The 72089-nt window shown below is 41.2% G+C and overlaps 2 long non-coding RNA genes and 1 pseudogene across 3 annotated transcripts in view; 2 read left to right on the plus strand and 1 right to left on the minus strand.

The window, feature by feature from the left end:
* The window catches only part of LOC113240760 (uncharacterized), an 84777-nt gene extending 70030 nt beyond the window's left edge, over positions 1-14747 (minus strand). Inside the window, exon 1 of the long non-coding RNA XR_006411908.3 lies at positions 13882-14747. This is a non-coding gene — a long non-coding RNA (uncharacterized LOC113240760). The remainder of the gene's footprint in view (positions 1-13881) is intronic.
* Positions 14748-24887: 10140 nt separating this feature from the next.
* On the plus strand, positions 24888-35837 carry LOC130544345 (uncharacterized). Of its 2 annotated transcripts, none has more exons than XR_008960567.1 (3): positions 24888-25213; positions 26129-26232; positions 29046-35837. It is a non-coding gene; the product is annotated as an uncharacterized LOC130544345 (long non-coding RNA). The 2 variants fall into 2 exon arrangements; XR_008960566.1 differs by having other exon boundaries at positions 24890-25213; positions 29100-35837.
* Positions 35838-42218: 6381 nt separating this feature from the next.
* Positions 42219-46660, plus strand: LOC113240803 (trifunctional enzyme subunit beta, mitochondrial-like; annotated as a pseudogene).
* Positions 46661-72089: the final 25429 nt, after the last annotated feature.

Consider the following 72089-nt stretch of genomic DNA (forward strand, 5'->3'; position numbering starts at 1 on the left):
CTCTTCTGCATGATTTAGAAGTGTATATCTTCCATTTTTTCCATCCCTCAAATTTCCGGAAAGGCTAGTCAATAATGTTCATTTATGAAGATAAACTATCTACCTCCCAGGCTGCCATTTATAAACTTCCTCTCAAACGCCAAAACCATTTTGTGATTTATCATTCATGTTAACCTATTCTATTATTGGCACAAACTCAGGAGAGTAAAGTGAATGAAAACTACTTCTTCTTCTCCTTCTCCTTCTCCTCCTTCTCCTCCTTCTTTTTTTTAGATATTTTGAGCCAAATTACTATAACAGTGGGTGGCATCAGCATCAAGGTACATTTCACTATATTATGCATTTCGATCCACACACGAAGATATAAATTCAAAGGGTGTTTCATTTCCGAGTAGCCTTTGATTTACACAAGTTCAGTCTTCAAAAGGGGAAGTGAGTACGGCTGCTAAGGACTGATGGTGTCCAGAGCCATCCATCACCCCTCGGCTATCATACCCAACACCAGGTTGCCTAGCATTCCCTGTGCAAAGGAAATCTGACCAAGGGAAGATTTTAATATAGCAGTGAACACTGGCACTAGCCTATATCTACACCATTTTCAAGAAATCTCAGCATTTGTAATAAATTGAGGGCAATGGGAATCAGACAGAATCAACGTGACTATTTATTTACCATTTCATTTCCTGTTTTCTTTGATTTCCCACAGACATTTTCTTCTTCTTCTTCTTCTTCTTCTTCTTCTTCTTCTTCTTCTTCTTCTTCCTCTTCCTCTTCCTCTTCCTCCTCTTCTTCTCCTTCTCCTTCTCCTTATTCTTCTCCTCCTGTTCTTTCTCCTTATCATTTTTATTCTTCTTTTCTTTGGGGGAAGATCTAAATGGTTATATCACTGCCACTATACACTAACATTCACTTCTTTATATTTACATAGGAGTTCTAAAAGGAACGGGGCAAGCATGTGAATCCAACAGTTGCTATTAATAAATGTGAGAAATGAAGGCACTTGCAAACAAAATTTTAAATATCTAATTAGAATGAAAACCTCTCTAATTATATCAGGTTTATGCTTATAACTATATTCATGTTATATACTATGAAGAGTATTATAAAAAAAGTATTGTAGCAATCTCCCCAATTTTTTAGTTAAGTTGCAAACCAAAATGTTATTTGGATTTATGTGTGATTTTTTTTTTAACTTTCTTATTACGGAATTGGCAATCTGTGGTATTTCCTCTCAGTTGTATGCTGTAGGGATCCTGAGCAATTAAGAAAATAAAAGTACTCTGAGAACAGGCTAAAAGAAATGAAATATTTTCTGAAATGGAAAATTGTTTTGTCTAACCAAAGGAAGATAGCTTACTTAGTCCCCATAAGTCAAACTATGATCAGAGGAGTAAATGGGCCCTAGAGAAGAATTTGTGGTAGTCAAAAATGAAGAATTTAGAAATGACAAGGAATCAATAAACGTCAGCACTGTGCAGGAAGAAGAGACATCGAGATGTGAATAATAACAACACTGAACGATCCTCTGACAAAACAGTTTGCAAAACTTGTTGAACATGGATAGCTGTGGGCAAAAACCCGCGTGGGTAAGAAAAAGGGAATGAAGATGCCATTCTTGAGAGGAAGAACCTTACAACTTCGATAGCCTTGCTTTTCCAGAATCTTTCACATCTGTGACCTTTCTGTAGTTGGAAGGTGCCTGGAGGGTAAGCGAAAATGACTAGCTCTGTCTAAACCATGAATGTATCCCAGAGAAGCTAATATACTCGACAGAGTTTAAGAGCAAGTTACTGGGATCCCAGGTCCGGACTCCACCTCAATATGGTACACTGGAAAGACCTGGGGCTTTGCCGATTTGCTAGAATTTGAACCCAAGTATTAGCCAGGTGGCATGGTTAACCATTCGACCTTCAGCAAGTCCATCTCTAAGCCCAAATCCTTCCTCTACAATGCAGATATTATAACCATGGATTTTTACAGGAATTAAGTGAAACAATGAGGATTCATGGCAGTGTCCATCTTTGAGATAGTCATATACAACACAGGACAGAAAGTGTGGGCACGAAGGTAGACAAGCTATGGACTATGTGCCAAATGAATCACATCACCTGCGTGTTTAAACAGAAATTTTACAAATTTCTGAGCAAATTTACAAATAAGATTTTATTAGGATGTGGCCACACCCACTAGTTTATATACTGTTTCTGGCACTTTCTTGCTCCAATAGCAGAGTTCCATGGTCACGTCGACAGAGGCTGTATGACCTACAGAGGCATCATAAGATATTTTAAATTTTTGAGGGAAACACAGAAACATTTGACTTCTGTCAGATGTCAGCAAACAATGTGCTGGCAGGTGTTCCGAGTTGCAATGTTAAATCATGCTACCTTCCTGCAAAGCTGAGTCTGGGGCTCTGTGAAAAATCCAAGTGGAACAGGTTGAGTGAGTACAAGCTGATTCCAAAGTTGGTCAAGTTTTGCGGTGCCTCACAGGCTTCACATTACTAAATAGATGTGGTCATTTAAGGAATATTACTCAGCTATCAAAAAGAACGATTTCTCAACATTTGCTGCAACGTGGACGGGACTGGAGGAGATAATGCTAAGTGAAATAAGTCAAGCAGAGAAAGACAATGATCATATGGTTTCTCTCATCTATGGAACATAAGAACTAGGAAGATCGGTAGGAGAAGAAAGGGATAAAGAAAGGGGGGTTAATCAGAAGGGGGAATGAAGCATGAGAGACTATGTACTCTGAGAAACAAACTGAGGGCTTCTGAGGGGAGGGGGGTGGGGGAATGGAATAGGCTGGTGATGGGTAGTAAGGAGGTCACGTATTGCATGGTGCACTGGGTGTTACACGCAACTAATGAATCATCGAACTTTACATCAAAAAAAAAAAAGATGTGGTCATTTAAGAAGAAAATAAAAAATTGATATATAATTGTAATGTTGTAAATTAATCTTGTATAATTGTAATGTATATATACAAAATGAATTTTGTATAATTGTAGTGTTGTAATAAATTTTGTAATGTTGAGTACAATGTTAGTATATACATTCTTTATATATGTATGTAAGTAATCACTACAGCCAACATGGGGCTTGAACTCATGACCCCAAGATCAAGAGTCACATGCTTTCCAGACTGAGCCAGCTGGCACCCCTAGGACATTCTTCTTCTGTTGTGTGGGCCCAAGCTGTTCAGCCTTTCTGTCACCTGAGAGGTATCACAAATCAGCTACTAAGACACAACAGGGCCATTGCCTCAGGAAGAATGGGCATTTCTGACTCAGACAAGAGAGGTGTGACCTTGGGGTGATCTTGACTGCCTCTCTGCATTCAACTTTAGTCCTGCTTGCTTTTCCAGTGCCCAAGAAGGCTGTTGCCTTGATGTACATCTACATAGGGTTAAAAAAGCTACCTTTCTATAAAACTTGCCTTGACCTTCAGAAACTACACTGTGAGTACAATCCCTGTCACCATGGCAGTGAGCCAGGATGACCCCACACAGACTAAATCCCCTTCCGTCACTGGCTTCTTCCTCCAAGAATCTGCTAACCCAAACTTTGCCAAAGGTCAGGTGGACGGCGAATCATACCTAATTCCACTTCTCCCCTGGAAGCTGCCCCTTAGCATTGCCTTTTGACTTCCTGTCAGCCGCTGGTAGCCCTCACGGTGATTTATCCACTAGGAGAAGCTGGAGGTTTGGAGCATGTGTGTTTCTTATTTGAAGGCCACAGCTGCTAGCTTGAAGCTTGGAGCAGTTGGCCAGCAAATCATCTTCAGTGGACAAAATGAAGGATTAGCCTACCGAGTAAATGCATTAGGGACAATGTGCACTTATCTTTCTTTGTTCCAAGCTAATGGATTCTTCCCTGCTCTCCTCTTCTATTGACTATCGTTGGAACTTCCGCATTTCTAATTTTCAACATTGTTATTATTAGGCCGGTCTAAAGGCCCCTTACAGACGATACCTGACAAACACCCATATACTAATTATTTTTACTTTCCCATGGCAAGATAATAAAGGTTATTTTCATTCAGAATGCATTTTGTGGTTCAGTGACTCTGGCCTATTTACAGTTTTTGACTTTCCTATTTGAGAGATGAGAATAATACTAATAATTTAACTGACAAAGAAATCCCACACTGATATGGATTTCTCTATTTTTATATTCCTATGCAGAGGATGCTTTATCTCGAGTCTAGATGATACTAAAAATAAAATCTTACCGAAGGCTATGTCTGTTTTGAAAAATAAATTCACATAGGGATCAGGTGGGAAAGCGACGCTTCCTTCATCTGAAGGTAACGGCAGAGGCTTTGTTAAATGCTGAACCATTATCAGCCTTGCATTTTTAGCAGACTGATTTTCAAGTCTCTGGGTTGAGATCTAAATGCAAGTCCAGTTCATGCTGTCCATACTGTGACTTGATGCCTGGAGTACTTCCAAGACAAAATTCTGGCAGTTTGCCAAACGTTATCTTGAGGATGAAATGAGAGTTTCCCTAAATTCTGGATGCAACTCTAGCTTGGATCTGGTGATCCAATGCTCAAAACCAGGTCTCTTATTCCTGAGCCCAGATAACCCCCAGGGTACCCTTGTTCTCAAATGTGATTTCTTCACATTCTCCTGGGCTTTTGTCCACTGTTGGTAACCTTTCCAGGGTCCAAACTCTTTTCTCCTAGAACATGACCTTTTTCTGGAAGACACTTGATCACATTCCCTTGAGACAGTGTAACTTCCCTGGATTATGACTTGATCACTGAGACCCTTACCAGTCGGGAAGCTTCTTAGCTTGCTGTCATTTACCATGTGTCCCTCAGTGCCCTCACATGCCTGTTGGGTCACCTTCTATCTTTTCAATTGGACATCCTTGAAGGTCCCTGTTCAGCTTCATCCATTTCATATTGCCCTATGGCCCTGGTCTAGTCTTTAAATGAACATCTGGAGAAACCAAGAAGGGTCTAGTATTTTCTGGAAGCTCTCCATCCTTCTGCAATTAAAAACCACCCAACTTTAACTAATGTGGGATGTGTCCCAGCCTCCCAGCCAACGTCTGGACATCATCTAGGCAACTGGCCATCTCTTAACTCTGAGGATTGTCGAAAATTTCAGTGGGGTCTACATTCTCATCTCTGCCTTTTAACCTGGGTTAAAACCCTTCCCTGGGTTACAGGGAAAGACTTTCACAATCAATGTAAATGGACACTGAGCAAAGTGATAATTCCAATGTCCAGCTCACGGTTGGTAAAACTTTCCCATTTGCTAAGCCCACTGGAGGGTGATCTTTCTGAACTATGTGAACCTAATCAATAAGCCATATAATTGTGTGAAACTTAATCGAGGAGCCCCCTACGCTGTCTCATTCTCACCTGTTGGAGTGCTTAACTTACATACCCCTTAAGGTCAAAGTGGAGAGGTGGGGTCATTGTCATCCCACTCCCGAAGAAGCCTACAATTGAAATATTGAGCCTGCCTTTGCTTTCCTATATGGTTTGCATTTAGGCAGCTCAGCCTGAAGCTCGTTTATAAGAGCAAAAGTAATAGGTTTTAGTGAAAAAGATAAGCTTTCCCCATTCACTTGTTATTTTGGATTTGTATTCTAACAAAATAGGAATGTACACAGTTGATTAAGTTAAACTGATAAGAATGTTGTGGTAATTGCCTCAAAATGAATGTAGATAAGTTAAAAAAGGGAAAATATCCCAAACTAAATGGGATGTTAAGCATGGGCTCTTTGGTCTTGAATAAATCAGATACTTATCTGCCGCCAACAACAAAGTTAAAAAAAAAAAAAATTCACATTTACTCCTTTCTCTCCATGCCTGGAGGAGGTTGCCCGTATTACATATTATCTACTGGTAAGACAGCATGCGACTATATGAGCACTTACCATTTTGTATATGAGTTAAATGTATAACTTACAGTTAAATATTGTAACGAACATATGGTTATCCAACGGGTTATTTGTCTAGAGAAGGGATTTTCAGAAGTGGGTGGCAATCTCCCCCACAGACAACATTTGGTAATGTCTGGGGTTCAGGTGGTTCTCACAGCTGAGGGGAGAAGGCCACAGGCCTAACGTGAAGACCCAGGAATGCTGCTAAACATCATAGAAAGCATAGGAAAGCCCTCTCTACCCCCAGCAAAAATAATTACCCAGGTTCAAAGATCCATAGTGCAACACTTGAGAAATTGCGGACTAAATACACGTAGGTATTTTCTGGTGTTTTATTCACTTTGAACCAAGCGTGGCACTTAGAATCTCCATTTCAACTGCCTCACTCACGTCTCACAACTGTCCTACAAGGCTGGACCCATTATACAGATGAGAAAATGGAGATTAATAGGCACAGGAACTTATTAACCTTAATTAGGAAGAGGGACAGTCATGATTCAAAGCAAGACTGATCTGGTTCCTACATCATTCAGAACTGCCACACAAGATTCCTCTTGCAGACACCACTTAGCTAAAGATTAGCAAAACAACATTGGAGTAGGTGGTTGAATCCTCATAACTGAAGATTTAATTGAGGTTATTCATTGACCTGGATCATGCCTAATCAATACCAAAGTCAGCATGCAAGACCATTTTTCTTACTCTAAATCTACGTCTCTTTATACAAAATACCATTTGGTATAGCCAAGATATCACTGATAAGTCAAGCTACTGTGGTCCGTAGGATAATGGCCTCAAAGACATCCACATCCTAATTGCAAAAACCGTGTATTTGTTACGTGACCTGGCAGAGGGAAATGAAAGGTGCGCATGGAATTAAGGTTAGTAACCGGATGGCCTGGATATTGTGAGATTACCCTGAATTATCCAAATGGAATCACTTGGCACAAAGCCCGTTTCCTATATTGAGATACCCCCACCATGCGTGCTGTCATGGTAGCAGAGTCTACCTCTTAGCACAGAAAACAAAAGAACATGTGGTTCTTTCCTCCACTTTTCAGACAGAGTTTGACTGAGTCTGTGGCCAGACACCTACCATGAGGATGCTGAGTTTGTCAACAGGGATCCAACATCAGGAATGTCAGAGAAAATTCCTGCTCACCATGGAAGCGGTGGCCACAAGATGCGGTTCCCAGGGACCAGTGGACCATGTGTCCGTGCTTCTTGGATGGAGGTGTAGCTGCATCAGCCACACGTTGTGCTGAGGACAGTCGTGTCCTCCTCAGACTCTGTCAGTGCCCCGTGTGCAGGACCTATCTCCCAAGGATTCCCGTCACTCCCCCCGACATTGTAAGCACGATTCTCCACCTTTCCTGGTGATTGTGCAAGCTCTTCAGTGTCTCTGCAATATACTCCTTTACCACACCATCAGCCGGCATCCGTTCCGCTCTTCCTGCTACAAATGCCAAGTCAACAGACGAGGACAACATCAAAGAAGTTAGCTCACTTAGGACACCAGTCGCTTGGTCAGAGGCACCACCAGAGACATTGGTGGAATCTCGGCAGACATGTGTGAGCTGTAAGAATGAAGGAACGGAGACATCCCACAGAGAAAAGAAAAGCAGAAATAAATACAGAAGGAAAGGTAAAACGTCATGGGCCCCTTCACGCAGGCCAGGATCATGAACCAAAGCACCTGCTCTGCTATTCCTGAGAGCTGACAGGTTCGAGGATCCCTCCTCCCGTAAGTTGTATTGTGATTCCTGTCTTCCAATACCGACAGATCAGGAAGGCACATATATATCTCACACACACACACACACAGCTGTATGTATGCCATATACCTACCGCAAACACAAAGATATCATAGGTGTGTATATATATGTAATATACACACATATATACACATCATGGGTGTATTTATAAAGATATGTGGCATACATATATTTTATACATATGCGTATATGTTATACCTATGGTCTAAACATACATGATCTACCAATACATTTACACCTATGTCATACAACACATATCGTAGAGTAAAACATTGGCCAAAGACCATCCGTCACCTGCCCACGAGTGTGTCTTGATGAACACACCTCTTATGTCCTGGATAACAGGTTAATGGGCCAAGGAGCAACACAAGACATATGAATTATTTACCGTGGGAACCAAAATGTTGGGGAGACCAGGGGGAGGAAGAGGTTTGAACTTTCATGGAATTCTCAAGCAGACAGATTTGGATGCCATTTGGACCAGTGGAGAAGAAGCCAATATTTTTCTGAGGAACACATAGCATGAGCTAGGGGACGTCCAGAAGAAAACAAGTGGATATTACAAATAATCATCTTGCACCTGGAAATCAATGGGAAGTTATTTTTTAACTCACGGAGCCAAGGATTAAAAATATATGTAAGATTCTCTTAGAAGAAAAGGCCTTTCAAGAAAGCTTGGAACAGAGAAGGTACAGATTGCAAAAGTCACTTCAATTAATAAATGATAGGAGGGAAGGATGAGTGTGGGAAGCATCTGGGTTAAATATTAGGAATATTAAATAAACTCATCTTTGCTGTCCTGATTTGGCTAAAGTGGGCACCTACGATTATAAGCCATGATTTTCTAGAAGGGAATGTTGGTGAATTTTACATGTTTGCAAATGTAGGAAGTTAGAAAGTACTCATCTACTAGAAGGGAATTGAAGGTAATGTCTAGTTTCACTATCTTGCCACTGAATTGCCTAATGCAGTGATTTATCCAACCTTGACATTATTGACATTTCGTCAATTGCATAATCCTTGTGGTCAGTCAGGCTGTCCTGGGAGTTATGCGAATGTTGAGCTCAATCCCTGGATACTACCTACCAGACGACAGAAGTACCCTTCCCCAATATCACAGCTACAAATGTCTCCCTACATTGACAGATGTCTTCTGCAGAGAAAGTAACCTCCAGTTGAGAAATATTGCTCTAAGGGCTATCTTGCTAGCCTAAGACGAATGCTTGCCAATGCTTAAGAAAGGTTTCCACAGGTTACCTGTTTTAGCTCTCTTTCCTTCTGATCCAAGTGTCTGACCATAAACATTATTTCTATGAAGCCCTGATACTTCCTTAAACAACTAACATAATTATGGGAAATACAGAAAATTCTGTTGGCTGGACAAGCAGTTGAGTGCTTATAATTATTCCCAGCTATGAAGTTAGGAAATCATTTCATTTACGTAATTTTCACCATCTTAGAATATTTTCTCAACCTTATGTTCTCAATTCTCTTAGACTAAAGAATGATGGGACCCATGAAGGATGGAAACTTCCTGTTCTGCGCCAGTTCGGATATCAAGATATGGCCACCGGAAGTATGACTGGGGGTGAGGATGCTCAGATGGGTCAAGAGCCAACCTTGTCAATGCAGGAAGTGGTTGGGTCCCAGGTTTGTGAAGGGGACAATGCAGTATGGGTACCATCAATGCACAGGGGAATTCCTGGAAAGGCTAGCCATCGGTCTCCATTAGAGCCTATACGTTTTGGGTATTGGAGCCACAGGATCTCCTAGTCAATGGTGTCTGAGACTTTGTTCCCCTCCTTTGTTGTCCATTTTTATTCTCAAGCCTTGTAGTCTATGACTGCAATTTTCCTCCCCTAATCCAGAAAGAGCAACCCGATGCCACATCCATGCTAAAACTTAGTGTGGTCACCAGGAGCAGCAAGGGGAGGGCTCTCCCTTACCCTCAGTCTAACGGGCCAAAATCAAATTTAGCAGGCACCATCCTGTGTCCAAATCACCAAACCTCACGTTTCAGACGCACCTTCCTTTCTGCTGCGCCGTGTCTGTCTCAGAAAGACTTCCATGCATTTCAAAAGAGGAATCTATCTAAAACGGCAGCATGCCCGTGCAAAACAAGGAACAATTACATCCATACTATTTTCTTAGGCAGGTATTTCAAAAGCCAATTCCGGACATGAGACTTGTTTTGGTAACCTATTTTCCCAGCTTTTCCTTGAATCTAAAATTTATAGGGTAATCTAAACTTTTAAGATTTGAAAAACAGCTCTGGTAATCTTTTCATTTTCTATAGGCTTTCTTATTTTGAACTGCATCAAAAAAATAAATACTGTTTTATGGCCCCGAACTTCAAGCAGCTTTTAAAAGTCATTTAAGGGGGCGCCTGGGTGGCACAGCGGTTAAGCGTTTGCCTTCGGCTCAGGGCGTGATCCCGGCGTTCTGGGATTGAGCCCCACATCAAGCTCCTCCGCTATGAGCCTGCTTCTTCCTCTCCCACTCCCCCTGCTTGTGTTCCCTCTCTCGCTGGCTGTCTCTATCTCTGTCGAATAAATAAATAAAATCTTTAAAAAAAAATAAAAGTCATTTAAGGATATACTTCAGTTATGCGTGGGACCCAATCTTGATGAACACTGCACTCTGTCTATTCCGTCGGGATAACCCAGTGCTTTATGATGTCGGACTATGTCTACTCGATGAGAATAAGAAGGAATCTCGAGACCCGTGATGGGAAGTAAACAAGCCCAGTCACTGCTCTAAGATGCCACGTTAGAAGATGGAGCGCCTCGACGGGTCTCAGGGCAACAGGGCTGTGGCTGGATTCCAGTGCATAAGCAAACAGAGGAGATGTAAAGTAATGAGAACACCCCAATCACAAAGCCTGGAAATTCAGCAAGCCAGCAATTTCAGACATAGAAACTTTCATTCCCTTTTCCTGGTATCTTCCGTGCCACTGAAGATCGGTTTACAATGTTCCAGAAGAGGCAAAATATTCAAAAGTGATCTTTGCCACCTGTGTGAGATTGCTGTAGGGTACTCTGCATACATGGAAAACCATACAGAGCATTTTTTAAAAGATTTTATTAATTTATTTGACAGAGAGAGAGAGCAGGGGAGCTGCAGAGGGAGAAGCAGACTCCCCACTGAGCAGGGAGCCCGATGCGGGACTCGATCCAAGACCCCAGGATCCTGACCTGAGCCAAAGGCAGATGCTTCACCGACTGAGCCACCCAGGCGCCCCCAGAGAATTTGCTTACAGTCCACTGGCTATCTGCAGGATTCTTGCAATGACAATAGTATAAACCGAGAAATGTTTCCTGAGACATAAACCTTATCTAGTTGAACTTTCAGTATTTTGTTATTTTTATCTTTGAACAATATGAAACTGTCCTCTTGTCAAAATTACACCTAGAAAAATCCTTCAAGATCTGGTATTCTAAAAAAAATGGGGTGAATTTTACAAATTTGATTGCGAAATGATCAGTCCACAATTTCACGAGATAAAGATATTTCACCTAGATAACTACCACATTTTAAGGGCACATACTCGCAAATAAAGTGCCCTAAGGATAAGACATCCGAGAGCAGCAATGAGTAAGGAAGATGTTTTTCTATATTCCGAAATTCTATAAAAAGAAAAGGAACAGAGTGAAGACTTACGGAGTTACTGCTGTGGCCATCTTAGACAGAACAGGAAAAAACACGATGGCACTCAGATATATCAATACTGATATTGATTATAAATTTATATCACAGTATATACAAGGATGGGTGTGCTTTATCCCTTAGATCCAAAAAGGAATAAACAATAAACAACAAGAAAATTGGACAAAACGTATGAAACAATTGCATTCAGATATTGCACGACGGTCAGGACAGAAATGTGATCATTGATAGAAGAAAATAATAAGGGGAGTCTGACGATTGCCCTAACTCTGTGCCCAGAGGAACATTCTAGGCTGTAAAAGCGGAGAAGGGGACTCTAGCTGAGAAGACACAAAACTGAGAGAGGCTGTCTTGACAACAGCTTGCAGGTCAGAGTTCCAGAAAGCATAGTGCTGCAAAGTAAAGGTGTTCTAAACTCCTACCAGAAGGGCACCTGCCGGGCGCAGTCGGCAGAGCATAAGACTCTTGACGTTGGGGTTGTGAGTTCAAGCCCCATGCTGGGAACAGAGCTTACTTAAAGAAAGAAAAAAAAAAAAAAAAGGAAAGAAACTTTTTTTTTTTAAAGGATTTTATTCATTTACTTAAGAGAGAGCGGAAGCACCGGGGAGAGGGAGAAGCCTACTCCCCGCTGAGCAGGGAGCCATCCCAGGACACTGGGATCATGACCTGAGCCGAAGGAAGACGCTTAACCATGTCACCCAGATGCCCCATGAAACTTTCAAAATTAAAAAAATAATAATAATAACAAATTAAAACTCCTACCGGAGAGGCACGTCATGGAAAATACTTAAGAGAAGAATCTTGGGCACAAAATACAGTTACCGATATTGGGGAATAAAAAGCAAGGAGATTTATGTTAAAAACTGATGTAGCTGACCAAAATTATGAACTGTCCACCACACTTTGTGTCGACGGCTCCAGAAATAAATTCTTGGGTGAGCACATCTAAGTGGCTAATATTAGGTCATGGGTCTGTGATGGATCAGGTCACGGAGACAGAGAATATGAGCTCGTTCCTTTGAAAGCAAATAGCAGAGCTCAGTCTTCCCTTAAACCTAATAACTAGCAGCTTCCCCAAACACACCAAGGATTTCACGTTTGTCAAGTTCGGGTGGGCAAATAATTAGGCATGGGTATTACAATAATCTTTCTATTGAAAGAGCTGGGTACCTTCTTTTTTGTTTACATTGAATGTATTAATTAATTCATCATCAAAACATTATTTTATTTAGAACATTCTTTTCTTATTATTAAATTTAAAATGTTAACATAGTAAATCAGTGTTATAACACAAAATACATCTAACGTTTTCAAGCAGGGTCCCTTTGTGTCATAATAATGGTGCAGTAAGGGGATTCTAACATCTCATAAAATATTTTTCTGCAAAATTTCACTGAATTTGTTCTTTGCTTTTCAGGGAAAATCACACGTTCAGTTACCTTAAATTATCTGAAAGCCTTTAGAAGTATAGGAATGAATAAGAAGAGTGTGTCATCCCAGAGTTATCTTAAAGCTGCTATTTTGCATTCTTGAATCTGGCACTTCAAAATCCAAGAACATCTTAAAAGAGAGAAACAAGTACCTTTTTAGATCAGTGTTTCTCAACTTTAATTGGGGGGGGTGCTAATGTTTTTCCTGAAAAGGCTTTTCAAACTTCATTTTCTGTAATACACCCAAATTACATACAATTTTAATACCCCATCTATGCTGTCTATGCATTTAACTTTTATATGCTTCGGTACTCTGTGTAATCTGTGCTTGACAAATACCAAGAGTAAGATTGCTTGCTCCCCAAGAATCTGTGCTTTCCTCTCGGATGTGAGATCTCCTGCTGAGAATGTTAGCTCTAGAATAGCACTGTCCAATATACCTCGTGGTAATGAAGGAAGTATCTGGTAGTAGATGGTGGACAATGACCAGTTGTTTCATGTGACTGTAATTAACTATGATCAATTTAAATGAGTACAAATGGCCAGTGGTTACCACATCAGACACCAAAGTTCTAGACAGGTAAGAAGAAAATAACTGAAGTCCCAAAAAGTAGCTCATGACATGATTTTTGAAGAAGCATCTATTAAAGTCGTGGGACTCGGTCAGGGATGATGTTACTCTATCCCCACCCACCCTGGGGGAATACTAGCAAATTCTGAGGACATTTTGCTTTGTCACAAGTGGCAGCAGGTGCTAAGGCACTCATGGCATCCAATCAGCAGAAGCCATCCATGGTGGCCAACACATTCTAATGCCCCTCCCTACCCCAACAAGAATTACTGAGCGCCCGCGTGAACAGCGTCAGGTTGGGAAACTCCGTGGGGAAGGCAGAGCAGCTGAAATGTAAGCTTGGGATTTCAGCCTCTCCAAACACCTCCTTGCAATTGGGAGAGCAGCACGACCAAGAGGCTCCCTTCCTGCCATGATTTCGGAAACACAAAGAAGCTGTTCTGCTCGACATACATATCTGCATCTCAACACTGTCTCTAGGGGTTTCCGTCAGGCAAGAATACAAATAGCACGTCAGGTAAAATGTTTACTTACCCTTTCCCTTAGCGTATAAACAACAGAGAGTAAACTGCATGCTTCTGAAAGTCTCCCGAGGCATGCCCATGCAACCGAGGTGCACAGATCCTGTTACCAACGCCGGGGAGGCGTGCCGCAGTGGACTACCTGGCTAGCATTAGGATTACAGATATCATAAATATGGTTTCTAGGCCAGGTTGGAGAACTGGCTCAGAAGATGACCGTTACTGGTAAACCATCTGGGACTCTACAAGTAAAATCTACTTTTCTAGTGAGATTCTGAGCGACATAAACCCTATAGGGAAATGTGACGGGGCGCATTTACAAATATTGGTAATCCGTATTCCAGGCCAACGGCAATGAGCTCCAGATTTCTCGGAGCAGCAATGTCATACCGGTACACTCTAACAGACAGGGAAGTATCTCTTGCCAACTAGGTTCCGGATGACCTCTGGATAACCATTCTGTAATCCGCTTAGTCTCTCCATCTCTACCTTGTTCCAGTTGTATGAGTTGGGTGACGCTGTGCCACTGTGAAAAACGCACGCATACGATATTTCAGGAAAAGCACGCGAGGGAGGAAATGCCACAGACCAAAGAACACGATACTATACAGAAGTCTCGGTGTGTGACAGGGGAACCTGACGTACCCTGGACCAACACTTTCAGAAGGAGAGCGGGTGCGGCTTGGTGCCACGAGGACTCTCGGAAATAAGATTCACACTGAAACTCAGGGGCCTGGGAATTAAAATAGCTACAGATATAATTTAAATCAGAAACAGAGATGGCTCACTGTTTCTGAAGGGAACACATTTTCACCGGTCAGCACGGATCACCGGGTTAGGTTTTCCCGCTCGGCTACACCATGACGACCACAAACATGATCAGAGCACTCAAATGCAGTGTCAGAAATTCATCCCGTGTCTCCAGGTTGTATTAAGGCCCATTTAGCCATAAACTCGGCTGCGGCTGCAAACCTCCTACAGCAAAATATCGCTCTTCTAACTCATCATGAAATTGTGCAAAAAATGAGAAAGGGGTCACAATTTGCCAAAACGAAGCCTCAAGACGGGCAGTGATGACAGGCTTCTGAGAGGTACTAGGGAAGGGGCCGGTTCCTAGGAGAAATCAATGGCCTGTAGGCTCTGTAGTGGGAGGAATGATCACACCCTAAGGAATCGAGGAATCTGCAGGAGAAAACAGCACCTGGAGAAGCCCATGGGAGGCAAAGTCTTTAAAGATCGGGAAGCAAATGAGGGATAAAAAGGAATGTCTTTGGCTGAAGAGAGTTGCTCATGCATTTTCTGTACTTTAAACTTTTTTATTATGAGGATCCATCAAACATTATGAGGAACTACAGGGGATTTTACAAAGTAAGAGGGGAAAAGGCCCCAGCTGTAATTTTTTTTTTTTTTAAATCAATGAAATCATATGCTGTAACGGGTGAGATTAAAGGTTCCAGGAACTGGACAATATTGGTGATCCTGTAAATCAGTAACACTCGTTAAGAAACCCATTTGGAAACACACATCTAAATGCATAAACTCCTATGCCCTTTGGTGCAGTTTCGTATTTGTATGAATCTATCCAAAGCATAACCAAACTGTCGTGTGAGGAATGGGAGTGTTCGTATGCTGAAAATGACCAGCACGTGACAGATCCGGAAATATGGAAGATGCGATATTAATTTCCTTGAATATGATTTCGACAATGTCGCCACTTGAAAGTGTTTGCCTAGGCTTAGGGAAGGAAGGGACTGACCACTGCCTTTCCCATCTCTGCCCCTGTAGTGCCCCATGCCCAAGGAGCATGCTGGAAAAGTATGGAGAGTGTGTGGTCCTAGAGCAAGGATGTTTCTGAGGTTTCCAGGGAGAGAAAGCACATGGTGGATGCTGGGGATTTATTATCTATGCTTTCACGCAAAAGCAGGTAGCTAGTGAATTAGAAGAAAGATAATCCATCCTTGAAGGTTGGGTACAAGGGAACGAGATTGACTTGTCTGATTTTTCTGCATAGTTTTCATTCTGTGCTGGAGCCCCAAGGAGCAACACAGGCCACCTGCCAGTCTGGATAGATCCTGGACCTTCTCATGACTACAGAAGCCCAGAAGATACCCCCTAGCACATAAGCAGGGGAGGGTCACCACAGTGTCTCCCTTACTCAGAGCCTGATGTGAGAAAAGAAAAGTCTTCCTGGCCTTCCAGAGCCACCAAGTTACCCACATGTCACCACAAGTAGGGTTCAAGACATCACGTCTTGCAAGCAAGGAAAAAGGGAGTGTGTTTCATTTACAGGGCCCGAGCTATCAACAGGAATAAGGCTTAGCATTGTATCTGGGGCCCATAGTTCCTACTCCATTGACAATAACGGACAATACAGAAGAAAAAATTCACAAGTTATGAGAATTTTTCTTCACACTTACAATTAGGAATCCACATTGGCTGTCTGGATCTAAAATAATGAGTTCCTAAACAAACAAAGACAAGCAGACATAGAAAGAGAACGATACCATGGAAAACTAAACAGCCAAGCTAAAGAAATTCTCCTACCGGGAAAAAAGGAAATGAAAATCAGAAGCAAAGGCGAGAGATGTGGAAGACAAAGCCTACAGTTAGGAGTGTACCGAGTATCTGCTAAGACATAGAATATGCACGTTACTATGCGTGATGAATTACTCTAGTATTTATGTAAGTCACATTGTGCTATGCATATCTGTCCTCATCTTGCAACTTCCACTACTATGCTTGAAGAGTCGGTGACACACCAGCAGGACAAGCTCTAGAAAACCAATTTATGAAGACAGTTAAGGGCGTTGACCCTGACTCTTGACTTCTTGTGTTGAAATTCCAATTCGTCCACTTCCTACCTGTAAATTCCTTAAGTTCTATAGACTTCAGTTTCCTCTTTGGTAAAATGAACACAAAGTATCACTTGCCTTACAGGGCGAGTCTAAGGATCGCACACCTTGGAGCGCCTGGGTGGCTCAGTCCCTTAAGTGTGGGACTCTTGATCTCAGCTCAGGTCTTGATCTCACAGTCATGAGTCCAAGCCCCACACTGGGCTCCACCACGCTGGGCATGGAGCCTACTTAAAAGGAAATTAATTTAAAAAGTAATAAACAAAAAAAGGATCGCACAACTTAAAAAAAAAAAAGTAGAAGTGTTAACTACGATGCAAATGCTACATGATGAGTAACTTACTCTTTTTAACAACAGTACCATACTTTATAGAAGGCATGTTAACAACGGCCTTATTGACGCACACACACAAGCTTATTCCCTTTCTTCAACAAACCACCTTGGATATAGCATCTTTGTTCAGTTCTTTAAATGCCTAAAAACTTGTAATTTGCATACTTGGTGTCAAGTTCATTAACCTTGAGGAAATGTGAAATATTTAAAGCAAGTTTCCAGACTTGACGTACACAAGTGGGTTAGCTGTCTGATTACATGTAATGATGACGATGATGACATTCATGAATAATAACATATATCAAGCTCTCTCGAGACATTACCCACTTCAGTCTGAAATTCGTTTCAGATGGGAATGTCATGAACTGAAGCTCTTCAGGGAACACATATCATAGTGGTGTTTAAAATGGAAAGAAGGGGCACCTGGGTGGCTCAGTTGGTTAAACGTCTGCCTTTGGTCCTGCAATCGAGCCCTTTATTGGGCTCCCTGCTCAGAGGGGACTCTGCTTCTCCCACTCCTCCCCCTTTGTGCTCTCTCTCACTATCTCTGTCGCTGTCTCTGTCTCTCCCTCTCAAATAAATAAATAAAATATTAAAATGAAATAAAATTCCCTTCTATATCTTTTATAAAACATATCTTGTATTTAATTGTACATACTTGTGTGTATTAACTGCTTTTTAAATTTCCTACATTAAACGTTCTATGACAGTATGTATTATGTTTTCTCTCTTACAGTTTCTGTACCTCCGATGAGAGAGCTTTTTGATACCAAAAGGAAAGCAAAATAATCATAACGGTATCATCATCATAGTAGGCTGGCAGAATAACAATGATCATAAGAGAAAATACCATTTAACAGAGGTCCTGAGCTGCTGGTCAGATAGATAGTCACAGCCCTTAGATGGGTTCACTTGCTGAGCACAAGGTGTGTAAAAAAAAAAAAAAAAAAAAAAAAAAGCATCACTTGCAAGCATTAAGAAAAAAATCACATTAGCAGCTTGAATCTGCTATAGCTACTCTTGGAAGGTCACTGAAATATGTGGCAATATCTGGATGTCTGTGGCCTGGAGGTCAGCGGTTGGAGCTGATGGTTAGCTGCTCTCTCTTAAAGGGGTGTTCGTCCTTCCTTCCTTCCTTCCTTCCTTCCTTCCTTCCTTCCTTCCTTCCTTCCTTCTTCAAAGATTGTACTTATTTGTCAGAGAGAGAGCACAAGCAGGGGGGCAGGCAGAGGGAGAAGCAGACTCCCCACTGAGCAAGGAGCCCAATGCCAGACTCAATCCCAAGACCCTGGGATCATGACCTGAGCCAAAGGCAGACGCTTAACTGACTGAGCCACCCAAGCGCCCCAGGAGTGTTCACTTGCTGGTTCACCAAAACCTCCGTCTGTTCTGCTATCTGGAATCATGCCCACTGGCACTGGGCATTTGATCTCCTGCGTTAGGAGATTCGATCTCCTAGTGTCCATCATTCTACTGAGGGCTTCAGATTCACTATGACATTTAACGCACAACATCCTAGAAAAGAATGCCATTCATTCATTCATTCGTTCTTTCATCCATCCATCCATTTAGAGGGTGGAGGGCAGGGGCAGAGAGAGAATCTTAAGTAGGTTCCACGCTAAGCATGGTGCCCAATGCAGAGATTGATCTGATTGACCCTGAGATCATGACCTAAGCCAAAATAGAGAGTCAGACACTTAACCAAATGCACAACGCATGTGCCCCTGAATTCCTTTTAAATATACATGTAAAATATGGTAAGACTGGAACTTAAGGATATTGGACAAAACTCACTCGACGTCCCCCAATGCAGCCCAGCCACAGTTTGAACATAGATGTACAACTGCGCAGATGAAACGCTTAGCCTCTAGGCGGATTTGCTTCCTTGCAAAATACTCACTAACACCAAGCGGATTCAGCTGCATTTGTGTCTCAGTATCCCCAACATTTCCTTCCCCAGAGACTGATCTTACTGTTCTTCACGCTTGGATCCACCCTTTCTCTCCCAACTTCATCCTTAGAGACCCAAAATGAAGAAATAAATCGTTAACTTTTTCTCCAGTTTTAATGAGAAGGAACTGGCATATCTCTGTGACATCAGCTGAAGCCCTGTGTGCAAGATAAGGGTGTGACTTGCATGTACTGTGACATGATGAGAAATGTAGGAGCAGCAAACATGACATCATCTGTATCTGTTTCTAAAGTATTTTTATAGTCGTATACCCCTTTCTGTTTTCTTCACAGGGAAATGCATTTCGCCTGAGTAGAAATGTAAGGCTGAATAATTTTATTTTTTAGATATTCGTCACCCATGATAGAATGATACCAATTCCAACTCATTCTCTGCCAACACAATCTTCTGAGTTACATCTTCATCAGGAGTGTTGTGACTTGGGAATTGTGACCTTTGTGTGATCAAGGCAAGTCCTAAACATTATTGCCTTGAAGAATAAAGACACTATGATTAACCATTCCTTAGGGAATAAAGTTTCAAGTAGGAATCAGTTATTAAAAAAAAAAAAAAAACAACACATCTTCACCGATAATCTGAGATGGTGATACCTGTATGCAGGTCAATCTAACGAATGTCAATCTAAGTGGGCATCTCCATTGAGTACACAATCCCATGCATCACTGTGTAGTCGATCCGCAAGCGTCCCTTCAAGACTTCAGAGCTTTGGAAGCATTATCCCCCCTTGGAGGTGGACCTGTCCCCAGCTCTGAAAGTGGACCTTCTTTCTATCTTTATTTTCTGCTGGTGTTCAAAGTAGCAGGTGTTCTTTTTATTATTTGCAAATGATCTGATTACAACTTAATGACAACATATGCAAAAAGGTATTGTCTCATGGTGATATATATAAATTTAAGGTTATGATTTTCCACACCAAATGAAAAACCATCTACCTAACGCTCCCCGAACAAAAGTCCTTGTGTGACAGATGATCAGATATGCCCAAGCAGATGGGGAAATATTCTGAGAATGGGAGGAATCCAGCTAGCTACTCGAGGTCTTTGCAGTGGCCCCAAAGCCTAATCTATTATATTTTTTTCCAAGGGTATGTGGCAGACAGGGCAATGGTACTGGAGGAGTTTTTCTCTTACTTCTCTCCAGTTGGTCAACTCTTTTCTCCTAGGGGAGAACAAGGGGGATTTGGTGAACTGCTGAAGGATTGCAAGACATTACAGAGACTGAGATGCCTGTTGTACTAGCTCAGTGACTTCATCCATGACCCAAATCTCACTCCTTCCTTTCAGAAGTCGGTGAGGAGACAATGCTCCCAAGACAGAATCCTTACTCATTCTGCACTGGAACCATCAACAAAACACATTCACCAATAACTACTGGGACCTATCATGTGCCGGGCACCATTCTGGGTCTGTGGATGCAAGAGGGAACAACACAGACAAGATCCGGGGCCTCGTGAGTCACGAGGGATGCAGAGACACAAAACATAACCGGATGAATAAAGTACAAATTATGTCATGGTAGACTGTGAGGAGCACTAAAACGATGTGAGAGAAGCAGCAGGAGAGAGATATAAAGACCACAGCCTCCTCCTCATAATCATCTTAACCTAACCTTTCCTTCTCCCCTCTGTATACAAACATGTCTAGAAGGTTTGTCTGGTTTTGTTGTACTTGTAGTTTTCCTCTCAATACTAACATTGCAACGTCTGAAAACAATCTTCACTGTAGATCTCCACTGTAAATATTTTTTATGCTACACACACTAGGTTATTTCTTCTTTGGGTTATGGGGTTTCAGTCAAAGTGCCTGGAATTCCCTTTTCTTTGCAAAGGACAGGACTCATGTATTTATAGTTGTTAAAGCTTACATTCAGGGAACATGTGCTGGGAACAAAGCGCATAAATCCCTATCCCTTCCTGCAAACACCTTAGCAAAAAGGGGAGATGGAGGTGTAAACAAGTGATGTAGTGTCATTCATGCCACCTCTGATGGTTAGTCAACAGTAGTGATCTGGAGAGTACCATCCCTTCCTCCAGAATAACAGAGCTATGTTATGTGCTCACTCAATCTCTCCATGAGAACCTTGGGCTGATTTTTTTTTTTTTTCTTTCTGTCTTTGAGAGGTGGGTCATTGAAACATGTATTAGGATAATTTTTTAAATTAATTTATTTTAGAGAGAGAGAGTGATCGGGGGAGGGGTGGAGGGAAAGGAAGAAAGAAACTCAAGCAGACTTCCCAACAAGTGCAATAATCAGGACCCTGAGATAAGACCTGAGCTGAAACCAAGAGTCAGGTGTTCAACGGTCTATGCTACCCAGACACCTCCAGGATACTTGGGATTTCAAGAAGCAGACAACAATTTTTGCTAACTGAAGCCCTAAGTGGGAATTTGAATAAGGATTAAGTTTCTCACTGATGGACCAAAATAGTTGGAAAAACACCCCGAAGCCTAGGGACAAGGACAACTGCAGATCCTCACATGAAGAAAATGGCACATCTCCCAGGGAGTAGCCACAAACACATCCCAAGGACCAAAAGTGCCTACCTCTGAATCTCAACTCCAAATTTCAGCTTCTTCATTTATCTGATGAATGTCCAACCTGAATTGGCCACATGACCTTCATGTGGGCTACTATAACCAACAGAGTAAGCACTCATATCATTTGGGCTTGACCACCAGATGGGCCACCTCTCTAAGGTAGCATTTCCAGAGAAGGGGGAGGAAGCTGGACCAGGACACATTCACAGGCAGCTCACCCCCTACTTTACTAATGTCACCGCATGGGTCTAGGACAACCTATGTGAGCAAGAGTGAAAGGGGGATTGAGGGAAGGCAAAGAAGGTTGGAGACATTTTCTCGGAAGGCTGACTCGGTAATTGTCATGAAGGAAATGAAGGGTTATTATGGAGAGAACTCTGGCCAACTCTTCTTAAACTTCACAGAGCACGAATAAATGGATTTAAGCGCCAACAAGGGAAGGTTAGGTTGGAGATGAAAAAGAATGTCTTGACAGTAAAAGTTACTAAGCATTAACCAAATATTCTTGGTCATAAAAGGCATCAGAAGAGATTCAATTCTTCATTTTAAAAATTGCTTGTTACCTTTTTTTTTTAATATAAAATTGATTGTTTTAAGAAGGTGTTAGGATGGAAAAAGAATTACCAGAAGAAACAAACAATTCTTACAATAACATTTGAAACCTGGAAGTGAGGCAGTCTCATGGCAACCAAAGAATGATAAATAATAGATAAGATTAGTTTTAGGTCAACCATTTTCTGGTCAAATACACTAGAAAGATAACGAAGGTCAGTACTGTTTATATGTTTTGAGTGCTGTGTCACGGGACTTTCCCTAGACAAGAATGCTGTTTTAATGAAGTGACCTGGGTACTTGATCATAGAAATTAAAGCACCCATGCAAGGTGTACAGAATTAAAATGTGGGAAATTCTTGATGGAAAAGGGCAAAGTGCCAGTTACAGATTACTAAGGACATACACAATGTCAGTGTAAATGGTTGAGCGGAAACATCCCAATTTTTCCTTGTATTATCATCCAACTTCCGTCCACAACAGTACTTGGAATCCATAGTTAGACTTTTTTTTTCACTCACAAGAGTTTACCCTCATCCCCTGTTAACTTCACTCTACTAAGTAAAAGTTCAGTTTCAAGTCTTGAAGTGGAGATTGTCTGGGATACCGAGTGTTATTCCCAAATGTGTTAATTTAGTTCCCAATGGAGGCAATCAGGCAGATGAGACAGTATTGGAATTGTTTAAATAAATCCATCAGTTTCCACACTGTGTTCTTTAGATGGTGATGCCTCCTTAAATACTCCCCTCCAGGGGTATCTGGGTGGTGCAGTCGTTAAGCTCAGGGCGTGATCCCGGCCTTACGGGATTGAGCCCCACATCAGGCTCCTCCGCTGGGAGCCTGCTTCTTCCTCTCCCACTCCCCCTGCTTGTGTTCCCTCTCTTGCTGGCTGCCTCTGTCTCTCTCAAATAAATAAATAAAATCTTTAAAATAAATACTCCCCTCCAACAAAGCCCAAAGCGTACGTTCACCATTTCAAGTGTTTGGTGGTTCTTGTTAATTTAGTTGTGCTGCTGTTAGCAAAACACGGGAAGCTCTTTTCTGTTTTATCACTAAGACCACGTAAAAGAAAGTGTATGTTCAACAGAGTAATTGGAGATTAGTAAAAAGATACAAAGTGGAATGAAAGACACACACACACACAATGCATCCTTTCATTCAAAAATAACTATACATTGATTAACTCCACTGTACTAAGGGCTTTACAAGTTAAAACTAGAAGCAAAGAGACAATGAAAATATAATGTAATTTTTTTCTTATTTAAGGATAGTTCAGTGTGATCTTAAAACCCAGACTTTGGAGCACAGCTGACCCAATTTGTGTATGCCATCCCTTTCCTGATGACCTTGACTGCTGCGTGCAGTGTGTTCGCTAATTACCTACACCCAGAAAATGGTTTTACCAGTCTACTTCTGCGGTCATGTCACAGTCACACAAGTCTCCTGCTATGCTCTGCATGAAATTGAGTCTGAGAGGCAGATTTTCCCTTGTGCTCTCAAATGTTTAAGGCATTAAAAAATTTTTTAACATTACTGTTGCTCTGACTTTTTAAATATTTTTACATATCATTTCATCAAGAACTTTAGCTAAAGATCCAAGGGAAATCCTACACATTGGCTGTCTAGAACCCCCAGTTCAGAGTTAGAACAATGTTAGAACAAATCCTTCCCTTGGTGCAGGCAACTGAACCTCAGACGCCAAGAGCTGTTGGGCCAATTTTCCCCAAAGCCTGCCAAGAGCTGAACTGGCCCAGGGAGGCAGAATCACAGAGGATTTGCGGGTTTTCTTAATGAACTAAATAAGCACAGGCAACTTTTAGGAACTGCAGTCCAAAGTCCGATCACTGAAGCCCAGATAGAAAATTATTGATCTCACCTGCTTGGTTCACAGAATCAGAACATGATACAATTAATGTTTCAACCAGAAATGTGCAACCTACTATTTCACCAACAGATACGTGCAGCTGAATGGTAGATAACACCATGACTGTTTGACGGAGCAAAGCAGTGGATGATGTGTGTGTGTGGGGGGGGGTGTTAAGTGATACTGCAGAAGCTTAAATAGAATCTTATTGTGTAGAAGCACCAGTGTAGTGGACGACAACCTGAGACTCCTTTAAATGCGGTTTCCAGCCAGGTGTTAATTTGAATGTTACTAGACAGGAGTACTAGCCCTCAGTGGGTATGTTCACTGGTTCAGATGAGGGTCCTGCTTCTCATGAGAGTCCTGCTTCTCAATCACAGGCACCATTTTAATTTGGACTCCCCCAAAAGCGAACCCACCCTCCCAGGCAAGGTTTAAGACACACACCATGTGTTTGGGAGGTCATTCTTCCCCAGGAGGACATGGATTTGAGAGACATGGAAGACAGAAAAGTCAATACAGCCTGTGTTAACAAGTGAGTATCCCTTTGGAGAACAGGGGCTCAGTCCTCCAACAGACTGTAGAACAGGTCACAGAGTTGTCCAACAAAAGCGACAAGAAGATAGGACCTTTTTAAAACATTTTTTTAAAGATAGAGCACACTCACACGAGAAAGGGGGTGGGGTAGGGCAAAGGTAGAGGGAAAGAATCTTAAGCAGCCTCCACGCCCAGCACAGAGCCCAACATGGGGTTTGATCTCATGACCCTGAGATCATGACCTAAGTTGAAATTAAGAGTCAGATGCTTACCCAACTGATCCACCCAGGCACCACAAACCTGGGACATTTCATGGCAACTGCAGCCCTGGCTGGCTGAGGGTCACTGGCAAAGTAGCTGCCCTGTGTTATCAGTGTGCTCCTTCCTGGGGTCAGAGAATGTCTACTAAGTGACCTGTGGGGACACTGGGAATATGGGCGGGGTGATACCAGCAAGTTAAATTCCACACTGATGTCTCATCGTACAGTTGGAGCTTCACAAAGATCAGGAGGAGGTATGGTGTTGTCAATATCCCGTCCCGGAAACCCAGCCAAGACTTTCTCCAAAATTGTCATCAGAACTTCCACAATCAAAAGGTTTCCTTCCAGCATGTTCTTGGACACAGGGCTCCAGCTGGTATCCACAGGGTGTCAGGTACAACATTCCTTCTCCCAGAGTGAAGCAGTTTACTTAAAATGGTATGATTTTCTTCTGTTATAACTTTCAATGGGTAACATTCTTTATTGTCCCAACCAACTGCCTCTTACCAGGGAGTCTGGGTTGGATGGCTGGGTGAGAGCTGGGATCACGTATGTCCATTTCGCTGAATTCATTCAACCTGAGATTTTAATGTTTAATTTATCCTCGAGTCTGTCTAAAATGCAGAACAGGGGCGCCTGGGTGGCACGGCGGTTAAGCGTCTGCCTTCGGCTCAGGGCGTGATCCCGGCGTTACGGGATCGAGCCCCACATCAGGCTCCTCTGCTATGAGCCTGCCTCTTCCTCTCCCACTCCCCCTGCTTGTGTTCCCTCTCTTGCTGGCTGTCTCTGTCTCTGTCGAATAAATAAATAAAATCTTAAAAAAAAAAATAAATAAAATGCAGAACAGCTTCAAGACGCAAAGGGAAGAGACAGGAGTGTGAAGTACTTTCTGTTTAGGGCTCTGTGCATGTCTATATACACCAATGGACACCCATGGGACGTCCACTTAAAAACAGTATTAAGAATACCCGAATCCTGTTGTCACAGAAAAAACAGAGTTCTGTTACACTCTTTTTGTCCCTGAGTAACTCTGCCTAGAAAAATGGCAACACACGGAAACTGTCGCAAATATGCAGAACTGAAGGCGACACCCATTTGGCATGCTCTAGACCCAAAAGAAACAAACAAGCACATTAAGGCAATGCCTGAGTGTTAGCTCTCCAGCTTCAGAATACATCTATACATGAAATGCACTCTTCATCAAATATTTCATCCCATGTGCACGAACCAACCAAACAAAACCCTTCAGAGCCCCCAGACGTACGTGTGCTTCGAACGTCAAGTGAGAGGAAAGCTACCTTCGTCACATACCTTGCTGCCTATGAAAATAACCTCTTGTTTGCTCTGGCACAGGTATCATGCTGATAATGGTCTAAGCTACTTGGACTCCCTCAATTTTTGGCAAAATCACCCACCACTCAGGATAAACTTTCTTAGGAGCTGTTCTGAAATACGTAGTAAGTATATTGCCCTTTTAATTTTTAAAATAACCAAAAGTTAATTCTGATTGCTGACAGTGTCCTCGCACAACATAATTGTCTCTGGCAATGTCTGTGGGCTCTGTCAAAAGACAGAACTTTCAGACACATTTAACAGACAGACTGAGCTAAATGCATTGAGTATCATTCTATCCACACATCTGCTCCTTCTTATCACCTACATTATTGTATGTGACCTGTTTGGGCCACTTTAATTATGGCGCTTTCCCAAGATCCAGAGAAGAATTTCCATTTTAGAAACGCACAAGGAACGTAGTAAAATTCAGCAGTAGGAACTCCGAACTTGAGAAGTTCATCAATATTTATGCAGGTGGAGTACAGTCATTTACAGATGACACAATCAGCGTTTGAAGCTATCTTGCGTGAGTTAATTTTAACGTTTAAATGTATGCAGTAGTCATGTTTGGGTATTTAATTGTCTGTTACCCGGGTCTAAATGCCAGAGTTACAGTCACATTGAAAAATACATATTGAAATAATCAGCTGAGATTTATTTCATCTTATATTCACACGTTAAGTGGTAAGTTAATTGAAAGTGTGCGCACTTACCATATTTCACAATTTGGATATGTATTGCAAAATAGAACTTTAAGATGCATTTTGTTTAACCAATGTGGAACCTATCATTTGGAGAGTTTCAGAAACCTCGACAATTAAATTCAACTGTGGTGTCTGAACATGGCAAGGTCTAGATGGCTACTGATTTACACAACTGTAGCTTAACAGTAAACTAGACGCAGGAGCTCACCCAATTCTTTTTCAAGATGAAATCCAAATAAATGGAGACTGTATTTCCATGTTAATTATTAATGTGTAAGAAAACAGCAGAAATATTTGTTTCAGTAGAGCCAGGCACAAAGTCTACCATACAATCGGTAATCAATTCCTGCTCATTAAGTAGATAAGTGGGGCTGGTGGGCAATCTTTAAACCATGAATTTGATGTTCAGAGGCAATGAGCTGAAAAATGACTACCAGCCTTACCCGTCAGGACTTGGGGTGACAATATCCATAGCCATCGTGTTCAGTCATGGGCCTGACTGTAGTATTCCATCATACATGATGAGAAACGAGAACATTCTGTTGACATTGTCATCAGGAAGGCTTTGGAGATATTTGAGTAGCATCCCACGGCCGTGCTAGGAGAAGACAGCAGATTTCTCGCAATGACAGACTGGATGCTATGTGGGGAACTTTATCACCTTGGGTCTGCTGGCGATCAACTTTTATCACAAGACTCTTGAAAAATTCCCAGGAAAATATGCAAGAGCAATGTATTCATGAAAAGGTCATACATTTCTTTTTAAAAGGCAGAATGAGCCTACCATTAAGTAAACGTAAATGATCTGTTTTATGAAACAAAAAAAAAAAAATCATCATCCTAGTAAGTCACAAAGCTGCCCTTTGGTGTTAACTGAAAACCAGTTTAGTTATATATAATACTATATATATATATAAAGTGTCTTCCTGTGTTATATCATATGTGGCTTTTCTTTTGCAAACATGTTCCTGTATAATAGTATAAATAACTCCCATCTACTCTGCCTCAAGGACACAAACAAAAATGTCCTATCAACCTAAACACATGGGACCATGTCGACGTGTCCAGATGCATGAGACACTAGGGAGTGCTCGATGCAGGATTGTCAGGGCACCCCTTCTAGTGAGGTAGTGGGTATAACTCAGAATGGGCACCCTTCCAGTTACATACTGGGTATGACGCAGAATGGGTACCTTTTCAAGGTAATTATTAGACGTGTGATCCACAATGGGCATTTCACCAACTTCGGTACCGGGTGTGATGGAGAATGGCACTGGGAAACCGACTCACTGTCCACTACCTGTTATTGTATACTCCACAAGCCAAGACTGGGGTTTGCATTTTTAAATCATCAGGGAACAAATTAAAAGAAGCATACTATCTCATGGCATGTGAAAATTACATGAAATGCAAATGTTAGTGTCTATACATCAATTTTATTGAACACGGCCTTGCCTGTAAGTGTTCTCTATGGCTAATCCCGCCTTACAACAGACAACAAACAGTAGTGGCAATGGGGAACACCAGGTCCCCAAAGCCCCAAAGAATCTTCTTCCTAGTCCCCTGTAGGAAACATTTGCTGGTGTCTGGTCTAGCACTCTTGAATACATGAAGGTTAGATTAAGTTTCAAAAACTGTAAAGTGATCTTACTGTACTGTAAAACTATAAAGTGATCTCTTTAATATTTTATAATACGAATATTTGAAAATGCTCAATAATAAATGATTTGGATTAAGGAACTCCCAAACCACTAAGAATTGGCGAAGAAGGCAAAAGCCAAGAAGTTAAAGTAAGAGTGAATACGTACATTAAAAAAAAATAAGCTCAAGAATCTATAATTATATACAAACTTGGCCCTGAGCTCCAGGCACACTGCTCATAAAAGAGGAAAAGAAACTTTGTCTCAATTTCCCTCTCAGGTCTCAGAGTAATTTCTTATGTGTATTTCTCCCACCAGTTCTTATGAAACTATAGTATTAGAAAAAATACGTCCAGTAAGCTTCATGAAATAGGTGTTTGGTTAGAAGGAAACTGTGTACATAAAAATAGTCCCAAACCTTAGGATCATGGCCAAGCGGTGGGTGCCATTGAACCAAAGGAAATGTCACTTCTTCACGTTTTGAGCTCTTAGGACATAAACCTACAACGGTTTCTGTTTCTCCTTGGGAAAATGTCGGAGGGAAATTACCTGCATGTAACATTTTAGCCCCCCAAATCTAATTTATTCTAGAAAATATATGTTCCAAAAAAGAGGGTCTACACTCCACACTATCGCTACTTTCAGTGCAGGATTATCCAAGAATCTACTCTTCAGAAAGCCCTTGGAAGTGAGGAGTGAAGAGAGCTCAGCATTCACTGTCACTAGCAGCTGAGGTTTTCACTGTAATGATCTAAACGGACACACTGAGGGCCTCACAACACTACGGTTCGTTGGAAAAATTTAAAATCAGAACCTTGGGAAATCCCTGAGAATTTCATGTCAACTCAATGCTTCTCTTGAATACATTATTTTATTGTGAAAAAGGGGCCCTGAGTCAGCAAACAAAAAGGAGGTCATGGAACCTATATTATGGCCTCTTTCTGCACAAAACAGATGGACATTTGTCTGTCCCAAGGGAACAGTCACCTACACTTTTCCCTTAAATATACACCATGAAGGCATCTCTCCAGATGCAAAAAGGCATGACCAGTCTGGGTACAGGACTCCTGTCTGAATAGTAAACTTGAATTCCTCATCCCTAGATGGAACAAATTGGAAAGAACGTGACCTCAGTTCTTTCAAACAAATAATTGGCTGTTATAAATGACCAGAGTGTCCTCTTGCTCATTATCATAAAGAATGATGTTCCCCAAATGGGTCTTCATTCAAATTCGTCATGTCATTGTGGAGAAGACTCAGCTATTTGTGAATTGAACAAAACACAGAGACTTTTTTTTCAAAAGTAAATATATGTCTTAAATGGGGGCCCCGGTGAGACCTGGGGACCACTGAAGTACAGAGGATTTCAGAACGTAATGACCGACAACCTCTCGGGAGATCACGTCCTCACCCTGAACATCAGAAGGTCTTCATATCACCGTGACGCGGCAGACACGCTGGGAAGTGAAACCTGCACATCTGATCTGAATTTGTACACAGTCTTTTCTAAAAGTCACCTTGGGGGCGTCCCACGGGAAGATGATTATACCTGTGTCACACGAGCCACCAAAGTACATTACAGCAGGACTAGAAATTCCGGAGAACACATACAGGCTAGTGGCCCCAGGTAACCTGGAAAGCAGGGAGCAGGCTCAAACAGAGGCCACATCTGAAACACAGACTTGAAGGTCAAGCTTATGTATCCCAGGACTCCCCACGGACAGGTGCCTCTCGGGAAAGGCACGTCATTCCTACGAACATTGCATCGACATGCTACTGTAACAAATTTATGCAAGACACGCCGTTTTTGAAATTTTGTGATTCTACCTACCGATATTTATCAATGTCATTCAAGATATTAGATAAATCAATTAATATGTGTGGTGTGATCTCAATGTTACCACTAACCCAATCCATTTCCGTATTATGAACTGTAATGTGGAAATATTATTATCTCATAATTCAGTAACAAATGACCAATAATATGTCCTGATAATTATGAATTACATCATAATTCCTAAGGATCAACTGCCAAATTGTTTTGTATCTATTCAACAGAATCTTTGTAAAAACAGGCTACTTTTTAATCTTCACAATGACTGGAAAGAACTCACAATATTGCACACCTAACATATTATTGCTTACAAACTATACATATGATATTTCCTTTTAATGATTTTTTAAAAAATTATTATTATTCATTTGAGAAAGAAAGAGAGCAAGACCATGAGCAGGGATAGGGTCAGAGACAGAGGGAGAAGCAGGCTCCTCCTAAGAAGGGTGCCCAACGTGGAGCTCGATCCCAGGACTCTGGGATCATGACCTGAGCCAAAGGAAGGAAGGTGCTTAACGGACTCAGCCACCCAGGCAGCCCAGACATGATATTTTTCAAGGAAAAAAAAAGAAAAGGTCATGTCTCCCTAAAGCAAATTTATTAAACATTTAATTCAACACTCATTCATGATGCTGACCATCAGTGAAATAGGAAAAGAAGTGAACACCTTACCTAATAAACTACTACAAACGTATAGTTCATAGCAAGTGCAAGACAGAAATCATTCCTACTGCATTCTGCACGGAAGGCCACATGCTATATAATGAAATAAATGCATGCATTAGTTAAAAGGATAAGGATTACAAAGAAAAACAAATGCCATGGACTTTGGATGAAATGATTGCTCTGTGGAAAACTTAAAATAATCCACAGACCAATTACTGAACAGATGTGAGAATTCCACATGTTAGGCTACCACAAGATCAATGTAAAAGTCATATTACATTTAAAGATATTAGAAATGACATAGAATAAATATTGTTTGAAATTACGGTTTATCATAAAATCAATAGGACCAATGAAATTACACATGCTAGACGTTTATCGAGAAAAACCTTAAGGTAGCCTTAGATACATTCGAGGGACTCATCAAAAAAGGTGATGGGATAATTGGTGGTAAACAGAAAAAAAAAAAAAAAAAAAAGGATATGGACGTTTTGAGGCACCTGAGTGGCTCAGTCGGTTAAGCGTCTGCCTTCTGCTCAGGTCATGATCCCAGGGTCCCGGGATCAAGCCCCATGTTGGGCTCCCTGCTCAGTGGGGAGTCTCTTTCTCCCTCTCCCTCTGCCGCTCCCCCTCTTGTGGTCTCTCTCTGTCAAATAAATAAATAAATACATACATACATACATACATACATAAAATCTTAAAAAAAAAACAAAACAAAAACAAAACATGGGCTTTCCCTCTCCTATTTAAAATAAACTTCATTGCTAATAGATGAAGAACAGGAAAAGGAAACCTGTAAGAAAGTTTTATAAGAAAATATACTGTAATGTTTCCCTGGGAAGGGAAAATGTTTGGACCGAATCCATCAAGAAATCCCCCAACATTCTAGGAGGTGAGCTGTTCCGCCTGTTGTATTTATTGGGTTACCTTCAGATTAAAAAAGCTCGTGAGTGCATATGACTGAAACAATCTCATTCTCTACACAGAAGCATGTTCCATTAAGAGCAAATGCCTGACACATTCTTCCAAATTTTCCAAGTTTCCGACGGACAAGTTTCTAAGTTAGTGAAATGCTCCCCAGATGCTGCTGAGCAATTTTGTAAATTGAGTTTGTGAACTTGACCCGGAGTTCCTCCAAAGAATTGGGTTTTGATGAATGAACAATCGGATTAAGGTATCTGCATCAATCCTCTGTTCATCTACAATTATTAAAACTTAAAATTGCACAAGGCCCTTATGACCCGCCCCCTCTAAATGGGATGTGGTCAAATAGAGGATTTCCCCAGCATGGATCTGGGAAAATAAAGGGCTCCTGTTTGTAACCATGATGTGGAGGATGGCACAGACTCCCTTAGCAATTCAACCATTAGGGGAATAAAAAACAGCTCCGAAATCATCGTATGCTTAAGCTAAATAGTTGCCGAAGTCTTTCAAGAGATTATTTTAGTACAGAAGCCATGCATTTTTTAAAACACAGTCTAGGAAAGATATCTGGGTGCGAGCACCACTGACATGCACAGATAATTTACTGTGTTTCCAGTGTTCTGTATATGTGATGTTGTAAACTAGCCAGATCTCTCCTAAGACCAATAGGAGCAAGACATTTCATTTTGGTAAACTCTCCAGTAAAAATATGTTTTTAATAATACAACCCTAAGTGTTCACTCTGATTGTCTGCACTGCAGTGTTTCTGTCATAAAGACCGCACGGGGGCTGCAGTGCCCGAGCCAGCTGAGAGAAGGGAGGTGCCCGAAGTAAACGGAGCCAAGGCAGCCCTTCCAACTCTCTTCCGAGCCGACAAAGAATTATTCCTGTACGAGACTTTAGGGTCACCCTTCTTCTGCCCCTGGAAACACGGCATATAATTAAACTTTGAATTTTCTCAAACCTGTCCATGAATATGACCTAAATGCCAAGGGTACGTTCTGGGCTTTATTGAAAAAGCAATTTGTTGATTCACAGTTTACAGAGATGCATGATATCACAGAATGAGACTAGAAACCTACATCCCCCTCTCTCTACACCACAGGAAAAATGTGCGAATCCTATACTCAGATGTGCAAAGAAACTGTATGACTTCTTGACTGGTCGAAAAGTAGGTCTAATCTTTCCCACCTCATTAAGAGAGGGAGATGACCACACACTTTAAACCCATCAAACCAGAGCATGACAGTTTCTTCCATTCAGTCTCTTGAATGGCTTGGGATTTTGGGTAAAGGCTCAGTCTTAATATCCCCACTGCGCCATGCTTTGCTTCTCACCAGGAAGACATCTATGTCTACGGGGAAACTACCATGACCTCATGGTGATTAGGAGAAGGAAGACTTAGCCCCACATGGGTTCCCTGAGCGCTCACTCTTCTCTGCAGCACAAGAAACCTGTGCGCTCTGGTTCCTGGACTTGGTTATGTATCAGGGGACTCTATCCAGTTGGGAACGTGTGCCATATGTCTCTGGTTTCCAAGCTGCACGTGAGGGACTTCCCTCCCTCTCCCGAGCCTCTGTTGACCCTCTAACCTTCTCACAACCTCCTTATCTCCTCATTACACTTGCATAAAATTCTCCATTCCCTACATGTCACGCAAAGGCTGACATGAGCCACAGGCCACGCCACCAACGAAGACAGGTCTTTCGATATGTCTGTAACCAAGTGAGACAACAAGCCATTGTGAGAGTTGGCGTTCTCTGACAGCTCTGTCATGGCCCCAGCAGACCCCACGGAGACAGGATCTAGCACTCCAGTGCATTGTCATACCATCTCAGTGTTTCTATACCTCCATCCTAAAACAGTTGAGGGAAATGAGTATTCTGGTTTCTAATCACTGCACACTCTTGCTTACAGTCTACCAGGGGAAAAGGGGTAGGCTTCCCAGTTCAATTCCCATGTCTGTGTCATATCCTCAGTCAAGATGGCGCCACAAAGGCATCCCAGCCTTAAGAACTGCTATACTTCGAGCCCCCCGTCGGGCTCCCAGCTCAGGAGGGAGCCTGCTTCTCCCTCTGCCTGCTGCGCCCCCTGCTTGTACTGTCTCAGTTTCTCTCTCAGATGAATAAATAAAATCTTTTTAAAATTTAAAAAAAAAGAACTGTATAGCCTGAATGTTAGTGACCCTCCAAAACCCTTTCCCCACTGGGATGTATTTGGAGGTGGGGTCACTGGCAGGCGATTAGGTCATGAGGATATAGCCCTCAGAATGGGTTTAGTGCCGTTATTAATTAGACCCCAGAGAGCTCGCTCACCCCTTCTGCAATGTGAGGAAACAGGAAAAAGATGGTCATCTATGAACCAGGAAACATGCTTTTACAAGACACTGAAAGGAATTACTGTTGTGTATAAGCCACCAAGTCAACGGTACCTGTGACAGCAGCCCACAAGCACTAAGACAGGAGCAGAAATTCTCATGACCCACCGAAGAAGCCTGATTTGGCCAGACGCTGCTGTTGAAACATATTGTCCAAGTGATCTGAGAGCCAGATTAATGAAAACAAAAATATTGTCCTAGTTTGTCACATTTCACTTAGCAAGAGAGCAAACAACGTCACCCAGTGGAAGAACACTCCCTGAGTTTCGAGCCAATTTCATCTCATGCCTTCTCCCTTCTTTATTTACTATTTAACAACTGTTTAACAACACGATACCATAGCAATATGTCCCACCTGGGGCAGTAGCACGATACTCCATGCCGTTCCTCACACCTGCAGAGGAACCCTTTCCAGTGATGACACTCAAAGAGGCTTATGGTATAGGTTTGCCGAGGTCAAAGGATTTCATGCAGGACCAAGCTTCGGAACTGATTATTTATCCATTTTCAGGCCCCTGGGAGTCTTATCTTCTGACCTGCTGCAATATCTCAGTTCAGGAGCCACTGGGCAAGGAGGTTTTGTCTAGACACACAGAAGGATCACTAACAGAATTACAGACCACTACCCAAGCAAGCCCAATATTGCAATGTGATAAAAACAAAGCGAAAGCAGAAAGTTGCCCGATAGGAAGTAAGGGATCCTTTATGAGGCTGTGTTGCGGAAAGCAGCACAGCGAGGTCTGTGGCTGCCGGCGACATGAACCGTCTACGGGATAGCATCTCATCAGTGTAGAGGCTGCAAGCTGCCACAGGCATCGGATCTTCCTAATTATTGATCACTCCTCTGAGCAGGACCGTGTTGGCAGACGTGAAAGAGGATGCTGAGCCCAGCCATCTCACTCTGAAATTAACCGAGGCTCTGGATCCCCATTCTCCTTGGGTCCCAAAGCAACTGCATTCTTGCAAATCCGTTAGGGCAACTAACGGGAACGAGAACGGGTCACTGCCCACAGAAAAACACAGGTCTGAATACGTGTGCAGAGCTGGGGGTGGAGAATGGAGATGGGGAAGAAACGACGGCTGGGGCAGGACCAACGGGGAACGGAGACGGGCGTGTTCTCTACAGGAAAGGGTGTGCAGGTCTCATGGAAGTCAAACCGCAGAGGAAGGAACCCGGCAGCCCACAGACCCTCTAGATAGCTGCGAGGGCGGGGGCTCTGCCACCTAGTAACTGTCTGACCAGGGGACAGCTTACCGTCCTATTGCCTTACGGACAAACTACGGACAGTCACAACTAACCCTCAGCTCTGTCTCTAGGGTTAGAGTCGAGTCCTGATCCCAAATCCAGTCCTGGACAAGGGGCAACTCCTCTTTAAGGACATCACTGTCTGTTTGGTATAAGCACGGGAGACGATTACTTTCCTTTTCTTTCTTCTTACACTAGAGGTCCCTTTTGTATATGATTTCATAGCATATACCGTCAGAGGTGTAGGAACCCATTCTTGGTCAAATCAAGTAGGGGAAGTACATTGTTAAATTTATTTAATATATTTTTTATGATTATTTGTTTGATAGAGTGCACAAGCAGGGGGAGTGGTAGGCAGAGGGAGAGGGAGAAGCTGGCTCCTCACTGGGCAGGGAGCCTATGTGGGACTCAATCCCCGTACCCTGAGATCATGACCTGAGACGAAGGCAGACGCTTAACGGACTGAGCCACCCAGGCGCCCCTACCCCATATTTAAAAAATATATAGGCTGTTAATTTCCAGCTCTGTCACTTACTAGGTGATTGACATGTTATAAATTATTTAAACTCTCAGAGTCTCCACTCCCTCAGCTCCATAAAGAAAGTGTTTCACAAGGTTTTGTGAAAATTCAAAAATTACACGTGTAAAGAAAAAAATGTACATATATATGCATACAAAGACGTGTGCATATGATTCTAAATACATATACACATATAGTATTTGCATATTTGTAAACATGCATACATGTAACGGTCATATATGTATGTATTCAAACATAATTATTATTTCATTTCCATTTCTTCTGTCAAAATCACAGCAAGGAAGACTCTCTTATGCTCTGTCACAGAAAGTAGCCTTCTATTGCTTATTATTATAGTGAAGGTCAATTGTGAGTTTTCGTTTAGAAAACATTTTCCAGAGCCACCGGGTTGACTCAGTCGAAAGAGAATGCAACTTTTCATCTCGGGGTTGTGAGTTCAAGCCCCATGATGGGTGCAGAGATGAAAGAAAAGAAAGAAAAGAGAAGGGAGGGGAATGGAAGGGAGGCGAAGGGAAGGGAGGCGAAGGGAAGGGAGGGGAAGGGAAGGGAGGGGAAGGGAAGGGAGGGGAAGGGAAGGCAAGGGAAGGCAATGCAGGGCAGGGCAGGGTAGGGCAGGGCAAGGCAGGGCAGGGCAGGGCAGGGCAGGGCAAGGCAGGGCAAGGCAGGGCAAAGGAAAAGATTTTCCATATGCACTTACTGGACATTGACCATTGGCAAAAGCTCCTACCATACCAGGTTAGACAGCTGTCCAATTATTTCAATCCTAAAGGGTTATATTGCACTTTCTAGGTCAGGTTCACAGCTTTATATAAATTTTAGGCCTTCTGAATACACACTCTGACACCAACATTTGATAGCATGTCTATCCATCTTTGAATAACACATTCTCTGTCACTGCTATATTCCTCCAAGGTTGAGTCACATCCCATCAATGAAGACACAAGTATGCATATCTCTGTGGTAATACACTTAGTTTCTTATACATACCCCATGTTTTCAGGGCATGAATTCAGGCCAGACCCATACCTGCAGTTATACTTGTGGATTCATCTCTGTTTCTTGTGTGTGTGTGTGTGTGTGTGTGTCTGTGTAAGATTTTAGCTACACTATACTGTCATTTGTGCTTTTCACTGCCTTTGGAACTTGACTCACTGTTTAGGGAAAAAATGAACGGAGAAGGAATTTCTAGACCTCACACTGTTCCTGTGTTTCAATTATTCTGCTTTTAAAACCAGATTAAGACCACCTGAAATGGCCCACATGGTAAGAGTGTCATGGTACAATTCACTTCAATGTTTGTCTCTCCAGGACGGTGCACTAAAGAAATATGAGGGAAGGGACAACATGGTCTTAATGAAGATCACGCCACACAGAGAGACCATTTCCCAGACGAATGGCCCTTTTCGGCTACATAAATGCCAAGGCAAGGCAGGGGGCCTTCAGCTGGTTACAGCTTTCTAATTCTGTGCGCTGTCTTATGTAGCAGACACGGATTTATATAGTAAAACTCAGTGCATTGGAGAGAGAGAGTGACGGTTTGTTCACTTCCTGGGAGAGCCATTTTTCTCTTTGTCTTAGACCCTGGTTTTCATTCACTGCTCTCTTCAAAAAAGGTCTTTAAGAGCATATTGTCGGGGCACCTGGGTGGCACAGCAGTTAAGCGTCTGCCTACGGCTCAGGGCGTGATCCCGGCGTTATGGGATCGAGCCCCACATCAGGATCCTCCGCTATGAGCCTGCTTCTTCCTCTCCCACTCCCTCTGCTTGTGTTCCCTCTCTCACTGGCTGTCTCTATCTCTGTCGAATAAATAAATAAAATCTTATAAAAAAAAAAAAAAGAGCATATTGTCCATCTCCATAGGGGAGATATTTGATCGGTGAGGTAAGTTTTGCTCTGTACTGTTTTGCTCTAGCTCCTTTGACAGGAATTATCACGATGATGTTGCTTCTCGAAGTTTCAGCTTGGAGCAGGAGCAGTGGCTTCAACTGGGTGTGACCTGGTAGGAATGCAGATTGCTGGCCCCCACTCCAGACTGACCAGAGGACATCCTGAAACCTAACAAGATTGCCAGGTGATCTGTATATGTCTTAAAGTGCAGGAAGCACAAAGGCGAGGCATGGCATCTCCTTTTGCAAATCCAGTCCAATGCTTTTCGAACTTGGATACACGTTAAATGTTACATAAGGAGATTTAATAAGAGATTTTGTTAAACTTCTTCTACGGAAGCACTGGCACTTTTTAAATATACCCCTCCTTTGGGCTAATGTACGACTGCCAAGATTAAGAACTGTTTTAATTACTATTGAGAAGAAAATTAAAAAAAAAAATTCTTAGGCTTTGGAAAAAACGAAATATAAAAATTGATTTGTATGTATTTATGTACCCAACCCCCACACACACTTTTTTTTTTTTTTTTTTTACTGAGCCAAACAGCTAATCATGGATGATTAGAATTTTAAAAAGAAGTAGTACAGGGGTGCCTGGCTGGCTCAGTCAGTAGAGCATTACTCCTGATCTCAGGGTTGTGAGTTCGAGCCCCACGTCGGCATAGAGATTACTTCAAAATAACATCTTTTAAAAAATCCTTTACAAATGCAAGTAGTATAAAACAACATGGAGTGAGTGGATTTGAAAATATTTGCAAAGAGGATGTGGAGAAAGGGGATCCCTCCTACATTGTTGGTGGGAATGCAAGTTGGTACAGCCACTCTGGAAAACAGTGTGGAGGTCCCTTAAAAAGTTAAAAATTGAGCTACCCTATGACCCAGCCATTGCACTACTGGGTGTTTACCCCAAAGATACATAGTGAAGAGAAGGGCCATATGCACCCCAATGTTCATAGCAACATTGTCCACAATAGCTAAATCGTGGAAGGAGCAGAGATGCCCTGCAACAGATGACTGGATTAAGAAGTTGTGGTCCATATATACAAGGAAATATTACTCAGCTATCAGAAAGAACGAGTTCTCAACATTTGCTGCAACATGGACGGCATTGGAGGAGATAATGCTAAGTGAAATAAGTCAAGCAGAGAAAGACAAATATCATATGATTTCTCTCATCTATGGAACATAAGAACTAGGAAGATCGGTAGGGGAAGAAAGGGATAAAGAAAGGGGGGTAATCAGAAGGGGGAATGAAGCATGAGAGACTATGGACTCTGAGAAACAAACTGAGGGCTTCAGAGGGGAGGGGGGGCGGGGGAATGGGATAGGCCGGTGATGGGTAGTAAGGAGGGCACATATTGCATGGTGCACTGGGTGTTATACGCAACTAATGAATCATCGAACTTTATATCGGAAACCGGGGAAGTACTGTATGGTGACTAAGATAATATAATAAAAAATCATTTAAAAAATCCTTTAAATATGCAAGTAGTATAAAACAACATGGAGTGAGTGGATTTGAAAATATTTGCAAAGAGAACCCAGACACTATCGGGATCAAGTGGCGCTGTTAAACACTGAGGATGTTTAATCCTAAGTGCCATAGGAGCATCTCATTCTGAGTATTTAAAGACGCTAACACCTGCACACATCCAGAACTGAAGGGTTTGAGTTATTCCCTACCTGCAAGTCAACAGGCTACCTGCCACAGCTTCATGAATGCTGGCAGAAGACTAGAGATCCCAGGTCAGAGTGGAAGGAAACATTATTACACACCACACAGCAGGAGCAGGAACACTACCATATTCTCCTCAGTTCCGCCTGCCCCAATGTCCTTCGGGGTGAAGCAGATGTGCTGGGATGCAAGCCTAAAGGTGGTATGGGTTACGAGACAGAAGAGGAACACTGACCTTAAGGAACCTGAATGCTTTATGACAGGAAGTGCACATGGAACACCAGAGTGGTGCTGCCATCTTCCCAGGAACACATTTCTAAGGGAACACAAAAAATACCAGACCAAAGTTGTGAAGGATTTGGTTTGCTAGAGTTTTAACTAATTCCAGTAGGTTAGGTCATCTAAATGTAGTAACAGTAAAAAAAAAAAAAAAAAAAGAGAGAGAGAGAAAACAATTTGCAGTCTAACCTAATGAAAACTGAGTTATGCAGATGTACTTTTCAATTAGGGCTCCTTTACAAATAATTTTGTCTTTGTGTATGTCCAATCAAGCCAAAATTTTCAACACTGATTCAAGTATCTGTGGGGATTCCTCTATCACTTTCATTAATCATCTTTATAAACTGAAGTTTATTAAGCATGCCATGACACCTAACATATTAATAAATATAAGTCAAATATTAATGCTTATGTACCATAATAAAACTCCCAAAACCGAAAATCTGTGAAAAGGAGACACTGACCATATAATTATCTTCTCACACAGGAATTTGCTGGTGACATAAAATAGAAACAGTAGGGATGACACCTGGTATCCATTAAGTGATAATAATTTTCCAGGCACCACACGAAGCTTTGTGTGTAAATGTCCCCTGTAATTTTAACAAAATCTTGATGCCCATTGTGTTACAGGCATACCTATTTCATGCATCAAGATGTAGAGGTTTAGAGAGCCTGCCTAGTTCAAAAAGTCCCATTAACTACAGCAAGGCTCTGAAGGCAGGCGCACTCAAGTTATTCACATCCACACTTCCGCTGATGAAAACACAAATAAACAACAGCTTCACCACGGACCCTAAACACATCTGATTCTATAGACAAAGTAATCGTTCCTTGCACCTGAGTTTACTGGAAACCATTATATTGTATTTCGCTTTACAGTGGACTGAAAACAATTTAAAAGAGGAAAACACCTAAATGTGTGCCACCTAAGCCTTCTGTAAAATTACACTGTATTTACGGTCTCCTGGATGCTAGACACACAGGCACATTTTCATCTGTTGTCTCACTTTATGAAAACAAAAATCTAAAATTGTCCACATCTCATTTTTTAAACAATAAAGCGTATTCTTGGTATTTCATTCGCATTTCCTCCTTATGCAAGCACACATTTTACAGCTGAGATCTTGCCCTGAATAAAATCTGGGTTTTGTCTTTGTCATTTAATTGATGCAAATATTTTGAGTGTTCTTATATAAACATAGGGATTATCATTTTAAATGCCCTGTGTTAGTTCTATCAGTTTACAAAAACATTTCTCACTCATTTATCCACTCACACGGAGTTGTGTTCAATTCCCCTTTTCACTCTTGTGAGTTATTTCCAAATCTATTACTTATACGTATTTGCATATATATAAAAGCATACATATATATACACACACACACACACACACACATATATAAAAGCAATAATAGACAGTAAAGGAAGGTATTCATTTATATGCCATTTTAAAGGTCTTTATCGAATGGTCATTCAGAACTTTGAACCAACAATGCGTGACTACAGAACTTTCACTATAAACTTCATGGCATAGATTTCCATTATTTTATATCCACACACTTCAAATTTATTAAAGTTAAACTGAGTGTCATTTTTTTTTTGTCTAGGTAGAAATGGTTGCGAGGCACAAAGCCCTCTCAAGCTAACTCAAAATCTGCTGATACACTGTTCAACCACAGCTGGAGGCAAAGGAAAATCTATAAAGCAGGGCTGTGAAGCAAAGGAAGGAAGAGACAGGAGGAAGATCTGCAGGACAAGAGCAGGAGAGGCTCCTCCAACACCTGTCATTTCATGCACTCTGCTTTTCCAGCTCCTCTCTGTACTGACTTCCAACAAGAACCAACGCAATCTCCAGTCTTTCACAGTAACAAACTCTCTAGAGAAAACTCTATTTATTCTCCACCTTGCGATGGCGTGTGTCCCAACTTCCAACACTCGAACCACACATCTCCCCCTTTCCCTGCAAACTGCGGACACAAGCAGGCCTTGGGGGTTATGGAGAATTCTCAGAGAAGAGAGGAACTTTCTTAGAAGGACAAGCATTGAGATACCCTAGGCATGCGGGGAAAATGCAGATTCTGATTCTGTAGGTCTGACCATTTGCATTTTTAACAAGCTCCCAGGTGATGCTCCCAATTTGGGGACTAGACCTTGAGCCACAAAGGAAGAGGTCACTGGTTCTTCAATGTGGCTGCACAATGATTTAAACATCCTGAAGTTAAGAACTGCATTGCTTCTCAACAAGGGCGATCTGCTTCCCCAGGGGATCATTGCCAGTATCTGGAGACGTCTGTGGGTATCACAACAGAGACAAGGGATGCTAGGTTACATGCATGGAAAAGTTTGAGGTTACAGATGCTGTTCAGTACCTTGCAGAGCACAGGACAGCCCCAGAGAAAGCATCATCCAGCCCCAACGTCAACATCTGCAACCTTCAGAAAACCTTGGGGAGCTCTTACTCCAAATCATGCCTAATAATACACCTGCTGTTTACTGGTACAAAATTAACATCAAAATACTTCACTGATGGATGATAGGCTAATATATGTTGAAACATGTTAACTGAGCAACTGGTGTTAATAATTCGCTTTTTAGAACTGTGACACAGAATAGTAAAAGCCAGCGCTGTATTTAGTTCTCTTACCAAATACAATAGGACAGGAGAACAGAAGTCTCCCTATTTTGGGCAAAGTTTGGAGTGCTCGCCCTTGAAATTGTTCTTTCATTTAAACCATGAATCCTGCAAGGTGGATTTCTGAGAATGATTCGTTGTGCTGTGATGCTTTTAAATCTCAAATTCCATAGGAAAGGCTTCTCTGTGTTTTAACATGTTATTCTTTGCATTGTTCAGGGGAGCTAAGTGCTTTATAAACAGGGTGTTTTATGACCTACTTGAAAAGTAAACTACCCTACGTCTGCAGGATGAAAGTGGAGGCTGGCTCATACCACTGAATCAAAGAGATAAACTTAGCACTCTGCAGAAAGTTGCAGGGGATGAATTCTTGAAGAACCACTCAGGAAGGGCTTTTTATGAATTTTATTTCATGCAGTAGCTTATCTTGTATTTTCTCTATTTCCTTCGGAGCACTGCAAAAATTCTTCACAGAAGGAAAAAAAAAAAAACCCTCAGTTGGCATTTTTACCGAAGCACAGCGACCAGATAAATGAATCAAACAAATGAAAAGAGAGCATATTTGTCACCCAGAACTCCAGAAGCAAAAAATCAAAAGAATGGAAAACAATAATTATCAGGAAGTTTTATAAAATTCCAAAAAATGACATTAATGAGAGAAACGTCAGTGTTGATTCCAACTGTTAACTCATAGCTCTCTATACGGTAAAAAACATATGAATAAGCTAATAACCATCAACTTTGTTTTGGACCATCAACTTCTGATGAGCGTGTGAATACGTGTGTGTGCGCACATGCACACACATACCCTGCAGGATGGACTTATGAACACAGAGGTTCAGCGGTCAGATTTTTGATATAAATACACTTTTAAGCTTAGGTCGAGGTTATTCTATACACGTGACAATGCATCTGTTTTATTTTGCCACCTTATTATAACATAAAAAGAAAGACAAAGAAAGGGGGGGAAAAAAGAGTAGTTCAAGGATAGAGGGTATCATGAACAGAATGACTTTCATTCCCAATCGTTGAATTGATCAACCAATAATCAGCACTGATGGCTAAATATTCAACTGTTAGGTCATTACAGAGACTCAGACTCCAAAGGAGCATATTTAAATACTTCTAAAATAGTCTATATAAAACAGATTCAGACTGTAATGTCCCCCCCTTTTTTTTCTGCTTAAGAAATAAATTATAGTCTAGTCCCAGGACATTAAAATTTTTCCCAGTTCATCACAATGGGCCCTCCGATTTTCTACAAGCCCTCTGTGCTGTTCCTCCAAGCAAGAGTTGCCCAGCTGCCCAGGCCAAATCAAAGAAAACCTGAGCCAGATCCAACATAAGGAGTATTGTGGTGGTGGACGGTGGGCACATTCCGCTTGTGTAGTCAGGCACTTCACAGAAAGACCACCCATGGTTTGGCTAGCACAGCACGGACAGGTTTGCGGCATTGGACCAATGTCGCAAAAGAAGCTGTCAACTGTATCATCTTTGGTCCGGTTATACAGGAAATGAAACTAGCGATGTGGCTGGAGAGGCTCGCTTCGGAACTGGCTTCTCTGATGAGACTTCTGCTCACACTGTCACCATGGTTTGCATCTCTGCCCTCCAAGCCAAGACTACAGGAGTTGGCTTGATAGCTTCTGGACAGGGTGGTGTGGTCAAGACAGTTAATGTCTGATAACTGTATTTATCATTCAAGGAAATGATGCTTGATCTTCATGACGCCAAGACTCTGGGTCAACAAGCATCTTTAGTCTCTAACTTCAGATTGAATTTCCTATGGTTGGAGCTCCCCAAAGTGGCCAAGTTCTCCACCAATGAGAAAATGGGCCACTCTGCAAATGAACTGGCCCCTGGCTTTGCTGCTTCCCAAATGGAGCAAGATGAGGATACCCTGCGCTTACACAGCTTGGCCAAGAAGGCACAGGACTACCGTCTGATGCCGTACCCTTCAAAGTACCAGGAAAAGATACAGTTCACAAAGATGGCGGCATTTTTCCTTCCTCTCTGGAGCAGACGGCCAAACTCAAAGCTGCATTCATCAAGCCCTATGGCACACAGACAGTTGCAAATTCTTCATTCCTGAGTGATGATGGATCTGCAATGCTGATTATGACAAAAGAAAAAGCCCCAGCAGAGTGTTATCATCCGAAGGCATACAGGAGGGATTTTGTGTATGTTTCTTGGGATCCAAAAGATCAACTTTTACTTGGACCCACATATCCCAAAGTTTTGGAAAAGGCAATATTAACAATGAATGATACTCATGCTTTGGAGTCTCATGAAGTCTTCTCAAGTCAGCTGGTGGTTAATTTTAAAGCCATGGATTGTGATTGGTTTGCACAAAACTACCCGGGAAGAAAAATCAAGGTTGGATTACCTCCTTTGGAGAAGCTTAACAACTGGGATGGACGGCTGTCCCTGGGACACCGATTTGGAGTTAATGGCTGCCAGTGGGTCAAGGTGGCTGCCAAGAGATCATGGAAGGAAGGAGGCCAGTAAGCATCGGCGGCTGCCTGTGCAGCTGGAGGGCAGGGCCATGCGGTATTAACGCAAGCTTATCCAAACCAAGAGAGGAAAAGGTGACGTGGAACACTCACTTCGGGCAGTGCTAAATGAAGTCTGGATCTCCCAGCTCCTCTCAGGAAAACACAGTTTGTGGCCTTCTGTGAAATACTTTGTAATGAAGCCTTGCGAGTGTTCTGAGCGCTCCAGGAATCATGGCTTACTGTTGCTGGTCTTGGAGGGATTTCCTAGTGACCAGAATCTCACACAGTGACACGTTTAAGCAACAGTTTTTGGTCTCTATTTTCAGTAAAGGCTAAATGAGTGGTTGCAGTTTGGGAAAGAGGTTAGCTGAGATTTGATATCATCTTTGTAACATTTGCAAATTTTATACCTTCTTATTTGTGACTTAAAGATAGGTTTTTCTATAACATACAAACCAATGTGCCTAGAAAAGCTTACTTATGGAATGATAACTCAGATTAAATACCACTGGAAACTTACAGCAAATGTTCAGATATACAAGGACCATATTAACAGGTTGAAAAGTAATAAAGAAAAAAAATTACATGCTGTATTTCACTTTTTTCCTGTGAAAAAGAGAGTTGAGGGTCTCCGCGAACTCCCCAAGTCTGTGATGGGGATTTGTGAGTAAATAATATTTATACTGAGTAGGTGCTGTGAATTTTTTTTAAAACATTTCCGGCATATTTCATCTTCACAGAAACATACTGAAGTAACACGGAATTTGTCGAGAAAGAAAGTGAGACATGAATTTTCTTTGCAGGAAGACACACTGCCAATATTGAAATTGGGGTCTGAACCCAAAGCTGAGGGGGGTCTTGGACCAAAACCTGCTCTGTCGAGTCACTGGGGATCTCCCTCCATCTCTTCCAGGAGGTGGCTGCCCAGACTCATTCGAGTGCACATTTTGACTGGAAACCTGGACTGGTCTCCTAAGTATTTCGGCCAACGTAATGCTGGTGCAGATTGATCAGATAAGAGGTAACAGCCAATGTGGATGGAGCAGGTCACTGAGACAACTGGATGAGTTAAAGCACAGCCCGCTCCCAAATGGGAAACTGGACCTTGTCCCTACATTTGGATTTGTGATTCCCCTCAGCGATCTGACTACCTTCTCTCTGGGGTAGAGCTTTGTACTGGGGACTTTTCAAACAATCTGGAGCTACCTGGGATGTCCTGCCAGCTTTGGGGATGACCTACCGAGTTGACATCATTTTAGTAGTGTGTCCATGTGTACGTACTCTGGCTGCATTGAACAGGCATGTGAAGATGTGTGGAGACCTTCAGTGGGTCACACACAGCGCCAGACCCAGAATCATAGGTGCAGTAAAGCAGGGAGAGATTTTTGGAGGAAACAAAGGAGCCCCAGGCACGGACTGGCTTCTGGGCTTTGGCCAACCCCCCATTAATGGCAAGCAGTGATCTTGCCCACCCCTCCATGCCCTGCCATGCTGTCCTAGGATTTCTCAGCAGAATCATGTAATAAAGCATTCTGTAAATGGATCATGGAAAACTGTAAATCTAATCACTCCATACACATTGTTATACCATGTGCTTTCTTGTTGTTAATAATGCAGACTCTACTCATAGGCATGTATTTTGGACCTCTGTGACTTTAGAGGTTAATTCCTATTCATTATTACCAAATAATTATTTATTGTTTAATTTTATAATACATGTTTATGTCACATTAATAAAATGTGTGTGTGTGGGGGTGTGTGTATATTCTGGACATTGTGTATTTTGGTCATATTTATCTTAAAAGGTCCTTTTTTTTTTTTTTTTTTTTTAAAGATTTTATTTATTTATTTGACAGAGACAGAGACAGCCAGCGAGAGAGGGAACACAAGCAGGGGGAGTGGGAGAGGAAGAAGCAGGCTCCCAGCAGAGGAGCCTGACGTGGGGCTCGATCCCATAACGCCGGGATCACGCCCTGAGCCGAAGGCAGACGCTTAACCGCTGAGCCACCCAGGCGCCCCTAAAAGGTCCTTTTAAATAAAACTGTTTGCTTCCCATATGTTTCAAAGGACATTCAAGCCTTGATTTATTGACAATAATCTGTGTAGGACTAAGTAGGTGTCTTTTACTGAAATGCCAAACATAAGCCCTTTAAAGTCTCCATTTTCCAGCTCTGCAGAGTTGGCTCTCATGCATTAGAGTAAGGATATGTTCTCTCTTTAGGGTCATCAGCTTAAAGATGAGCAAAGGATGTTTGGCTAAATTAGGTGTACAAGGAGACATTAGCATGTGGGCTCAATTCTAGGCAGGCAGTCAGGTGAATTCTTGTGAACGCATAGCTCCAAATATTGGTTTTTAGGCAGAACCCAAGTAGAGAGGATGCACTGCAGGGGAGGGGACAGGGGGGGAATGCTGAGGGTGGGGTTATTCTGAGGGCTTGGCTATGCTCAGGGCTGGCTACAGAGCTGTGTGTACCGAAAACTTCTCTTATAGCACGGAGACTGACTCTGAGGATGCCTGGCTGGCTGATACAGGGGGGATCACATGCACCAAGAACAGGCAGTACACAAGATCAAGTGACAGGACCTCAAGCCTTGTCAGCCCTATGAAGAAGTGAGGGCTGGTGTTAGCCACAAGGAATCCCCTGTAGGTACAGGGAGGATTCAGGAAGGGAAACCAAGTGGTGAGATCCCAGCCAGCATCCCAAGCCATGCCCTCAGTGCAGACACAAGCTTTATGTGGGCACAGAACATTTTTCTCCATGTTATTCCATACAAAGCTGCAAAGCTGACCCGGACATGCAAAAGACCGGGACAGAAATATGACAGTGAATAGATGTGAGTGAAGTTGTCTTCAGCCATTTGGCTAAGGGGAATATCCACAATGTGTCTGATGCAGCAGACTGACTTCACCACCTTCCACGGCTGTCCTAACATGACACGCAACGGTGCTGTGCTCTTCAGAATCAGCCTCTGTTGCCTTTCCCTCATCAGTACAACCACGTGACAAAAATAGGTTTGTGCAGAATGTGTGTCTGCTGCAAACTCACCCAGATATGTCCCTAAAAGAAATACTCAAAGACTTTGCAGGATTCCCGACCATCTCAGGTATCTGCAGGTCAGTCTCCATTTTAACTCTTCTTTCACGAAGAGTTGAGTAAATAAGTCAAAATCTACATCTTCCCCAAAGGACTGATTCTTGCTGTGAACATGCCGAAAGCAATACGAAGAAGCTCTGTGGTTCTGATTAAAAACACAACTATCTGGCTCTATGAGATTATTTATTTTTACTAGTATTTTTTAAATGTATGGGGAAATGTGGCTACGCTCTAAGTGGTTGTAGCCAATCCCACGTTAAGGTTTGACTTAATACACTCCTCTGGCCATCACTGTACGTATTAATCATCACTGCCGCCAGGCATCGGGCTGTCAGTGGGGGGGAGTGAGTGCCAGACAGTAAGTAGGTGTTTGTTCAAAACATGAAATCATAAGATTTAAGTTATATTGAGAGCACAGCAAGGAAATGGTTTCCCTGACTGTGACAGAAATGAACACCTCACGCCATCATCTGCTAATAAAGCACCAGAGTAAAACGTTATCACAACGAAGCATCCCTTTGACGAGCAACCTGTTGAAGTTTTCAAGAAAAGATACAGACAAAATCGCATTAAGTTATGTTTTCCTTCATATCCCCCATAGGCGTAATAAAAATCTCAAAAATAGTTGGAAATACCATGGCTGTGAAAGATGGTAACAGTAGCAACAGGAAAAAAAAAAATCTGTATTCTAAATATTTATCTCAACTTTTATTAGCAGTTGGGGAAGGCAAAGGAGAAAAAAAAAAGATGAGGTGAATTTCTCAAATACAAACGCCTTTTTCCAATCTGCAAATACTCATTTTTTTTTCAATGTTGGCATCAATATTCTAAAAGTTAGACCAGCAATGATAGTCCCTACGTGACAATACAAATTAGCTAAATATAGTATATATGATTGAAAGGATTTTTCTTTTTCCTTTTTTTTTTTTTTTTACTTGCCTTTAAAGATCTTTTAGATAAAAACGGTGGCTTTTAAAAATCCTTTGTCCTCAAAACAGAGTCTAGAATGTTATGATCACATATAAGACAAACGAGAGGAACATTTCATGGATCCCCTCTGTGCATCTTTAGACCTTTCCACAATAAAATGTCTTCTGAGGCTCTTGATAAAAGATTTGAGCCATTCACCAGACTGCTCACGCCTCGGTCATTATTAAATAATGCTCGCGATTTGATGCAGTATCACACTTGAAAGAGCAGGGTCTTCTTTGAGACACTGACCTCCTGACTTGCCACAACAGGAAGTGGTTGGGGGGACCTCCAGCATCAAGTTTCAGAGCTCCTTACATCAAGGTTTCCAGGGAAGAACACAGCCCAACCTGCCATGTGCGCATTTCAAAGAAACATAGCAATTTCACCACACACACCTCCCGCCAAGCTCATGGTTAGCCCTTCCAGTTCAAACAGGATCTCAATGGTTTATGATGCCCCTTAACCCACTCTTGGAAGAGCTGCAGAAAATAAGCAAAGTCGCTGGCAATCTAATCAATGGAAAGGCTGAATTTAATCTGAAGCATTTCACGAACGGTTACTTTGTCAAGATCACGCAAATGCAAGCCTCCCAGAGAATGAGAACTTTTCTTTCATACTGTAAGATGAACTGCCTATGTAAAAACAAAAAAGAACAAAATTAAGCAAACGCAAAGACATAACAGTAACACACTTTATAGGGAGTGTACATATGATTTATGTAAACTGCTAATGGAAGCACGCGGCTGTCAATTTAAGAAGTGTGCATGTGAATTTTCCACACCCTCGGTTCGGATGGATAAGTTTCTATTCTATCTTCTACATTTAGGCTAGGCAAGCAGGTACAACGTAAGGTGAATGCTTCAGATGCTCATCCCTGAGTCCAGGGAGTGAAAAGGACCTGTGAACCTGTTTTTATTCCTGATGCAACAATGAGCTGGCTTCATTGAACTTGACCGAATAACCAAATCCACCGTTATTTAAAATATTATGTAAAAAGTACGATGTAAAAACTAAGTTCTACAGGTCTCTTAGAATCTTTTTACATGATTAGATTTAACTATCCTATAGTTTTAGGACTTTGACCCTCTCAAATCTTAACTGAACTTGCTGGAATTACTGAAGATGGAGAAAGAGAGAGAGGGAGAGAAAGAGAAACAAGAAAACAAAATAAAATGAAATAGAAGTCTAAATGAAAATAGGTGTAACAAACAGTATGCCAAGTGAACTTTAAAATACTGGGGTAGGTAGAATCCAGTATCATGCAAATATAGATGTATATATATATGTGTGTGTGTGTGTGTGTATATTCATATCATATATACATATATGAACATGATGTATATTATTATGCATATAATGTCCTCGATCTATATGGACACATGTTATATACATACAGGTCATATATACATACGATCTATATCAGTGGTTCCATTCTATATGGAACAGTATTTCATGACTTGGTTACTTATGAGGGAACATGAACTAAAGGAAACAATTTTGAGTTTATCAATGTAATGAGTCTTCTTTTAACTACATCCCACATTTATGACAACCGAGTTGGCATCATTATAATTCCTGCCTACAACTAGTGTTGTGACCACCTGGAAAAGTGCGGTGGCACAAAAATGAACACAGATGATACAGGACCCTATTCATCTGCCTACCTGAAGAGCAAAATTCCTCCCTGACGCCCCCTTACTTTCCTTCTGATCCCACTGATGCCTGAACATTGGCAGAAAAAAATTTAGACTTGAACTCAACTAAGACTAGGAGATGAAGTGATATAGGTGTGGTATGACTTTGCCAGTTGTCTATTGCTTATTCATGGAGAAGTTCTTGGATTGTAATTCTCCCGTAAGACTGTCTGAAAGCAAGAGGGTCACCCACAGTACTAACAAAACCCGATAGCTCATTACTGACATCTCATTTATTAAGATAGGCAAGTGGAAGCACCCAGGGGAAAAATTCTCAAACATTGTCATCATTCCAGGAGACAACAAAATTCTCATTTAACTGCATTATTACATAGGCAGATCTACTAAAATTGGCTCTGCAATGAACGCATCCTGAAATAGGGATCCAAAAACACAGAATAATAGTTATTCTGTGATAGGGATCTTAAATTCTTTTGTGTGCAAGAATGTCTAAAGAACGTCATCACAAACTATGTGACCAAGAATGAGAACATCCGGGCAAAGTGAAGTCGGGGAGAAATCACCTTCCCAGATGTAAGTCATTCGCACCTTATTTCACATTTTCGAGAGGCAAATTATAAGGTTTTTATGCTTTGATCTCCTTTCCTAAATACACTCCTATTTCCATTTAAAACACCAGTGAGATGAAGTTAAAAGTATTTCAAATTTCTATCTTACTATATTTTTAATAGGCACAATCGAAAGAGCCTAACGTCAAATCCTTTGTGGATCAATTCTTTTTATGACTTGATTACAAGACCAAAGACCTGTAATATGATTTTAATCATATTTATTTATTAGAGAGAGACACAGAGATAGCGACAGAAACATGAGCAGGGGAGAGGGGAGGAGAGGGAAGGGGAGAGGGGAGGGGAGGGGGAAGAGGGCTGCCAACTGAGCAGGGAGCCCTACATGGGGCTCAATCCCAGAACTGGGATTGGGATTGGGATAATGACCCAAACCAAAGTCAGGGGCTTAACCTATTAAGCCACCCAGGCGCCCCTTGTAATATGATTTAAAAACATACTCTTTGCAGTAGAAAATATCAGAGATAAAAATGACTATTTTTTTAAAACTTTATGGTAGTATTTATGATAATTAGCATTAAATGAATGCCTTCTGTCTTTGTATTTAGAAAGCACATAAAGTTCTAAATAGCCCGAAGTTGTGTTCCTGTTACATATGGAAAAGAGAGAAAAGGAAGTGCTATTTTAGGACTAAGTGCCTAAAAGGCAGGGTCAGTCCATGTCCAGTGGATTTCCATGTTGCTGGAACAACTTCTGTTTGTCACGAGAAACAAGATGGCAGAAAGATGTCTGGGGAAGAAACGAGCTGTGTCTCTGTCGGTGCTGCACACATACTGGATACAGTATACAAATGTGAGCTCTGAAACAATAATCCGAACCTGTCCAGCACATTTGTAGTGAACCCCTTCATTCCATAATTACTATCTGGTAGCGAAAACATGGAGAATGTTCTAGAATGTTTCACACTACTTCACGAACCACTGTAATTTCATCCTATCCCTAAATCTTAATGGTTTTTCTTAACTATCTTTCCAAGTCCAACTTGGGACTTTGTCCCTATATTATATGGTCGGAGCCTTAAACTGCATGAGAAATGTTGACGTTAATGGTGTTCACATATTAAATTGATCTGTCAGGGCTCAGTGAAGCCGTGAAATGAGTCCAGTGATTTGGACTCTCTCCATCCCTGGGATATTTTAATGCCATAAAAGATGCTTAATTCCAACATGTAATAGGTACATTGTATTTTAAACAATTTCCATCTTTCTGCAGCAGGTAATAGAATAATGATTTCTTTTTTTTTTTAAAGATGTTATTTATTTATTCGACAGAGATAGAGACAGCCAGCGAGAGAGGGAACACAAGCAGGGGGAGTGGGAGAGGAAGAAGCAGGCTCATAGCAGAGGAGCCTGATGTGGGGCTCGATCCCATAATGCCGGGATCACGCCCTGAGCCGAAGGCAGACACTTAACTGCTGTGCCACCCAGGCGCCCCTAGAATAATAATTTCTGTTTACTAAAGTGTCCGGGATACAGTTTTATATAAAACAAAGCCCTTGTTCAGCTGCATTATAAACTCTACCATCTAAATTATCCCTGCCTATTGTTAGGCACTGTGCAGCCTGGTTGCTGACACAATTAGAAAGTCTCAAAGCTTACAAACGGGAGAGTCTAAAATACCATGACGACACACCCATCTAAAACAGAGGTATAGATAACTCGTCATTTCAACAAGGCTTAGCCAAGGGACACGCTTCATTACTAGGGATCATTTGTGAAAAAGGAAATAAACATTCAGATTTCCCCGATTTTTCCTTAGACACTGACAATGATCCAAATACAGTTTCTTCACATTTATTATGTCTAATGTTCTTTTAGTCAGTTTGTCAGAGAAAACAATTACCAACAGAGGAGCAAAAACTACAAAAAAAATTCTGTGAGCTGAAGTATCACTGACATATTATCATGAAAGACTAATTCCAACCTATTATAATTTTTTGTTATGACTCACATAATTAAAATTTTTCAATACATGATTTTTAAATGTGTAATTCACTACTTGCTACTGAGTTATAATTATCAATATTAGAAATGTATTAATCAAATTATTAGACATTTAAAAAACTAAATTGGTAGACTACGTATGTTAAAGAGGTAGCTAAGTATTTAAATTTTCCTGTGTCTTCTATTAAAACCTTTGAATTAGGAGTATGCGTATTTAGAATCATATAAATGATTGTCCCAAACTATTTAGGTATTTCTCAACCCTCAACACTATTAATCATTCTGAGTTCTAAGAATCACTCTGTAACCATTTAGAAAAATTTATCTGAGACTCCATCAGCCAAAGGACTTTTCATAATGACTTAATAATATTACTGTCATCTCTGGAATTACTATTACTTGCAACTAGAAGCAGTAGCAGGAAGTAGCTTATGGTTCTGATTCCTTAACCATGAGCAAGCACTAGTTACAAGCCTGTTCTATTTTGCTTAATTTTTTACGTGGTGATAGTGAGAACACATGGAAAACAGATGCAAACCTATACTCAGTGGAAAACACTGCTGATATTTCATCCAGGTCGTTGTTCTCAAGAGTATTGGCCCATCCTGACACTTTGTCATGTTCACTTGTGCATTGGCCCCCCATGTAAACGGTTCTATTTCTACAAAAGAGGTCCATAGGCTACCATACACATACCACCCAGGGAAGTCTATAAACTAGCTTACCCATAACTAACGCAGTCTGTAGACTAGCTTATCCATATCCAGTTAAGTCTATAGTCTAGCTTACCCATGGAGTTTATAGACCAGCTTACCCAATGGAGTCTATATACTAGCTTACCCAATGGATCTATGGACAAGTGTGTCCATACCCAATAGAGTGTACAGACTAGTTTACTTATACCTAGTGAAGTATATAGACTCAATTACCCATTCTTAATGGACTCATAGATTAGCTTATTCATAATCCAGTTAAGTCTATAGAATAGCTTACCCAGGGGCGCCTGGGTCACTCAGTGGTTAAGCGTCTGCCTTCGGCTCAGGTCATGATCCCAGTGTACTGGGATTGAGCTCCACATCAGGCTCCTTGCTTAGTGGGAAGCCTGCTTCTCCCTCCCCCACTCTCCCTGCTTGTGTTCCCTCTCATGCTGTCTCTCTCTGTCAAATAAGTAAATAAAATCTTTAAAAAAATATATAGAATAGCTTACCCATTCTCAATGGACAATGTAGACTATCTTATCGACAATCCAGTTAAGTCTATAGACTAGCTTATTTATACATGGTGAAGTCTACAGACTAGTTTACACATACACAATGGAATCTGTAGACTACCTTACCTGTATCCACTGAAGTCTATAGACTAGCTTACCCATATCCAAAGGAGTCTACCAACTAGTTTACTTAAACCTAGTGAAGCCTATGGACTAGCTTATTCATACCTAATGGAGTTTGTAGACTAGCTATTGATATCCACTGAAGTCTACCTACTAGCTTACCCATACCCAACAGAGTCTGTAAATTACCCTAGTCATATCCAGTGAACTCTGTAGCCTAGCTTACTCATACCCAGATTAGTATATAAACTAGCAGACTCATATCCAATGGAGACTATAAACTAATTTACGCACACCCAAATACTTGTCTATCAAATAGTCTTTCCTCTTCGGTATCTAGTTACTTAAGGAAATCTGTCTACATCACACATATTTTTATTAAAGGAAAAAAGTATTTGCATTTCTTGTTAGATTAAAATGACACATCTGTAGCCCTAACACTGTTCTTCTAAAAGTCATTTGGGTCTTTCATGGTGTCCGACACATCTAAATAGAAGCACCTGGGCCCCTCTTGAGGGACGTAGCTGACATATTTGTGAACGTCTCCATTTTTCGATACACAGTGCAAGGTGGCAACGGGCCTCCATTGATTTACAAAAAACTCCGTCGGGACCAAATGTACTGCTCAATATTAGCGACTGTTTCACAGTGGTTCCTACTATTATTTCCTACTATAATTATACCCTGCTTTCTCTACATGGTTTGCAGTGTCTTTTTATATTTATTCAACCATAAGACCAAAAAAGAGTATGTTGCTCTCATCATGCTGCTTTTATTTATTACTGAACAGGTATAAATTGAGCGTCTACCATGTCAGGAATAAGCTTAGTATTGACGATAATGAACTGAGCAAGTGATATATGATCCGTGTCTGCCAAGACTTTATTCCTATCCAGGAAAATGCTGAATTAATAATAAAGAAAAGAATAACAACATCAAGAATAACAATAATAGTACTTATTGAACATGTCTTAAGAGGCAGACAACATGAAAGGCGATAAAATTACGATTATGAGGAAACACCAATATTTTTGAAAACTCAATATACATCATAATGATATTAATGAATATTGTTTCTGAAACAGCATATTTAGAATTCTCACACCTAGGATATTTTAATGTCTGTTGTTATCTCTGCCTCCTGGCAACTTATGCCTCTGAGATCTAGATCTGCCCTCTGGAAACCGACAGCCTACAATCGTTTCTTCCACCTTGTGAGTTTAACTATTCAAAAAACTTCAAGATGCTGCCTTTTCTAAGGATGCCTGGCGGCTCAAAGCGGTTAAGCATCCGACTAATGGTTTCAGCTCAGGTCATGAACTCAAGGTCCTGAGATCGAGCCCTGTGTCAGGCTCCATGCTCGGTGTGGAGCTTGCTTGAGATTCTCTCTCTCCCTTTCCCTCTGCCCCTTCTCACACATGCTCTTTCTCTCTCTCTCTAAAAGAAACTGAAGTTTAAAAAAATGCTACCTTTTCCAGATTAATGATCTCAACCTGTTAATGATCTCCACCTGCCTAAATAACAGTTCATCATCACCACCTGATACATGGAAGTATCCCAGACATTCCCCCATTTAATCATGATTGCCTTTAAATTGTGGGGCAAGGAAGGCACTAGAAACAACAAAAGGGGTCGCTGGAACACACTTTGGGAGATTTCATAACCATAAAGGGCTGATGCCTGGTCACTGACACCCTACGATGCTTATGCCACAATGAACACACCTGTTATCTTCTTCTTCCACATACTTTTTCAAAGCCCAGACCCAGACTTTCCTTTCACACTAAAATCTTTCCATTAGGGTGAGCACAACAACAGCAACAAAAACAAAATAGAGGAGCCAGCTATGAAGGCAATGTAATTTGTGGGCGGAGAAGTGGTCACATTTTTTTTCTTACTCATCTCTCTGCACCGAGCAAACAGCACAGTCTGGAAAAATGACATGGGGTTCCATCGTGAAACATTGGTATGTGGTGTGAGAAATCCCATTAAACCACTGCTATCAACTCATAGTTTTAATGCTTGTATGTATTTGTAGAGAAAATCAGTCATCTGGCTGATTAGAGTAAAAAAAGGTGAAATTTCAATGTAGTGGGTGGGCACCAATTAGGAAGTGCCAAAATCATGACACGCTGATAGCAAAGACATAATGACTCAAGTGCGTGCTTAATTAATATGTGGCAAAAAGGAGGTTTTTTCTGGGAAACAAAATGTGATGATGAGTCCTCTGGTTGTTAACTTTGAAAGGTGGTGATTTGGGACCTCCCCCTCTGTATTTTTAGGATCAGTTTGTAAATCTGAGTTAAAGCAATAATTTGAAGGGGAATTCCTCCATCACTGGCAGACTACCAGTCATTCCTCTGTGTTCAGACTTACGGATCTGCCAGGCACTGACTCATCACTCTGTTATTTTCTATTCTATCTTTAGAAATCAACTCTACAGAGAATCAAAAGGGAAATTCATGTGTTTGGCACACACATTGCAAGATTCTCCTCGGTCATTTTGTGGCCTCTGCAAGACACAGGTGGTAGAGACGATAAATAGGCTTCTCTTTTCTTAATGTGCTTTCGGTCCAGAGTCACAGAAGTGGTTCGCTAGCATTTCCTTCACCTACTTAAAGTTTTCCTTGTCCTGGGCTGTGTATGGCCAAGTCCAGAAGCACATACGCACATATGCACTTTTACAGCAGGATCACTGAGGTGATGGGTGGTTGTCAATCAGGTAAGACACCCAGGAATGTCTGGCATGACCCAGGTATGAGTCCAAGGAAAGATGTACTTTTTCAAGGAACCCAAGAAATTCACTTCAGTTCAGGACATCTACTTCAATAGAGGATGCAGAGTCAAATTTCAATCCTAAAAGGGCAATTACCCATGTAGCTTTCCAAAAGCCTTCTAGCTACAGTTAGACGTTATTGCATCCAACCCCCTTTTGGATCCATGACCTACAAGGACTCTGGGTATAACTATGACGTTAACAGTCAACTCTTATGCACCTAATTAAAATTGGTATCAGGAAATCAAGTATGTTTCTACCACAATCATTCACGGATTGTGCTGATATGAATTGTGAAGATCGTTTTCAAATATCCCTTCTTTAATTCAGGGCGCCCATAAACTTAAAACCAAAGCAAATTTCAGAGTTGGGCTTTTTTTGGGGGGGGGGGGAATAGAGACACCAGAAAATGTACTGCTATATTTATTCAATTCATCAGAATATTTCCAACCTACTAATATAGGGCCCTCTAATATAATTTTGTTTATGGTAGAAACCTGCTTATAGTTTCCCCTCACCTTTCAATAGAATAAGGATTCAGAAATGTCAACCTCTATTACAACAATTCCAAGGGTACAAACGAGAACTTTGATATTTTAAGGAATGTTATCTTTGGAATCTCAGAATTCATTGTTTAGCTTCCTCTGTCAGAGACTATGAAGTAACACCTTGTTTTCTTTTTCAGGAAACAACAACAACAACTAGTTTCTATGAAGTAATTTTGAATTTAGTTTGTGGTTCTCCTTTAATCATCAAGAAAGATTGGGAGACAATACACCAAAACATCTATGCTCTGAAAAAGAGAGCTTTCTATTTTTTTCTTCTTTTCACTTGTCTGTATTGTCAGCTTTTCATAATGTATAATTATGTTTATTATTGGAATTGTTCTTTAAAATATACCAAAAGTTGGTGATTTCAAAGTTCTGAAATTCTTCGTGTAACTCCAAAAATCACTAATGACTCGGGAGCATCAGCAGTGTTCCCTGGCGCGTTGTAATTCGTGTGATTAATCACCCTAACTGAGTATTGTTCTGGATGATCTCTTTCCCCCCCGTTTTCACATCCTATTTCCAACAAGACACCTCAGTCCTTGTCGTGCTTCCTCTAATTCCTTGGGCATGAGTCTGTTAGGATAAAAAAACAATCATCTGCACCATTTTCAAAAAGAGGCAACTCTCAGTGTCACTAAAATTGTGATTCATGACTTCCCTGCATAACTTATCAGAATTCTACACTAATTTTATTCTCAATAAAGTGCTGTTCCCAAATTTTCAGGCTTATATGTGCAGCAAGCAGTCTTAATAATAATGATAATTTATTGAACAGTTAAATGTCTTCCAGGTGTTCTGCTAAGCATCTAAATGTACCTCCAGATTTAATTCTCTAAGCAACACTCATATGGAAGTAATATTAATAAGCCCATGTTTATAGGAGAAACCTGATGCTCCAAGATTTTAAGGATCTTACCCACATTCCCCAAAATGATAAACTATCATACTGGCATTTGAACACAGGGTTCCTTTGCTCCAATGTTAGGCAACCCCTACTAACATTTAAGACCAGAGCCAAAGTCCATTAGATCGCCTCATCCTTCTGGCAACAACGTAAGTGCCCAAAACACGGATTCTATGTTGGTTTTGATTTTTCAGCCGATTTCCTGGTGTTATTAGGAGTATTTGAAGATTTTTTTTTAAAAGACTTTCCTGCTCTATCAGTTGATTTCATCCAGAGGGCGCCAGGATAAACGAACACAAGCGTACCTCAAAAGTGATAACCTGTGAACCCACTTTTCATCTCGGTGATGCAGGTGTTAATCTCATGTGGTCTGAAACACAATTGAACTCTGTCCCTCTGATAGCGACATAATGATTATAATTATTAATATGTTAATATAAGACGGGGCGGGGGATGTTCTATGACTAACTTATATAATAAGTTAAGTTGACTAGCCAAACGGTGGTTGGATTGCATGACCACATGCCAGGGGAAAAGGAACACCCACGTTCTCTTCTCTATTCTATTCTACTGGGGTGATTTCATGTGTTGTCTATTGAACAAGGGCAAACCTGAGAAAAGATCGGGTGTCTAGTACCACCATAACGTCACACACCAGACATCCCCCACCTCGGTTAGTTCGCTCCTGAGGCTACGGGTTGGGCACTTAAGATTGGGTTCAGATGGGCAGTTCTTGGGCTGTGTGTTGACTTCACTGACATAGGCCGCAGGTGCCCGGTTGTCAGCTGAGGTAGTGGCCCCATCCAGCTCTGCCTAGCTCTGGAGTCCTCTCAGGATGGGCAGATGAGCAAACAGAAAAGCACAAAGACTTTTCCACCCTCTGCTGTGGCACAGTGTTGACACCTATTGGCAAAACCAAGTAACAGAGGTGAACTCAAGGGGTGTGGGGCTCTCCTCCCAACCAATGCTGGCAGGAGTGTGCCTACAGGACAGGGTAAGGAACGAGAGCATGACACCAATCTCTATAACTCAAGGAACACCGGAATTTGGTGGAAAAGTGTAAGTAGAAAGAAGAGCTCAACAATGGTTTTATAGACACTACAAAGCTTTGTTTACAGCAGATGGTTTTCACTATTTCATTCAACAAGTGTTATGCACTACGAGGGGTACATATCACATTCATCCTGGACGTTGCCTGGTGAGACCATGATGCTTAAACCCAGAACTACATACCTATAATGAAGTTACGCTTTTACATTTGAACCAACCAACCAACAACAACAAACACATGGTATTTACTAAGCCAAAATATTCTCTTTCTGCTTCAAATCACAGAAATAACTCTCAAATGAATATCTGCATGCACTGCTGAACAGGTATAATTTCATGAGAGAAATCTTGGCAACAGTTGGGGGTTGGATAACGTCTGGAAGGACGTTTCATCCTGAGAGACATGGAAAAAAGGATCCTTCTTTCAATACTAGACCATGAGCTCCACTGCCCTCGAGAACAATCCCATTAAAGACATCCATAGACACACTGTGCGAAGTTGAGTTTCGATTGTATCTGCTAACATAAAACACAATTAGAATTAGAAACAGGTTGTGAAAAGTGGTTTATGGGCCATGTGAATCTTATGTATTCTTTAGATTTCTTATGTTGGAAAATTTGTCAAAATATGTCTCCAGAAATATTTACCGTGTTCAGATTAGACTAATTCCCTTTGTCTATTCATTAATTGCCTTTTTTACTATGAGACAGAAACTGTTCACAAGACAAATCCTTCTCAAAATTTGGCACCATGAAAACATTTGTTTATCTGAGATGAAGAAAATTTATAACTTACCTTACTCTACAAAGAACAGAGCAAATATTAGGATATGAATGTAATTTCTACATTAGCTAACGTTTGAATTTAGTGTCACTATCTATTATCAGCCTTTACGTGGATATATTTAGTGCTGAATTTTCTGATTATATCTGGAAGAGGATACTGTCTCAGTTACCTACTTATATACTCAAGATTTCATGGCTTAAAACAGTCATTGTCTATTTTCTCAGGTTACTGTGGGTTGTTAATTTGGACAGGGCTCAGCAGAGATGGCTCAGGTCAATTGTTCGTGGCATCTCTGGGATCAGCTACTTTCTGGGGCCTCAGCGGGGACAACAAAGTTGCCTGTGCCTCTTCCTATCTGATCTCACTTCTTCCAGGAGACTACCACGGGCTTGGTCACAGCAACAGTGTTCAAAGAGAGCAGATGTGCAAGCCTGTTGGAATTCTAGAAGTCCAGGCTCGAAACAGAATCACTCCGTTGCCTTCTATTGGTGACAACAAACCATGATGCCAGTCCTAATTCATGGGGTTGGGAAATGGACGCCATCTTTGGAGTAGGAGAACTGCACAAAATCCGCGACCATCTTTAACCTACGCCAGCTACGGATAGTGTAACGTCTAAATGAGTCAGCCCTATGTGCAATCACTACTGCAAACCAGTAGGTTTTTGTCGTTGTAATGAAATGATAGATTTCCACTTAAGGAAATGAAAATCCAAACTCAGTCAGTAGCACTTCAAATATAAATAAAAGTAATTCATGTACATTTCAAATGAATACAGGAGTCATCAATTAAGGAAACATCAGAGATTTCACAGTATAAATGAATTATTGCATCGGTGAAACAGAATTTAATTGCAATATATTGACACAGAGTATGACATCCTCTCAAAATACTTAAAACAGCAAATTGAATTATAGCCACCCTATGATTGAAAACAAGGTTTTATCTTGTTTTCCCTTATACCTTATCTTTTCCATTAATGCCAGACAGATTTTTAAATAAATAACAAGGGGATATATGTATATAGACGTGCCTGTTAGTCTATTCCTAAGTGATAGGAGCATAGCATTATATAAGAAAATATTCAACATTAAATAAATAACTACTTCGAAGCCATCATTTCTTTTTTTCTTTGTTTTTCAGAGTAGCTATCTGCCTAGAAATAATCAAGTATAGATGTAAACTGGCCAAAATTGAAAATTAATAAATTTAGTCATTGGAATTTAAAGAGAAGAGAAATGGACACAGATGGAATTGTTTCTAAGTATGCATTTCCAGAATTTTTTGAATTTGAGTACTGCCAGATAAAAAGTAACTTGCCTCCTTACCTAACTTGAGCTTGTTCACAATCATCTCAAAGATAAATAAGGTGATTATCCCAAAGGCAGCACTTGAAAGCACGTATTTCTGTCTCCAACCCTCTTTACCCTTACCCCCCATCTACACTCTTAGGGATATAATTGTAGCCTTTCATCTGAAGTGATTCCTAGCACAAGCAGTGCAAAGGCATTAGAGCTATCTTGACAGCAGGGCCGTTTTTGCAAAAAGGAGCAAACAAAATGGCATTTTCAATTGGCTTTGATGGAAGATGGAGTTCAGCAGTGAGTGTGCAGTTCAAGTACTTGGATTTTTCTCTTAGAACCAAAAGATGGGAAGGGATTGTTCTACCAGGATAATTATAGGGCCACCACTGTAAAGCAATCTTCGTAATCTCACTATGATTTCCTGTCTCCCTTTGTGAGCTGACACACCAAAGAATAGCTATTACGGAGTCCACCTCCTCTGTCCTTTTGTGGGAGGTATGTTATTTCACCATGAACTTGGGGACGCCATGACTGTCAAAAAAGTAGCTCATGGAATGTGACAGCAGAGAGTCAGAATGTAATCCCTGTAGAGGTTTATGAGGAAATACAGCATTTTCCTGAGGATCAACAGTCAGCATGCTCTTCCTCACACAGGACCAAGACAGAAACATATTCAATGGGAAACTTCTCATTATGGTAGTACGGGACCCCATTTGAGAAATATTTATGACGCAGCCATTGTGTTAGGGACCAAGGGGGTGGCACAATTGTGAAGGACACCCTGTCCCAGTAGTCCAGGGCAATAGCTGTTCTAGGCGACAAATCTATTGCCCCAGGTCCAAAGGGATATTAACGTACAAATTTCTACTGTTGACCATAAAATTGCTTGGTGTTACTCCACAATGGATGAGACGCTGCAAGGCTCAGAAGTGGTGGTCCCCAGATGAATGTATCCGCTTTTACCCATGTGAGGAATGCACCAGCCTCATGAACGGAAGACTGCATGTGCCTGGGCTGTTAGCACCTCAGATCAAGTGTGACCTTCATTTGTGGGAAAAGTGAGAAATTCCATTCCCCCTCAGAGCACTCATCGTGGGTGAAAACCTTGGTTTGTGCAAATGAGCAAAGCCACCTGTTGGATAGTGATGGAGAGCTCTCAGTCACGCAGCCAGGATATACAGGCTTCCCTTAATATACTCATCCAGAGTAGTATCTTACAAATGTGAATTAGAAGCCTTAGAGGATGCTCAAATCAACCGAGTGGATTGCACCCAGGCATCTGATAACTGAGGGGCCAGGTCGGCCTTCAGAGTGCGGTCTGCAGCCACGTCCTCTAGATCAGTGACTATCACACTTGGTAAGACAACGGAAGAGGCCACAAGTATGGGGAAAAGGAGGTTAGGGAGAAGGACAGGAATAGAGCCTCCTTTACTAATTATCCCCAGCAGCAGGTTCCCGATTTTGTCCACCTGACTTAGTACGCGATGAGCAAATCAGCTGATACGCCCACGTGCCTAAGCACTTTGGGGGTGAAACATGACATCATTTTGTGTTTATAAAAACTGCCATATGGGAAGTTGTGTTGGGCGGCTCATGAAAAAGGCACCAGACTTGGACAGCTTAAACATCAGAATCATATCCTCACATCCTAGAAGCTAAATGTCTGGGATCCAGGCATGGCTGGGGACTCTCCTTGGTCTGTAGCTGGCCATCTTCTCCGTGTCCTCACATTTCCCTCCATGCATGTCTGTGTCCTCATCTCTCCTTGTAAAGACACAGTCATACTGGACTAAGGCTCACACGAATAATCTCATTTTACCTTAATCACCTCTTTAAAAGCCCTGGCCCCAAATACAGCCACATTCTCAAATACTAGGAATCAGGGTACAACATACGGACCTTGCAGGATATTACTGAGCCATCATAGATTTTTATTCCTATAACATCATCTCAGTCTAATTCCCTACCTTCATCACTCTCATTGGTTGGAACAGTTTTATTACCCACTGCCCACACAAAGAACATGGTTACGTTGAGTAACCTCCAGGTACAATACAAGTGCTTCTGACGTAGAGTCAGGGAGGAAGGACAGGAGTCCTCAGGTGTGCCTTCACTGGATGGCCATGATGATGCTGTAGTCTGCTTATCCTCTCCTTATAATTACTGCATATAAAAATATTCTAGCTCACAAGGATGAAGGTGGCACCATCAAGCCCCAATTCAAGCAGATCTCTGCACAACATCATGGAACCATAATTTCTGGTTGGTCCCCAGCAGGTAGCATCCCATAGCACATAGTTTGAGGGGTCTTTTTATTGCTTAATGCTACACCATGACCATGGACATGGAGGCCTCCAGTGCCAACCACTCTCATTAAATCCCCGTGCTTGGGACCTATAGCATATGCAGAATCCATAATCTCTCCTACTCTGGACCAACAAACTCACTGAAGGGCAGACAGGGGTTTCATAGTGTTGCACAAAAATCCCCTATTACATTTTACAACAAGGTCAAAAATTTAAAAATAATCTAGCTAGTATTTGTAAAGTTTTATTTTTGTGGGAATAAGTCAAAAATTTGCAAGTATAGATACCTGAATCTCATAACTGAAAGTTTTTACTCAAATCTATCTGTATTTTTAAAATCTTACTTCCTTTTCATCATTATCTAGAGTTGTTTCTTTTAATTTTGTTTTTGAACAATGACCCTAATTTCAGCCAAGTTCCTTTGCACAAAACTAAAACGGTGGTAAGAATCCAGTAGCATCATTAGAGACCCCACACTCTACTGTCAGCATTGATGGGTTTCATCATAGAACCTCTGGAGTTACCCAACGGGAAACAAATCCGTGTAATCAAATTGTTTTCCAGAACACTTTCTTTTCAATTGTCCATAACACAGCAACGTGGTATTATGGAAATGACCTTGGCATTGGACCTCGGAGCTGGGAGACTTTATTCCAGAAATTTAGCTTCTCTGACCCTCAGTCTCGTCATCTGTACCATCGGGGTAGTGATAACTCCTAGCAATTATTGAGAATTTAATACATGCGAGGCACCATGTAAAGATTTTGACCTGCACTTAATATTCACAATATTTAATCCTCACAAGTACTGTCTGAAACAGATCTAATAATTATCATTTTCTTACAGATAAGGAAGCTGGGACACAAGGAGTTTGTGCACACACCCAAGAAGAAAGAGGTAGAACTGAGAATTGAATGTAAGTTTGCCTAGCTCCTAAGTTCTGACTTGCAGGATCAGGAGATCCAGACGGTATTTATAAAGTTCGTCTCATACGAGAGGTGCTCAAGAAAAGATGGGTGTCATCATTACAAACAAACAGGAAGCTTATGTCAATCCTTTTTCTGAAAACCAGATATACTATGACTAAGGGATTTTCTGGGACTGTCAGTCTGGGATAAACAAAAAGAAATGTACAGAACCTTGCAAAATGTGTCCCGAGTGAATCCATGCCAAATTTTTGCAAATGTCTGTTATTTTTTGCTAAAAGGTTAAATGACAAGTGCTTAAGAAAGTGCCCTAGAATTTGGCTCAGGATTTGATATCTCTATTACTTGTGCACTGTTTACTTTGTTGAGAAGAATTCCATTTAAAAAGACAACAGTAATAAGCATTCTTCAAATGCGAGAATGTAGATACTCTACCAGAAACGATATGGTTTCCCCAACAAATTGATGGCGTGGACAAAGGACAAAGAGAGGTCAAATACAAGGTAAGAAACCAAAAGATATATTTCAGTAATATATCATTTTGGGATACAGATAAAATGTAGAAAGATTCCTACCCTACCTAATTCTTTTTTTTTTTTTTTTTTTTTTTAAGATTTTATTTATTCGACAGAGATAGAGACAGCCAGCGAGAGAGGGAACACAAGCAGGGGGCGTGGGAGAGGAAGAAGCAGGCTCATAGCAGAAGAGCCTGATGTGGGGCTCGATCCCATCACGCGGGGATCACGCCCTGAGCCGAAGGCAGACGCTTAACCGCTGTGCGACCCAGGCGCCCCATCTACCTAATTCTTTTATTCTTCAGTAAAATCGTTCCCCTTACAGAAAATCAGAATTTCATCTTGAAAGCTTTCCAACACATTTCAGCTATCCATCATCTTCCCTTACAGTACCTACCTTGGAGCCACGGGAAAAGTACATTGCCTGTAAAATCCAGTCTTTTTTTTGTTTGTTTGTTTTTATGGCATAACCAGAACCTAATCGGAAGGAGACATCATGACAAGGTCAAAATGAAGTCATTCAGTAAACCAGCTGCCCTACACTCTTCAAAAGTGTCGTGACATAACAGGAAAAACTCAAGAGTTATTCTAGATTAAAAAAAATAAAAAACTAGGGGCGCCTGGGTAGCGCAGTCGTTAAGCGTCTGCCTTCGGCTCAGGGCGTGATCCCGGCGTTATGGGATCGAGCCCCACGTCAGGCTCCTCCGCTATGAGCCTGCTTCTTCCTCTCCCACTCCCCTGCTGTGTTCCCTCTCTCGCTGGCTGTATCTCTGTCACATAAATAAATAAAAAATCTTTAAAATAAAATAAAATAAAAAATAAAAAACTAAAGAAACAGAGCAACTGAAGGATAATGCCGGGCATTATTCTTATAACTGGCAGCATCTGAATAGGCCTCTAGATAGAGACTAGTACTGGATCAGTGTTAAGTTCCTTTTTCACCATAGGCATTACATACGGTTATGTAAGAGAATGCCTTATTTTACTATTTACTATTCCTACGACAGATATCGGTGCAAACTCTTAAATGTGCTGCAGGAAAGCACAGTCAAATACTTGAATAAGATTCAGGTGTCTATATGATGTATGAAAAATATATCCCTTCCAATCTTGCTGTCTTGCATGCTTACTCAAAATCCTACAGTCAGAATTTACATATATGCTCATCGATTTTCATTCAAGTAAATATTTTTTGAAATGAACCACAGTTCCACTTCCCATCATAGCAGCCTGTTTTATTTTAAAGACAGTCTAGTAGCAACCTCAGAACACAGTGATATATTAATAGGGTAAAGTAGGAACTGACGTTTTTCAGAAGTGGGCAAAACCATCTCCTGTGACTAGGCAGCCGAGGGAAGGTTGCCAGAAGGAGCTCATAAAGCAGTGTTTCTCAACGCGTGGGTTTCAGACCATGCACATTAGCATTCCCTGGGTACTGATTACGCTGGCAGATTCCTGGGACCCATTCCAGACCTACTGAATCAGAGTCTCTAGGGATTTGGCTGGGAAATACACCGTTCGAGTACACAGCCCAGGTGCTTCTGATCCTTCAGGACTGAACAAATGTTTATTAGTGTCCTGTGTGCCAGATGCCACTCAAGGTCCTGATTTAAAAGTAGATTCAACAGCGTCTAGGATGCAAAATGGTAGAGACCCTTTGGAAGACCAGTGGGCTGTTGCTTACAAAACTAAAGCATACTCCTACCGTAAGATCCAGGAATCACACACTCCTGGTACTTACCCAAAGGAAATGAAAACTTAAAATCACACGAAAACCTGCACATGCATAATGTATAGCAGCTTTAGTCATCACTGCCAAAATCTGGAAACATCCAAGATATCCTTCAGTAGGTGAATGGGTACATCCAGACAATGGGATGTGTTCAGCCCTAAAAGGAAACAAGCCACCAAACCATGAAAAGACATGGAGGAACTTTAAATGCGTATGACTAGGTAAAAGAAACCCATCTGTAAAGGCAACACACAGCCTGATTCCAATTATAGGACATTCTGGAAAAATAAAGTAAACCTATGAAGACTGTACAACGATCAGTGGCTGTCAGGAGGTTGGGGGACAAGAGAGTCATAAATGGTGCACAGATAATTTTTAGAGCAGTGAAATTATTCTGTATGATACGCTAATGGTGGATACATGTCATTAGACATTTGTCCCAATTCACAGAATACACAATGTCATGAGTGAACCCTAATGTAAACTATGGACATCAGGTGGTAACGAAAAAGAGAGTCCATCCTTTGAGGTGGTTATCAAATTAAAAAAGCAAAAAGCCAACTGTGTCTGGACTCATGGCTTTTTGAGTGCACTAAAGCTTGAGAAAAAACGTCCCAAGGGATGCATGGAAACTCAAGTGGTCAGGATTTGATGAGGGAGCAAGAGAAACATCTCCCAGGTGGATGGGATGCTACCACTTGCAAAACGTAGGGAGATGCCTAAGATAAGAATCAAGGTTTGCTTTTTCAATGATCTCTGTATTTTAGAACAAATTCAGATTTACAGGAATGTGGGAAAGATACTACAGAAAATTCTAGCACGTGTGTTTCACCCATTTCTGCTAATGTTCGCATCTTACATGACTAGGGTATGTTTATCACAATGCAAAACACTGCCACTGTGTATGTGTGGGAACTAAACAGCACACATTAGTTGGATTTCACTCATGGTACTTTTCTGTTCCAGGATCCTGCACTGCATTAAGTTTGCATGTCTCCTTAGTTTCTTCTGGTCTCTTACAGTTTGTCAACTGTGATGAAAGAGAACGGACATTTGATAGTTTTGAGAAGTACTCTGTAAGAATTTTGTAGTATGTTTCCTATTATGAGTTTGCATGATTGTTCTTCCTCATGACTAGACGGGGTTAAAGACCACAGACGTGAAGGACCTTTCTGCTCACACCCTATCACTGAGTACAAGCAAGCACCCTAACTTCTCACTGGTAATGACCTTGATCTCTACTATGAACTTGACTTGGTCACCTAGTCAAGGTAATGTTTGAGCTGCCATTTTTGATGTCAAGGTGACAAGAAGGATAGGAGGAACTTTCACATGGGGGAAGAGTCCACTTGAATTGTTAATGAGACATCCAGATACAATCAGTGGAAATTCAGCTCTTTCAGAGCAAGGATCTGGGTCAGACAGCCCCTCCCATTCACCTCCCCAAGTGCCATGCAGAATACAAAAATGGCATCAGTAGTCCGATCATCATTCCCTGGACACACCTCATCATCTCCCTTTCACTCCACATTTCTCATGGCACCACTTTCCTTCACCGTGAGGACAAAGTGGCTCATCGCTCAAACAATGCTCAAGACTGAGAGTGTTCCCTCACAACATCAACACATTTATTCAAACTGAAAAATGAAATCACACTTTTTGATAGAAAATAGGTCCAATTTGGCTTTTTGATCAGACCTGGAGGACGGGTTTTACAAGTTTCAGTATACAATGTACATTTTTTCATCAATAAAAGTGGAATCTGCTGGTCCAATATTTCTATAGAAATAGATTGTAGATATAGATACACAATAGCTATGTGTAAATATAGCTGATAAGAAAATCCTTTGCCAGCATTTAGCACATAAAATTTTTTAGATACCAACATTAAATAGTTAGGGGGGAAATACACTGTTGAAATTTTTTTCTTACAAAATGGTACCAGAAGAAAAGTTTTGAAAAAGTGTGTTTCTGTTCAGTGTACCATTCACGATTAACAGTGGAACTTGTAAGACTGTTCTGCAGACTAGTAATGGTGTATAAAGACATGAAGATGGGGTGGCGGTTGAGGGCTGGGCATAAATTGGGAGAAAACTGGTGTGAATTGAGAGCAAATCATGGGGAGCCATCTGGTAGTAATAACAGCTTACTTTCCCGCATGTAATGAGACCTATTTTTATCATCACTTCAGACAAGTAGTAAGGAAAAGATAATGGAACCTCTATTCAAATTTTGGGGGAATTTACAAGCAAAGGAAGTGTCAGGGCAGAAGAAGTCCGCTTGGCGTTACATAGCAACCTGTCTTGAATCTGACATCCAGATTCTAGGGACTACATGCATTACATTTTACATCTCCACCACCAAAGTGCAGCTATGTATCTCCATATGGAGCACTTGGAATGGAAAATTGGCCTATGGAGATAAGACCGAATAGGAGAAAAGAGCAACTCAGTCCTAATTAGCGTTGAAAACAAGACAGTGGAAAAATCCCCTCAGTGAATGCATGATGAGCATAATGCTAGAGAGGCAGATCTGTGGAGGTGGTGATCAGAAGGGTTGGGGGCATCATTTAGTTTTAAGAACAAAATATAAAACATGAAAAAAAATAATAAGCCACGGTAAAAGAATGGAAGTTAAAGTATCCAAGCCAAAATACGGGGGATTTGATGTCTGAGTTCCCCAGTGAGAAGTATGCGTAAAAAAGAAAATGTATTGCAAGTTCAAAGCAAGGTGAAATGCATGCAAGATACTTTATGAATCTAAATTGTCAGTCCACAAGAGGAGGGGCTTGGAGAAAATGATTACAGAATTAGAGATTGACAAGGAAAGACAGCTGGTAATCTTAAAGCATAATAAGCAACTTCAAGAAGAAGTAAGTCACAAGAGGTCAGCAGAACATGGGGGCTCTCCCAGGGCTACAAAGAAAAGAATGGGTACTTAATTTCCGGGACAAGGAAAGCCAGGGCCTCATACTCTCGCCCATAAAACAGCCCTCGCAATTTCTGAAGGATCCCAGAATAAGGAAACACCGTAAAATGTCAGATGAGAGAAGAGAATGGATAAAACCCCAGTAGAACAACTTCCTTTCAAATGTATAATCTTTAACATAAGTATGGTATTTTCAGTGAAAAAAAAAAAAAAAAAAAGAATACCTTCATTGAGTTTACCAAAATAAAGTGAACTGATCATGGCTAAACTGAAAAGACAGTTCCTAAATGCACTTTTCCAATTATAGAATATAAAGTAATATAAAGAGTATTAAAATAAAACTTGTTTCATAAGTTAAAAACACACCATCCAGTCTTATACATTCTAATAATCCATGATTACAATGTATATGTTTTGTGTTATAAGAGCAAAATAAATTTGCCTTTAGAGTTTATTATCATGAGTTGAAATTGTATCAGTTTCAAGCATGGCTCTTGACTTTCGTGATGCTTTGTGAACAAAATAAAGCTCTGAAGATGTCAAATGAAAAAGATACTGACTTATATCCAAAGGGGTGTTATGAATGAATGGAAGGGGCCGGTATTTCATATCTAAGTAAATAGTTCCTCCTCAATGAAATGATCGTGCACAGAACTAAATTCTACTTTCTTTGTGGGGTGCTATATGGGTAGCGGCAATAGGGATAGGTATTTCCTCAAATGTCAAATGGATGTTTCAGCATTACACATTTTGTAGCAATTACATACGTTATGGGCATAATTATTTAAATATTGAAAAATAAGACAAAATCCCATGGATAATGAAGAACATAGCTTTCAAATCAGTTTTATCTCTTGTTCATATTTATGCATAAGGTAGAAAATTACCCGAGAGTAGAGGAGGAAAATGATGAAAAAAATCAATCAATAGAAGAGAACCCATAACAAATAAGATAAAAAGACATTAAAGCAGTGATTATAGCTGCAGTCCAAATGTTCAAAGCATAAGTTCATTACATTGACAATTAAAATGACCCAAAGTTGGGGCGCCTGGGTGGCACAGTTGTTAAGCATCTGCCTTCGGCTCAGGGCGTGATCCCAGCATTGTGGGATCGAGCCCCACATCAGGCTCCTCCACTAGGAGCCTGCTTCCTCCTCTCCCACTCCCCCTGGCTTGTGTTCCCTCTCGCGCTGGCTGTCTCTGTCAAATAAATAAATAAAATCTTTAAAAGAAATAAAAAATAAAAAATAAACTAAAAAAAATAAAAATGACCCCAAGTGCAAAAAGTTGAATTCAAAGAGATGAAAACTACAATGTCTGAGATAATACTCCACTGCAGGTTAATAACAGATTAGACACTGCAGAAGAAAAGATTAGTGAATTTGAATTTAGATCTTTCCCCAGGCTGACGGCATGTGGTACAATCCTGTCTTGTGATCCTGGGAAGTGGCTGCACCTGCCAGGAGCCACATGATCATGAGAGTCAACAACGGATACACTGACAAGCATGCTGTCTCCAGATAGTCATTCTGTTTGTCACAATCAGTACAGTATTCAATAAATTGCATGAGATAGTCAACATTTCATTACAAAATAGGCTTTGTGTGAGATGATTCTGCCCAACTGTAGGCTGATGTAAGTGTTCAGAGCACATGGAAGGTACGCTGGGCTAAG

The sequence above is a fragment of the Ursus arctos genome, chromosome Y (assembly GCF_023065955.2).
Source record: "Ursus arctos isolate Adak ecotype North America chromosome Y, UrsArc2.0, whole genome shotgun sequence".
NCBI lineage: Eukaryota > Metazoa > Chordata > Mammalia > Carnivora > Ursidae > Ursus > Ursus arctos.